Here is a 62,178-nt window from a genome sequence, read left to right as displayed (position 1 = left end):
TACATTTGCTGGAGATGGGAATGACAACCAGTATTGACCCTGCCCATTCATGCAAAGTTAACCCCAAAATGACTAACAGAAAACAAGAATGTCACCTTTTTAGTCATACCTTTGCGCAGCCTTTTGAGCCTTTTCAACCTTTTTAGCTGGACTTTCGTGCGGCCACAGTGGAGTGGTGTTAACGAAGTCGGTGCCGTTCACGCAGCCGGTGCGTGGCCGGCTGGCGCCCTCGCTGTGCTCTACAGCTTGCTGTGCTCTACAGGCCGCAGGCGCTCTCGCTGTGCTCTGCAGGCTGGCTGGCGCCCTCGCTGTGCTCTACAGCTCGCTGTGCTCTACAGGCCGGCTGGCGCCCTCGCTGTGCTCTACAGGCCGGCTGGCGCCCTCGCTGTGCTCTACAGGCCGGCTGGCGCCCTGGTGGTGCTCTACAGGCCGGCTGGCGCCCTCGCTGTGCTCTGCAGGCTGGCTGGCGCCCTCGCTGTGCTCTGCAGCTCGCTGTGCTCTACAGGCCGGCTGGCGCCCTCGCTGTGCTCTACAGGCCGGCTGGCGCCCTGGTGGTGCTCTACAGGCCGGCTGGCGCTCTCGCTGTGCTCTGCATGCCGGCTGGGGCCTTCGCGATGCACTGCTGGCCGGCTGGCGCCCTCGTGGTGCTCTGCAGGCCGGCTGGCGCCCTCGCTGTGCCCTGCAGGCCGGTGTGCGGGCCTGTAGACCAGCACGCGGCCTCATGGCGTGACCCGTCTCGGCCGCCGCCGCCGTCGCGAGCTCGCCCGACTGCGGTCCCGTGCGCCGAGAGGCGGTGGCGGTATGTCGGCGGCCACAGGCGGGCACTTGCCACGACGGCCCGGTGACCGAACCACCCTCTGCCCCGCCCCAGCGCGCGGCGGCCGTCTCCGAGGCTGGCTGCGGAGGGCGTGACCGGGCCTGGCCGCCGCCGCCGCCGCCTGACCGCCGGCTGGCAGGTGGCGGCAGCTCGGCCTGACCGGGGTGCTCGCTCGACTCCGGAAGCGCCTCCGGCCGCTCTCCGCCGTAGTGGAGCGGCGCCGGACCGCTCTGCTCTGGCCGGCGGCGGTCCAGCGGCGCCTCTCCGGCGCCGCGCGCGCGCCAGTTGGCGCCAAATCGGCGTCTGGCGCGCCGCGCGGCCCGCCGATCGTCGCCGTTCGTGTTTTCGGCGCGGCCGCTGGGTTTGAGTGACGGTTTGGGTGCGCGCGGCGGGGCGGTCTGGGCCTGCTCTCCGGCGGGGCGGGTAATTTACTGTGTTGTGACGGCCGCCGCCTTAGCGCAGGCCGAGCGGCGGTGCGATCTGACGGCGGTCGGTCCAGCCGACTGGCGCCGGCCGCGCTCATCCGCTGCCGGCCCGGGCGCGCGCGTGCACTGTCGACACCCGCCGCAGGCGACCGCTGTCGTCATGCACTGCTGACACACCTCCGACACCCGCCGCAGGCGACCGCTGTCGTCATCCACTGCTGACACCTCCGACACCCGCCACAGGCGACCGCTGTCGTCATCCACTGCTGACACACCTCCGACACCCGCCACAGGCGACCGCTGTCGTCATCCACTGCTGACACACCTCCGACACCCGCCGCAGGCGACGCGCTGTCGTCATCCACTGCTGACACACCTCCGACACCCGCCGCAGGCGGCCGCTGTCGTCATCCACTGCTGACACATCTCCGACACCCGCCGCAGGCGGCCGCTGTCGTCATCCACTGCTGACACACCTCCGACACCCGCCGCAGGCGACTGCTGTCGTCAACGACTGCAAACACGCGCTTCCGACGACCGCTGCAGGCGATCTCTTCCGATAACCGCCGCAGGCAACCACTGCAGACAGCCGTCTCGACTACCACTAGACACTACTTACGATAATCACTGCAGGCAACCACTGCCCACTGTTGGAACTTCCCGCTCACACGCGCTACAACATCCACTGTCGGCGCTTGTCCGCACCGCCAACACCGACTGTCGACACAGACATCCCGTCCCTGGTCAAGCCTAGGGATTCATTGAATGCCACTTTGAGGGTGCAGCCTTCCATGCATGAGCTTGTTGGGATTTCAGACAGATGTGCTTAATGTAACGTAACGTAAGACCACTAACGCACGTAACTGTAAGGCATGTAACGTCTGCGTAACCGTCATAAACACCACGATAAAGTAAGAATTAAATGACAAAATGGGGGGAACACTACAACCGAAACAACATACAGCATCGGGCTCGGGCTTCTCCTCAACTCCCGTCGAAATATTTCGAAAAAAGTTTCATGCATTGTAACAAGAGGCAGGACACAGGGACAGGGCATGCACCTGCTGCCGCCGCAGGCACGGCGCAGCCGCATATGGACTGCCCATCCTCAGCGAGGACGCTACTGCGACACCAGTGCGCAGGTCCACCGCCAGACGGTGGACAGTGGACGATTTCCACTGCCCATCCACGCGGACAACAGGGGACTGCATCGAGTGCTGTCGCTACCCGCCGTCTCCGCCGCCGTCGCCGCCCCGCCGCTGGGCATGCCGAAACCGCTGATATTTGTCAGGTGGCTCTGTACCGGAGAATACGTCTGATGCTGGTTGTTGTGTCGCTCGTCTGTGCCCTCTGCTGCCGGCCTCACGGACGGCAGCAGAGGGCTCGGGACATTTAGTAAGGCCAGTTTTCTGATGGCTTGTTGGCATGTGCGGGCAGCACGGTCAGGGGCATGGCGTCCTGTTACACCGGTTGTGGTCAGGTCAGTGTAGCATGCAACACCCAAATGCACGTGCTCATAGTTTGGTGTTGCGCGAAGTGTGTGGCGCACACCCCAGCCCGAGGTATTCCTGTTGCCGCGCTTGCGGCGCCAGCGACGTACAAGCCTCAACAGAGGCTAGCGCCGGCCCCGGCAGTCGGCACTGACAGCCGCGTCGGCGGGAGAGGCCCGGCCGGCCGCCGGCCGACGGTGACCGCGGTGGCCTCCCTCCGTCCCCCACTGCCCGTGCCGTGGCGAGCTACGGCTGCCAGCGCCAGGATAATTGAACGGCAACGTCGGCCGGCCTTCGGCACGGGAAATATGATTAACTCGTGTTGGTGCTCCCCTCTTGCGGGGACTGTGGTCTGACGGCCGCGTAACCACAGGCTGCAGGGGTTTAACTAAGAGCGAGTGGGACCGGCCGGCCGGCCGAGGGAAAAGGCAGAGAAGAAAAACCGACCCCGCTGGCGATCCTGGCCTTGTTTCCCTAGTCGTGGCGACCGCAGTGCTCGTTCCTAGACGTGTCAGGAGCAGTGTCGCCGGAAATGGGGTCGGATGAGGGGATATTTGGTCGGATATTGCGCACGATAGCTCTGGGGGTTTTCAAACGTTAAAAATGGTCCTCAACACGATTTTGATATAAATCTTGGTGGGAACTTCATACGGCTTCGCAGCAATACGCGTCGCTCCCTTGTTGTAGCTCACTAACTGCAATACCAGAGGATAGACGGTCCACAGTGAGTATTCTATGCGTGTAATCTATAAATTTAGTTCCTGCGTGGTGTTCTTTTGCTGGAATTATGTCGCCTGTCAGCTTGTCGTTGGCCGGATAACTTGCGTGTCAGCTCCAGCGGCATAGCAGAATCGTCTGGACACGTCTTTGTATTGCAGTCCCGGCTACGCGCAAAATTATCGGCAAAGTTTTGGTTCGCAAAGCTTTGTTGGCGCAAAACAGATATGCGCAATCCTTCGTGTTTCCAAAATGCAAGCACGCGCCTTTCTCTACAGTTCTCCGCAGGCGGAATTCTTCGTATCGTATTTGTGGTATCACAGTTGTGCGTTATTTTTAGTAGCTTTAATCACATTTCCGTGTGCACCTACAATTCTTCCGACATGTTTGCGCGGAAAGGATGTTTTATATTGCATGCCTTTTTCGGCGCACGGACGCAACGGGACTGGGCGCAAAATGGCCATTGTAGTCGATACGCCCGGAAACACCATTAAACAACAATAACAAACACGCGACGGGACGTCAGTTTTGACCGTGCGGTGGTTATTTTTAATCTGCTGTTTTTTACGATTTTTTTTAATCAGAAGGCGAAGTTCGGTGGGTACAGACCGTAAGAAGTGCACCAGGTGTTAATGAGTTTGTTGGTGGCATCAGCGGCCGAGCTGGCCAGTGACGGTACCGCAGTGCGTAATGTGTCTTTGCCCAGGGTCCACGGGAACCGGTGCAATTCTGCTACCAACGTTGTGTAGCAGGCCTGTTGGTCTTGATAGTGAACATTGACAGTGAGCGTAACTAATTATCGGCGTTGTTCGCGCTAAGCCGCATAATTCGTGGGGCAGTATCACCACCCAGGGTGAGTCTCGCTTTATATACAGCCACAGCGAAGCTCGACCGATGCAGAAGACATCATAAAAGTAGGCTGAAATACAAAGAAGGTTGAATTCATGGACATACACTCTTTTGGTGCAGGTAGATGACTGATGCGACTATTTGCGTTGCAATCATTTGTGTTCGAAGATGGACGTTGCAGTGGAAACTGGGAAACTTAGAAACATTGGTAACGGAATTCGTTATCTATTGAATCAGGCAGTATTAACGCATCATGATATGCGATATGTCATCATATGCAGTCATATTGTGGCAAATAAGTGAAGAAGCTGCTGCTTAGTAGAGCAGCTGAGGCAACAAAACCAACAGGGCCGGTGACCTTCCTCTGCCTGGGGCGGCAGACCTCTCGGGCGTGTACGTTCGGATCGAGGCCTCCGACACAGTCCGGATCCAGTCGGACCCGGCCCTCTCGGCGGCTGCGGCAGAGTCGGAGAACCCCTCCCCCTCGGCGGCTGCGGTGGAATCGGATAATCCCCCTCGGTGGCTGCGGTGGAATCGGAGAATCCCCCTCGGCGGCTGCGGCAGAATCGGAGAACCTCGGCGGCTGCGGCGGAATCGGAGAATTCCCCCTCGGCGGCTGCGGCGGAATCGGAGAATCCCCTCGGCGGCTGCGGTGGAATCGGAGAATCCCCTCGGCTGCTGCGGCGGAATCGGAGAACTTCCCCTCGGTGGCTGCTGGTGGAATCGGAAAATCCTCGGCGGCTGCGGTGGAATCGGAGAATCCCCCTCGGCGGCTGCGGCGAAATCGGAGAACTCCCATCGCCTCGGGAGACGGACGACTCAATCGATTGGAAAATCCGGAGCGCCTTCGTTACGTATTGCCCCATCGCCTGCTCTTTGTTCCGCTATTCGTTATGACGCGTTTTTCCCGGCTGCCTATTAGTTTCCCTTGTGTTGTCATCACGAGTATAACGTTGTCCTAGTTCGTTGTGTTTCATGTGCATTCGGCACAAGCATATGTCGGTGTATATTCGGTATATCGTCTGGAGCGTCCGCTCTGGGAGTTAGCACAACACGACACCGTGCCATGCTGCGTTGTGGACCGCCACCAGCGGGAACGTCACAATCCCGGCGTTTATTGGGGTCCGAATGGATGACGCACGCCGCGTCCGGCGCCCGTGGCCGTGTGCCGTGCCTGCCCAGGCGGCGTTGCATCGCTCTGCGCGGCGCGCCTCTTTGATGTGGCCGGTAACATGTACCGCCCCCGCCCCTCTGCCCGCGCCCGCCCCCTGCGCTCTCCCTCACGCCGCGCCGGCCGGCTGCGCCGCCAATTTTGTCATTTTCGTGTCAATCACAAGCTGAGGTGGCGGCATCAAAGGCGGCCGCCGCACGGTCGCGTGCTGGCCGCCATGGTCGTGCCGGCGGCGGCGGAAGCGGCGTGGCGCGGCGCGGCTCCAGCGATGCCGGATCGGCGCCGTCCGGCCGCCGCACGCCGCGATCGGACTCGCCGGCGCGCGTGCCTCGCAGTAAGATCGGCCGCGGCGCGTTGTAGCCCTGTCCGCCCGCGTGACGTGCGACCGCGCACATTCGCCGCGTGCGGCCGCGCGCGAAATTCCCGGCGAAAATTGCACAGATTGAGCTGCGACCCGCCCGCGTTCACAATGCCTGTTGACCGGCTGCAGCCGCCGGCTCGTCCACGGGTTGACAGGCGGCCGGACCGCCAGCTCGAGTGGCTTTGCGACAGGCCGCGGAAGCGGCCAGAGTCGCCGACGCGTGCTGCGTGGCTCGCCGACCGCCCGCTCCGCCCACCCCGCAAGCCACGCCCGGCAAGCAGGTCGCCGCCGCGTCCGCCAGCGTCGAATCGGGCGGGCGATGACCAGATGGCGGGTTGCGTGCCGAGTAGACAGACGTATCGAGCGTGCGGGCGGCCGCCACGCCAGTGCGGTCCGGTGCGGTCTCGGTGCGGATCCGGTCTGGTATGGTCTCGTCTGGTGTGGCCAGACTGCCGTGACCGCCACACGTCAGAGTACGGCCAAGCCGTCGGCCCGAGCCGCTTTGTCGGCGATATTTGCCCGCTTTTTTGCGGCTTCGGCGCCCGGACCGAGCCTTTTCCAGACGACTGCGTAAAAAACGCCTGCCGCCGATACATTAAATACCGATTCATAATTCAGACCTCCCGATTCTCTGTCTCCCCATTCAATCCGTGCCTGCCGCATTCTGGCCATAAGAAACAACGGTGTAATATTCTTAATTACAGGCTGGGGCGATAAATTACGTGGCCGGCGGCAGCGGGGGCCGCCAAAGGCGGCCGACGTGGGCGCGGGCGGCCGCCCACAATTGATGGCCGCCACCCCCGGTCCAGCTCGGGCCGGAGGAATAATACCGCGCTGTCACTTTGTTGCATTTCCCGTGGGCGCCGGCGGCGGGCCGGGCCGCGTCTGTCAGCGGCGCACGCCCGGGCCTCGGGGCCGCGCCGAGCCGGCCGCCGGCGCGCCGGACGGCCGGGCGCCAGTCGCGGGCGTGGTGTCGGCGTGTGACCCCGTCGGTCAACCCGCAGTGGGCCGCTGGTGCGCAGATGGGTTGTGGGCTTCGGGTACCGGCGTTCATGGCGTGTCCAGTGGAGGCTCTCTGATTCAGCTGCACTGCGACGGGCGATCGTCCGTCCATCCTCGGAATTCAATTGTCTTCCAGCTCTTCTCCACCGCTTTCTCCTATCCTGGTCAGCTATGATACGCCATTATGCTCTGTCACGATGGTTGTTATGTGGCGTTCGTTGTTCACACGCGACCTCTCCCTTTCATGGAAGTTGATAAACCTGTGTGTTTCCTGAGCGGACTTGTGCATCTCCAAACTTGCTGGGCTTCAACAGACCACAACATCTGAAGGATCAGTCGATTTGGTTGGTTGTTGACAGTGCCGATTCATGTATGGCTTGCCTCACTGACGTCACGCAATCGGCCACCCCTGTATTGCGTTCTCCGGTAGTCCGTGATGGCCCAGTAGACCGTGATGGCCCAGTAGTCCGTGATGGCCCAGTGCCTCGTGATGGTCCAAATCTTAGCGGCCATGTGGTTTAAAACACGCTTCCATCGCAGCTTAATTAAAAGCGAGCGAAAGAAGGCCGGAGGACCGTCGTGGGGGGGGGGGAGGGGGCGAGAATGTCGCGACGTTTATACTTTGCAGTTCGCACACTGAAGGACTTGACTGCTTCGTCTTTGACTTTAAGAGATAACACGGATTAACAGCCTGCAGAACCATACCATCCTTACGCAATGTGGTGTTCTAACAGAATGTGGGCTGTAAACCTGAAACACCGTTTCGTCTCCTAATTAAAATTGGGCCGCTTGCAGGCTGTTGAAATACGTGCCTAACGCTATCAAATTGTGCTCATCTATGGCTTCATACCGATTTCATGGACATGGGCAGCTCCATACGAAATGTTACTCTTGCCCGTGTTGACTAGCGTACCGGTCTTTGCTGCATGGGCGCGTATATATATATATATATATATATATATATATTTATATGTATATATATATGTGTATATATATGTATATATATATATATATTTATATGTATATATATATGTGTATATATATATATATATATATATATATATTAAGGAGGAAAGATGAAGGATCTTGGATCTTGAGGATGAGGCTCTTCTCGGAGAGATTGACCAGGTAGATGACGGCTTTTGTGGTCAGGAACAGGTGCTAATTAAGCACCTTGATTTGCACGGAAAACAAGTGTGTGGTCCAGACTGGACCATGCATATATATGTGTATATATATATATATATATATATATATATATGTATATATATATATATACATATATATATGTATATATGTGTGTATATATATATAGTGAGAGCGCCTTGGAAAAGCCTCCACATAGGGAACTGGTACACCGCCCCTGTGGTCGTGGTCCCGTCTGCCGTGCCGTGCCGTGCCGTGAGTGACTCCGGCGGGCGGTGGCCGGCAGGCGCGTTTGACGACGATGACGTGACACACGTGGAGGGCGAGGTGGAGCCTGTGCGCGACCTGGCCATCATCAACGAGGAGCTGCGGCTCAAGGATGAGGCCTACCTGCTGCCTTTCATCGAGAAGTTCGAGAAGAACGTGCTCCGCTCGGACAAGAAGGCCAAGCCCGAATATGTGAGTCGGTGGCACGCGTGAATCCGCGTGCCGGGAAGCGGACGGTCGCCAGTCTGTGTACCGCAATGCTGCGTGGTTTTCCTGGTGCTGTTTTGCGCGTAGTGGACTGAGACACAGGGTTTCCGTGTTTCAGTTTGTCGTGCAGATTGAAACATTTCAGTCCCCTCCCCCAAGTATTTATGAATGCAAAAACACCATGCTTCCTGAAACATTTTCTTCTCGATTTATCATGTACGGACATTTTGTCCATAATTGATGGCTTGCGGTATTTTTTTTATTTTACTTTGATTTATGGCCAGGCACTAGAACTCTTAAAGAGATCGGGTCGGCGGGCTGTTGGGTGATCTCCAGGAGGCTATGTATCTCGACCTGAACTCACGCTCGGCTCTCGCTGCAGGACATCCTCCTCAAGATCAAGTCTGTTCTATGCGAAGACAAAAAACATCTGCGCTTCCAGGAGTGGAACGCCAATGAGGTACGCGGCGACGGTCCCTTCCTCTCCCCCGCGAGCGCTATGGAGACGTTTGTTTTTGTTGCCCGCTGGTGTTGGGTGGCCCGTAGTGCGCTGCTGATGACGCCGGGGAAGTAAGCTCCGCATTATCACTCGTGTCTCTTTTTGCCAGGCACTGCTATTTGATGACGACTGAGGGAGCCCTGCTCGCTGTCACAGAGTTGAACAGGAGGCCTGGCGTCGTTGATAACATGCAGTATTTCATAAGCTTGTGTGGCGGGGCGTTCGTGAGGATTGTCTGCCTATGTAGGACTTGGGAAGGGGGGGGGGGCGAGAGGGTTCGTAAGGCATGCCGTTTGACTAGTTTGCAGCGTGCTGAGAAGGGCTAGCAGCTGTGGGTCCGTTCATAACGCGTTTCCACCTGCAGCCAGTATGCAAAATTCTTCGCTGATGTCGGCCAGTTGTTGACGTACCGTTTCGCGCGTGCTGCATGTCGAACCACACACCCGTTTTTCGTGCAGATCGAGGTGCTAAATAAGCACCTGTTCCTGACCGCCAAACCCGTCATCTACCTGGTGAATCTCTCCGAGAAGGACTTCATCCGGAAGAAGAACAAATGGTGAGCATTTCATCGCACGCCGCCACGCGGGCCGTGTGCATCAATGCCACGCCCATTCTGTTTTGCCACGTGCTCAGTGAAGAAGCCACCTCGCAGTTGGAGTCGAGGAGCGACGCATTGTGACGCTCGGCCTCGCCGTGGGAGCCTGCTCTACTTGTCGCCAGATGTCACCACCGACTGGCCGGTTGTAGGGCGGCCTCGGCGTGGACGGGACGCCGAAGGGTTGACCTCCCGCCGCGCCGTGTAATGTGGTAGCAGCGCCGGCCAGCCGGCACCATTAATCGCGCCGGTGCCCGGTCCTATGCGCGCGCTGCGGGACACCACCTGTCCGGATCGGTCGGCTCCGCAAGGGTGCCGGCCGCGCCCCACACAATTCCTTCGGAGGCGCGCGCCCGTCGGCGCGGCGGCGGCTCGCCGGCCGGACAACCCCTCGCGTGTTCACTTGCTTGTCGTGATTGATGCACCTGATCGTGTTTCGTGAATGTGGGGAGTCGGCAATGCTGCGAATTGGATCTGTGCAGGACATTAGGAGGCAATAATGGTCCGACATTTGGACCGCCTTATGTTCATAAAGTCTTTTCGTGCACGGACGGGATAACCGGGAGCTGAGCGACCTCTGCACGTATCATGCGCTGGCAGCGTCTGGGCGCGTCACGGCGCGACCGCTGAACATCGTACGGCATGGAAACGACACTCATCTGCCCGGCCAGCCTGAAGTGCATCTCGGGCTCTGGCAGTCTTCTGCTGAGAACGGCAGGCTGCTCTCTGGGGGAGCTGCTGGCGCCCAACAGGCTTGGCGGGGGGGGGGGGAGGACACCCTCAAGTGACGTGTCAGCACAGACCGTGGGGCCCGCAGTGCTCGCTGAGCGTGGCTTCCGAGCAGCGACCGTCGCTGGCAGCGGACCGCCGCCGCGCTGGAGGCCGGACCACGGCAGGGCGACACTGCTGGTGGGCGTGGCGGGCGGCGCTCTGCTCGGGCGACACGCCGCCTGGCCTGGCCCGGCCTGCCGCCCTCTCGCGAGATACGATCGCGCGCACCCACCGGCCGCCAATTACTGGGCCGACGGTGTGGCGGCGCGCCGGCGACGAAAGGTGCGCCGAGATCCGCTGCAGATACTGCCGGCTGACACCCTCCGAGGCGCCGCCGCGACACCCTCTGAAGCGTCGCCGCGACACCCTCCGAGGCGCCGCCGCGACACCCTCTAAAGCGCCGCCGCGACACCCTCCGAGGTGCCGCCGCGACACCCCCCCCGAGGCGCCGCCGCGACACCCCCCGAGGTGCCGCCGCGACACCCTCTGAGGCGCCGCCGCGACACCCCCCGAGGTGCCGCCGCGACACCCTCCGAGGTGCCGCCGCGACACCCTCCGAGGCGCCGCCGCGACACCCTCTAAAGCGCCGCCGCGACACCCTCCGAGGCGCCGCCGCGACACCCTCTAAAGCGCCGCCGCGACACCCTCCGAGGCGCCGCCGCGACACCCTCCGAGGTGCCGCGACACCCTCCGAGGCGCCGCCGCGACACCCTCTAAAGCGCCGCCGCGACACCCTCCGAGGCGCCGCCGCGACACCCTCTAAAGCGCCGCCGCGACACCCTCCGAGGCGCCGCCGCGACACCCCCCGAGGCGCCGCCGCGACACCCTCCGAGGTGCCGCCGCGACACCCTCCGAGGTGCCGCCGCGACACCCTCCGAGGTGCCGCCGCGACACCCTCCGAGGCGCCGCCGCGACACCCCCTGAGGCGCCGCCGCGACACCCTCCGTGGTGCCGCCGTGCGGCGGGTAATAACGCCACGGCGATGAGCTGGTGAGGCGCCCTGGCCCGTCCGGTGTCGGCGGAGGACGGGAGGCCAGCGCGCCGGGGACTGTTGGTGGCGGGGCGCGGGCCGGCCTCGGTCGGAGCAGCGGTCGGTCTGGTGTGTGCGGCTGGCGGCGCCGACAGCCGCAATCGCGCGGCGATCGGCAGCCGGCCGCGCCGCCGCCCTAATCGCCACTTCATTGAACCCAATCAGGGGGCGGGTGCGCCGCGCCGGCCGGCCGCCCGCCGGCGCTGGCTAATGATGGCCCGGCCGCTGACGTCACGCCAGGTCAGAGGTCATGTCACTGCTGACGGCGTAAGTGGGCGGCGGCGACGCTGGCGCCCGCCCCGCCGGCGCCCGGCGCGCCCGCCGGGCTGGGCCAGGGCGCCGGCCCCTGGAGCGGGCCCGCCCGGACAGCCCGCCCCAAGTGGGCCGCGTGTGCTGCGGCACGGCTGCGGCCGGTGACGTCATGCAGGCCCAGATCGCAGACAGCCTCTTCCACCAATCGAAGCCCGTTTCTACGAGGTGATCGTTTTGTCTGTCTTTTTTTTTGTCGGCGTTGCGTTGGATGGAGCCGATGTTGTTGTTGGATGGAGCGCAGGTGTGGGTGATTTTCCGGAGGCCATTCCAATGGGATGAGCTGGCCACGTGGCACGCACCAGTCCACCGACTGGAATATGCCCGGTGGCCGTAACCGTTCCTTGAACTGAGCTATGCGGCCCAGGGGTCACGCTTCTGGTCCTGCTTAAGGCGCCATTTTGCCCCACGGCCCGTGCCAGCTCGTGATGGAGAACAGAGGGCATAGCATATTCATTGCCTCATACGTTTTTTTCGACGCTGGGAGCCCCGTGTCTCCTTATCAATGCACAGCACTGTGCTTACCCATCATGGCTGTGATTATTATCCATATCTATGTTCATGTGCAGCGTGGGATTATCCCCCCCCCCCAAAAAAAAACGCATCGCCGGTTCACCCCGGTTTGTTAGCAGTACCCCTAGCCGCGACAGGCGAGACCGAGGACAGGCGAGGGTCATGGGCAGACGGCCGAACGAACTGCGCGACCATCCAGAGCCGGGAGCACGGCGGAACGTGACGAAACGCGCCCGGTGCGGTGGAAGGACGAGTTCCTTCAACCATGTACCGCTTCTCGAGGAAGGCCACGGGAAAGCGCACCAGGCGATGCCTGATTTCATCGCGCAGACGGGTGCGGGCACCTGTTGCAGCTGAGCGGGTGGCCTGCGAGGCGACCCGTTCAGCCGCGTCCGTGCCGCCTTTGGGCCAGGCCGGCCTGGGCCGCGGCAGGCCAGCGCCTTAGATGGGCCGCCGCGCCGGCCTGGCCCGACCGGCTCCCCGCCAGATCTGAGCTACGTCATGCGATATGGGAGGGGTGGCGACACGGGATCGCCGTCTGTACGAGGATGCTGCGCGTCGCGCTTCCGGTCGTGTGCGCCTTCGTGCTGGCGATGACAAACCGCGCCGCGACGCCGTGTCGACCTGTCCGGATGCTCTGTGCTCTGGTGGGCAGCATGGGCTCAGATCCGGACACTCAGCGGAGGCACCGCGCTCAAAGCAGCCAGGATTTTCTGAAACCACATGGACCGTACACAAGTGCATCACTTCAGACCGGGGACACCTCCAAGGCCTTTGGTCGTGCCGAAGGTGGTTGTCTCCCGATGAAGCTCCGGCGGCTGGGCGCCAACTCCTACCGGGCCATTGCCGGGCCTGCAAACGGTCACCATCATAGGCGCGTTGGGGGGGGGGGGGGGGGAGGAGACACTTCTTAAGGCGCATGGCGTTAGTCGGGGATGAGTGTTAAAGTCACTTGCGTTCTTGTTGGTTGCTCATGATCTGGCATGATCTTGCTCATGATCATGGCATGATCTTGCATCATCTGGCATCTGGGGCTGGAGGAGAGATATGCACCCGACCTCTATGCTGTTCGTAGCGGTCTTCCACTTCCAAACTCTTGGAATTTCCTTGAATACCGCACGGGAAGGGTACTGACTGGTGCAGATTTTGGTTTAAACAGAACGGTCAACGATCAACGAGACGAAAATGTGGCATGGGAAAAACGCTGACAGGCGCCGATTCTTAGTTTAAATAAAAGCAAAAATAGGTAGTGAGGCGAAAACTAATGGGCACACCACCACCGATGGTATTCGATTGGTAGAGTATCACGTGGCGCCGATGGTATTCGATTGGTAGAGTATCACATGGCGCCAGTGGTAGAGTATTACATGGCGCCGATGGTATTTGATGGTAAAGTATCACACGGCGCCGATGGTATTCGATGGTAGGGTATCACATGGCGCCGATGGTATTCAATAGTAGAGTATCACATGGTGCCGATGGTATTCGATGGTAGAGTATCACATGACGCCGGTAGCATTCGATGATACAGTATCACATGACGCCGGTGGTAGAGTAAACTTGGCGCCGATGGTATTCGATGGTAGAGTATCACGTGGCGCCCGATGGTATTCGATGGTATAGTATCACATGGCGCCGTTGGTACGCACCGCCTTACAACAGCCGGTCGAGCGTTTACTCAGACGACCTGTCCCCCGATGGGCACATGCGTGCGCAAGCGCCTGATTACGGTGGAATGATGATGCCATTTTTGTGAGGCCGCATTAGCTCGTGAATTCCCATCCATCATAGCATATGTAGCCGGTGACCGTGCTGCTGGCTGGTAAAATTCTTGAGTTGACGGACTCTGCATTGGCCGGCCCTGGCTGCTGGTTAGATCACGGCACCGGCCAGCGCGCCCGGCACGTGACCACGCCCCGGTCGTCAGTCTCCGCATACAGGGGGCTCTGGGTTCGACTCGGCGGTCACGTGACCGCGCATGCTCCCAAAGCTAGAAATGTTCAGCTGGCCGGCCAGGTGACCCCGTGCGCAGTGCACCAAGCCAGCCAAAATGAGTGCGTCACAGTACACATGCGCCACTTTTCGACATTGCTCTCGGCGACTGCTTTGTGCCACCGCCGTGCGTATCACCTCATGTTTTTAGTGCCACTCATGTTCCGTAACCGCTGTTTGTTGTTGCTAGTAGAGCATGGCCATGGCACTACCGGCCATCAAGTGGGTCTCTGCGTATGCGGCCGTGTCGTGTTTTTCGGCGCGATCAGAAGCTGTCGAAAACGGGTAGCCTGTTGCCAGGCGGCTGAGGCAAACGGCTGAACTGACCCGCCGGGTACCTGCGTGCCGCAGGCTGGTTAAGATCAAGGAGGCTGTGGAGCAGAGCGACCCGGGCGCGCTGATCGTGCCCTTCTCAGCCGCCTTCGAGAACAAGGTGATCGACATGTCGCCTGAGGAGAAGAAAGCGTTTGAGGAGGAGACCAAGGCCAACAGGTGAGGTCCGCATCAGAGAAGGAAGCCAATGTGACCATATGAGGTCCTCCTCAAAGGAGACTTAGGTCATCAGATGAGGTCCGCCTCAAAGGAGACCAAGATCACCTGGTGAGGTCCTCCCCAGAGGAGACTAGCAGGTGAGGTCCGCCTGAAAGGAGATCAACATCACCAAGTCCTCCCTAGATGAGACCAGCAGGTGAGGTCCGCCACAGACGAGACCAAAGTCACCAGGTGAGGTCCTCCCCAGAGGAGACCAGCAGGTGAGGTCCTCCCCAGAGGAGACCAGCGGATGAGGTCCGCCTCAAAAGAGACCGTGGTCACCAGATGAGTCAGATGAGGTCCGCTTCAAAGGTGTTTGTTCATCCGGTGTGTTTGTGGGTTAGTGTTTGTAAGTTCTCCCCGGTAGGCCGCTGCTCCTCGCGCTCAGTGACGGCGAGCCGGCGAGTGTTGTCTGTCCCATGTGGTGTGTCGGCAGCGCACTGCTGATGTCAGACAAGTGTGTGAACATTAGCGCGATGAAATTTCTATTCAGGGCCTGGTCACACCTGGCATTCGCATCTCGAAACACCCTGTGAGAACTCTACCGAGACTATTTCATGGAGCTCGCTGCATTATTTCAAGTTTATAGACACACTAGCGGAGAATGGAAGCAATTGCGAGAACAGCGAGACTCTCGGAATTTGTAAAGGTTCCAGTCATCGTAAATAAAGTGCGACCGATTCTGCTATATGGGTCTCTGCGTCCCTCTCGGAGCGCTACCCTCGCTGCCGATAATATTTCTCCGAGGCCGGCCTGATTTTTTTCTGGGGCGCACCCTCGGCCTCCCGCTGGACGACGGGTAATATACCGGGGCCATTTTTTCTCCGATGCTCCGTTTTACCATGCGTCCCGTGGCCGCAGAACGTCGGCGCCGAAATGACCGGTATTGACGGACGGCGGCGGCGGCCGGCGCAGCCTTGACTAGCCGCTGCACCGGCCGCCGACAAAGCGGCGCGCGGCGCCGGCTCCTTTCTGCGTGCGGACGTCACGCGGTCTCGAGACGCGGCGGCGGTATTTATGGCTGGAAAATGTCGCCGAAATCATGAGAACCGGGCGGCGCCGGCCGCCGACGGCGGGCCGCGCCGCGGCCACGCGGCCCCGGCATCGGCGACTGATTTGCGGCCGTCGAAAGCTGGGCCCCTTGTGCGCGACGGGGGGGGGGGGGGGGGGGCGTGCGACTGCGTCGCCGTCGGGCGCCGCCGGCTGACCCAGATGGTGGGAGCCGGCGTCGCCTCTCGTCCGTCGACGCCGCCGCAGCTCTGCTGGCGAGCTGCGTTGGAGCTGGCGCGGCTCGGCGCCGCTGGCCGGCCGCAAGCCGGCGCGGCGGCTGGCCGGCGACGCCCCTAACGAGCACACGCGGGCCACCGTCTAATGAGCAGCAGCCGACAATTAGCCGGCCCGGTGTCGCCAGCCGGCCCGGTGGCCGCGGCGGTGTGCTGTCGCGGTCGCGGCCCGTGTCGCATTCTATCCGCCAATTACCCGATGTCCGGCAGGGAGAAGGACGTGTAAGGTCCGTTCGGCGGGGAGAGGGACGCTTTATGTTTGTCTGGCAGGGAGAGGGACGTGTAATGTTTGTCCGGCAGGGAGAGGGACATGCAATGTTGGTCCGGCGGGGAGAGGGACGTATAATGTTTGTCGGGCGGAGAGAGGGACGCCGGTCGCCTGGCCCGGTGTGGGTCACTGGCACGGGAGACGGGCGGTCCAGGGTCAGAGCTTCCTGTCTAGCTGCCCCCCCCCCCCCTCCCGGCACGCGCGCCAGCTCTGTTGCGTTACTGATGCTGACATTTGGTGGAGCGTGAATCCCCGACGGGACTGGATTCCGCGGCCGAAGACCGGCATGGCGCCTCGTCCGCCGCCGCGGCGTGCGCGAGCCCATACTGGCCGCTCACTCCCCGCCATGGCGATGCGCGAGCGACCGAGCCTACACACGCGCCACCGCATGGCGTCTTGCGCTGTGCTGGTGCGTGGTCTGCGCTCAACACCAGCGGCATGAAGTCAGACCTGCACACTTTACAGATCATGTGGTGAGCGCCCGAAAGCCGATGGCAGTGTTCATTTTAGATAATGCTGATATCGTTCGAATGTCGTGATGCCTGTGATTATGTGGGAATCAAGAGGCTGTCATAATTCAGGATGGTTCGGTTAGGCGACCAGTCCAACTCGCAGAAATTCGGCGAGTGGGCCGAGACGGCTTGGTGTAAGAGAAGGCACGGCTTGGACGAAAGCTCGTTAAACGTACGATTGGAAATGTGGGTAGGTTGTAAGGCACAGGTGCGCTATTTATTGAAATCGCGCAAAGGTACATTCTGGGCATTTTGTATCTAAACCTTTTCTGCGCCCCCAAGGTCTCCGGCTATGAAGTCCAGTGATCACGTGACTATCTGGGTTAAGAAACAAATGCAGGCCTTGGTAATGGCTCAATTGATCCAGCCGCATTGACCCAGCCGCGTTAGCGTACCTGCCACGTGGCAGAAATCACTGATTTCATCTTCGCTAAACACTGACGACTGGAAGGCCGGTGAAAACGTTTGAAACACGTCCGGTATCCGTATTTCAGGTATCGGTTCGTATGGTGTGCTGACTTGTTCTGTAGCGATATGCTTGTTGCATTTGCAACTGGGCCAGTTTTGGTGGTCTTGCTCGCAGTCTCCCTCGGCGCCCCGCGTAACGGCACCTGCCGGGGAGGGGGAGGGGGAGGCTATAGTCGTGCGTTTTCCGCGGTGGTCCCCAGTCCTTAGGCTCCTCACGTCCGCCGGGGCCTACGCTGGTGTGTGTGTGGCGGTGGACGCCGGTGTGACCTGGTGGGCGGCGACGGCCGGTGTTTTCCGGAGCCGGGTCCGGGCCTGCTACCGCCCGCCCCTGTCGCTGCCAGGCGTGTGGCGTCGCTGATGGTGACGGATGGCCGGTGTTTTGTCATCTTTAATAAGTGACAGCGGCGTGGGCCCGGCGGCCGGGGCCGGGCCGTCTCCTGGCGACTGCGGCCGCCACGCTCGCCAAATAGCCCGCCGGACCGCCTGCTGGACACGCTCAGCCCGCCTCGTCCCGCCCCCACACACACTACCCCCGGATCCATGAAACAGGTGACACAGCGGCTTTACACCTCGGTGACAAATTATTAATACCTGGAACATGTCGCCTTCGAATGAGGCCCGTAAGTGAGATTGTAGATCAAACCTCGATAAGATCCAGCCAGGAGTCCTGGGAACATACACAAACGTCACAGATGCCTTCGCGCGCTTTTTCTGGAGCATTGACATCGCAGGTGGTAGGGGCCGTATTGCGTTTGGGCCATTCCGAGATATGGATTTGTTAGCGGTGACGACACACAAAGACTACGAACAAACAATGGCGACGACACTACCGGTAGGGGCGGCGTTACGCAGCACAAAGCGGCATTTCGGAATACATCAATCAATCAATCATTCGCTGACAGCGTCTGGTTTTGTTAATTTTTGAGTGTTTGAAATGCGGTATCTGCGCTGTCGTCCGATGACAGCTCTGTGCCCATTCAATTTTCAGATTTGGCGTCAACTTATTCATTTGGGGCTGGCACAATCCGTGTCTGGGTCTGGCACCATCCATGCCTTGGCTGGCACCATCTGCGCCGTGGTCGGCGCCATTTCTGTCTGGTCCGGTGCCACCCGTGTCTTGCCACCATCCGGCTCTTGGCTGGCACCATCTGCGTCTTGGTACCATCCGTGCCTTAGTACCATCCGTGTCTTGTCTGGCACCATCTGCCTCGTGGCCGGTGCCATTTCTGTCTGGCCCGATACCATCCGTGTCTTGCCACCATCCGGGTCTTGGCTGGCATCATCCGTGTCTTGGTACCACCCGTGCCTGGGTACCATCGGTGTCTTGGCTGGCACTATCCGTGCATTGACATCTTCGTGCCTTGGCTGGCATCAATCCTGTCTGGGCTGTCAACACCCGCGGCGTATTGCTGGGACAGGTAAACGTGGTTTTTGGCGTAGGCATCGGAGCAAGTGACATAGTGAACATATCTGATCGTACCGATACATTGGTTCGAACAAAGGTGGAAGTCCGACTCGCTGTCAGACGCCACTGTCGCCGTGTAGTCTGACCAGCACGATGTTTCCGGCTATCGCACGAGTGTCGTGTGAAAAGGTAGCAAGGTGGGATTGGAACTGTTCTGTTTCCGAACACTCGTAGCGGGTGTGTTTTTAAGACGCATAATCGACTCAGCGGCGTTCAGTAAGGTTTGTTCACTGACATCCACTTAGACTTTCAAACGCTAGTAACGACACACGCCTGCCAGGACTCTGAAAGGGTGAGGCCTTTTAAGCACTGCGCTTGGTGGCTTAGGGGTTCAACACTCATCGCAATTCTGGTTAACGGACCGCTAACCACGACCGGTGGTCGTCGGTTCGAACCGCCTGAAATGTTTCGACACTTGTGTTTGGGCGCTTTGGTGGCAGTGCTCATTTGTCCTGCGGTCTTTTGTTTTTGTGGTTTCGTGCGGGCTTACGAACTGCGGTCTTGTTCCAGAACCCAATGCTCAATCGACATGACTCAAAGATATAGATAAATGGTTTGAGGTGGTTCTGGAGGCGAGATTATATTGCAGTGATTGAGCGCACCAGGTCATAAAAGGCATGTTTCAGAACGTGCGCAGATGATGCTACCATCTTCCCATGATTCGGGTGACATTTATCTTTTTGCCGGGCGCCCACTCTGGCGGTGAAAAAAGGATACGAAAGTTGAGCTTGAAAACGGCAGACTATGGGAGGTTTGTTTATACGGCAGCGTACACAGAAAGAGCCTTGCATATGATAACACGCCGCTGCATCGCTGGTACCATATACACCGTCAACTATCGGCTATTCTTGTAGGAGTACGTTTTGTTTTGCATTGCATCGTGTGCTAAGAAGCTGACGCCAAGTACAAAAAGATGGTAGATAGGCGGAGTCGACGGAATAACAGCAGTGAATGTTCAGGCGCTCAACAATGCCGCGTGGTCCTGGTGTTCTCGAAGTAAAACGACGCCGCGTGGTCCTGGTGTCGTCGAGGTGAAACGATGCCGCGTGGTCCTGATGTCGAGGTAAAACGATGCCGCGTGGTCCTGGTGTTGTCGAAGTAAAAGCCGACACACGGGATGTCGGCATACACGTGGCTCGGTCCGCTGTCTCATTGACGCTGACTGTGTGATAGATGAAAATAGATTTGGGTCCAATGTCACGCTTTAATGCCACGTCTCATACGCTGTCCGGGATGGTGTTGACAAAATGGGATGTCAAGACTAGTTTTGTGCTGACGGTAAAAGTCGCTGTTTCGCAATTGACGGGTTCAGTGTTAGTTACCAAGCTCGCGATCAAAGGCGCAGACGTGTTTGCCATTTGAAGAGCGGCGACGTAGGGAACCTTCCCGCCGTAGGTGGACCGGGCGGACGTAGGTGACGAATCTGCCGACGAATTTCCACGTGGTCGACGTACGAATATCATGCCGATGTAATCTAGGATGGTACATCATCACCCGAGTGAGTTGACAAGCGTTCCCGCTTGTGCCCCGGACTTGAGAGGGGCACACACACAAACGTATTCCCATTGCGCGGCACGCAAGCGGAGCGGTATGGGCGGAGCTCAGGCTGGAAAGGAGCGTCGCTCGCATGCCGGGATCCGGGTGTGAGGAGAGCGCGCCGTGGACATGGTGTGTGCAGCTTGGACGGCCGGTGTCGTGACTACCGGGCTGTCCCGGTGGTACAGCGATGGGTAGTGAGAAAGAACCCTAACCAGTGTCCTTCACCAGCTGTTGACAGCTGCGCCCCGCCTCCGTCAAAGGCCGGTGTCCCGTCCCGGTCCCGTCCCGTCCCGTCCCGTCCCGGTCCCGTCCCGTCCCGTCCCTGTCCTGGTCCCTTTCCCGGTCCCGTCCCGTCCCGTCCCGTCCCGTCCCGTCCCGTCTGGGTCCGTCTGGTTCCATCCGGGTCCGTCCCGTCCCGTCGCGGTCCGGCCGGCAGCCGTGCCGGGGCCGGCGGGCAGGGCTGCAGAGGCGGCGACGGATCGTCGGCCCGCCGGCAGTGGGCACCAATGGTGGCCGGCCGGCCCCACGGCCAGCATGGCCGCGCCGCTATTAATGCGCTATCAGACAGCGATTACCGGCCGTCAAATGGACAAAATGGCGGACGCCCAGTGCTCGGCCGCGCCGCGTGGCTGGGTCGCGGGGACTGCGCGGGCGTCACTGGGTCGCGGAGGACTGCGCAGGCGTGGCTGGGTCGCGGAGGACTGCGCAGGCGTGGCTGGGTCGCGGAGGACTGCGCGGGCGTGGCTGGGTCGCGGGGGACTGCGCAGGCGTGGCTGGGTCGCGGAGGACTGTGCGGGCGTCACTGGGTCGCGGAGGACTGCGCAGGCGTGGCTGGGTCGCGGGGACTGCGCGGGCGTCACTGGGTCGCGGAGGACTGCGCAGGTGTGGCTGGGTCGCGGGGGACCGCGTAGGCGTGGCTGGGTCGCGGGGACTACGCAGGCGTGGCTGGGTCGCGGGGACTGCGCAGGCGTGGCTGGGTCGCGGAGGACGGCGCAGGTGTGGCTGGTGAGGCGGCTGGTCGGGCTGTGGCGCATCGCGACACCGGACCGGCCGCGTCTGTTCCTCACTGCTTTTTGTTTTGGAAAGGCAAGCGGGGTGGGTGTCCCCTCTCCATGGTCGGCATGGCCGTCCCTTCGCCTACCGGCTTTTGCACGGGCTAGCCATCATAGAGGTCTGCCCCTAGTATTCCAGGATATGCCCGCATTCCAGTTGCACCTGTGAGGTCGCTCTTCACCGTTTGAGATCGGAGAGAAGGCACGTGTTAACGGGGATGTTGATTTACGTGAGTCGACATTGTCCTAGTTTGCCTGGTTTTCTGCGCTCGTTCGCACGCAAGAAGGAAGCCAAGTTGAGTTTTAGCGGGCTTGCTCACTCGCCGTGTGGGAATTTCTGAAGACGCCTGTTGACTGTGCGCAGACAATAAGAAAGGGCACGGGCCCGGCCGAGACAAATATGAGCGCTATTGTGGAACCATCAGCGTGATCTGCTCGCGACACGGACCGCGCCTAGCTGGCTGCGGAATTGGGGGAGGAGGGCGGCTGGGTAGTGGAGGAGGACTGGCAGGCCGGCGCAAGCACAGCGAACGCCCGCCGGCCGACTGGTCGACCGGGCCGGAATGCCTGGCGACGCCGTCGGCACCCCAGCCGCTCTCCGACCCGGGCCGGCCGAGACAAATGACAAAACCGCCCGCCCGATAACTCATGCGTAATGCGGCCGTAATGACAAGATTGGCGGTGGGAGTCGGGCCGTGGTGGCCGGAGCCGGAGCCGGAGCCGGAGCCGGAGCCGGAGCCGGAGCCGGAGCCGGGACCCGGAGCCAGGACCCGGGAGCCTGGAGACGGAGCCGGAACCGGAGCCGGAGCCGGAGCGAGGGCCGGAGCTGAAGCTAGGGTGACCAACTAAAACAGGAGATGCGCGCCGGCCGGCCGGCGGGCGGCGGCCGGTGGCCCGTCCGGCCCGTCGGGCGCGCTCCCATGCCATTAGACGGCCGGCCATTGTGGCAGGCCGTGCCAATTACGGCCGCACGCTCAATCATTGTCATTGGACTGGGAAAGAATGTCATTTGGCCGGCCAGCATCGATCCGCCGGCGCGGCCAAATCGTCGGAAATGATAGCGTGGTTGTTACCAAATGTATCATTATCAGAGCCATGAGATCGAAAACAAAATTAGCCGCCGGCGCGCCGTCGAGAATCCCGCCGAGAAAAAGCGCGCGCCGGCCCGCGGCTGCCGCCCGCTGGCGCGCGCGCAATTATACTTTTTTAGCTGCCTAAGAACGTGTTATCGCCGTGTTCGGCACGCATTGTCGGCGGGCTTGCGTTTTTTACTGGGACCGGTGCTGAGCGGTATGGGCTGCGCGGTCCAAGCCGTATACCGCTGCTGAACCGGACCAAGCCGTGCCACCGCTGCTGGGACCGGACCGAGCCGTGCCGCCGCTGCCGTGTAGACGTCCGTGCTCGTCACTGGGCCGTGGTCGGCCGGCCGTGACAGTGACAGTGATGGTGAAGGATGGCCCGCTGACGGTCGCCGGTCAGGGCAGGCTCCGAGGCTCCAGCCAGCGCCTGCCGGCCGGTGCGGCGCAGCTGAAGGATGGCCCGCTGACGGTCGCCGGTCAGGGCAGGCTCCGAGGCTCCAGCCAGCGCGCGCCGGCCGGTGCGGCGCAGCTGAGGGATGGTCCGCTGGCGGTCGCCGGTCAGGGCAGGCTCCAAGGCTCCAGCCAGCGCCCGCTGGCCGGTGCGGCGCAGCTGATGACCTCCTCCGGTACTGGCGTGGCGTCAGGCAGAAGGAGGGGGGGGGGGGGCGCTGTGACTCCGCGACACTGATTTCAACGGCCGCGTACGAGCCCGCCTGGGTCTTTGGCGCCAGCGACCCGTCTTTTGATGCCTCAGGCCTGGGGTCATTTCAGTCTGGATGTTCCAGAGAGCTGGGTACACTTTCAAGTCATCATGGTGTATGTTGGGGCACACAACTAAGGACCGAAGCAACTTTAGCATTGGCCGAAGATCGCTATTGTCCCAGGGCATTTGCCCATATTGCCTCCCCCCCCCCCCCCCCCCCCCCCACACACACACGCTGGATCAGCCCCTATCGTTCCTCATTTTGTGCAACCGCACGTTATAGAGAGACACCGGTGATCTCAGTGGGTACACTGTGCACGATGGGACAATGCAACGGGTGTTGTAAGAACTTGGAACCGGGGTAGGGCCGCGATGTATTTTGTAGAATGGATGGGTGTAGTATTGAGCTGGAGCACGGGTGTGCCAAATACATCGAAGCTAGGGGACGGGATCCGATTCCCCGCGGTGCCCGCTCTTTACACCAGGGTGAGAGGCAGGCGACGCCACATAGCCTGAGCAGCTGAGTGCGTCGTAAAGTCCCAATGACGACAACGGTGGCACCGCTCTTGTGACGCCGCGGACAGCGCCATCCTGATTGATCGTACATGCGTGACGTTGATTCCCATACGTCTCCTCTATCGACACCGCCGCGTCCGCCTCTCGCTGGGGCTTGGAGCTTTGACCCCGTGACCACGCGTCTGTCCCGGTTGCGGCGGGAGCTCTGGTCTGCTCGAGAGTCGCTAAGGCCCCGTCCCTTGTCCCGCAGTCAGCTGGAGAAGATCATCGTGGCCGGCTACAAGGCGCTGCAGCTGCAGTACTTCTTCACCTGCGGTCCGGACGAGGTCAAGGCCTGGACCATCCAGGTGAGTCCGGCGGCCGCGGCGGCTCGCCCGCTCCACCGGTCGGGAACTGTTCAGAGACGCAGTCAGTCCCCGCTGGTCCATCTCTGTTCAGTGACGCTGTCAGTCCCCGCTGGTCCCCCTCTGTCCAGTGACGCGGTCAGTTCCCGCTGGTCCCCCTCTGTCCAGTGACGCGGTCAGTTCCTGCTGGTCCCCGTCTGTCCAGTGACGCGGTCAGTTCCTGCTGGTCCCCCTCTGTCCAGTGACGCGGTCAGTTCCTGCTGGTCCCCCTCTGTCCAGTGACACGGTCAGTCCCCGCTGGTCCCCGTCTGTCCAGTGACGCGGTCAGTCCCCGCTGGTCCCCGTCTGTCCAGTGACGCGGTCAGTCCCCGTTGGTCCCCCTCTGTCCAGTGACGCGGTCAGTCCCCGTTGGTCCCCCTCTGTCCAGTGACACGGCCAGTCCCCGTTGGTCCCCCTCTGTCCAGTGACGCGGTCAGTCCCCGTTGGTCCCCCTCTGTCCAGTGACGCGGTCAGTCCCCGTTGGTCCCCCTCTGTCCAGTGACACGGTCAGTCCCCGCTGGTCCCCCTCTGTCCAGTGACGCGGTCAGTCCCTGCTGGTCCCCCTCTGTCCAGTGACACGGTTAGTTCCTGCTGGTCCCCCTCTGTCCAGTGACACGGTCAGTCCCCGTTGGTCCCCTCTGTCCAGTGACACGTCAGTCCCCGCTGGTCCGCCTCTTTCCGTGCGCTCCGTCTCACCCCGTCCGTGCGGTTTGTCTCACCCCGTCCGCGCGCTTCGTCTCACCCCGTCCGTGCGCTCCGTCTCACCCCGTCCGTGCGCTCCGTCTCGCCCCGTCCGCGCGCTTCGTCTCACCCCGTCCGTGCGCTCCGTCTCACTCCGTCCGTGCGCTCCGTCTCACCCCGTCCGCGCGCGCACGCACGGCGCACGGCTTGCATTTTAAGCGTGCCGGTACCAGGTTCGACAAAGGCTTGATGAATTTAAACCGCCTCAAACGCCGTGCACGCATTAGCATAAGAAGCGCAGGGGGACAGGGCGGCGGCCAATTTGGCGCGTGCGGCGCGGCGCCGTCCGTCGCGCCCATTCAGTGTCGCCGCCTGTGAAATTGCGCCGGCGCTGCGGCACGTGACATGACGCGAACCGGTGGGACGGTCGGTCAGGCGCGCGACGCGCCGGCGCGGTGGCCGGGAGCCGACGGGGTCATCCGGCGGCGGGTCGGGTCGGGTCGGGTCGGGTCGGCTCGGCGCTGGCGGGCGCCGAACGGGCGCCGGCGGCAGGTTGGTCTGGGGTGGCAGGCCCAGACCGGGACGGCCAAGGCAGCGTGGCATGGCCGTGTACCTTTTACCTAGAGCAAGGATAGTCGGTTTGGTCCTAATTGTATTGGTTATTTGACTTTGCGTTGGGGGAAAAGTTCGCCGGTTGGAGCCACTTCCGCCTCGTATCTGTGCTGACACGCTCCGAGTGACCTCGGGTTTGTGAAGCTTGAAGTAGGAGGTATAGGCATGTGCAGAAAACTCTTACAAAATCATGACGAAAATGTCACGTCCATGGACAGCCATGCAGCGTTAAACTTGACGCGAATGGAGACTGCGCCGTATGACCGTGCCGTGGAGGCGCCCTACAGCCTCCTGGATAGAGACTGTCGTTGGCCGCTGGCCCGTTGTCCCAGGTACGCCGGCTGATGTTAGCCGTGAGACGAACGGTGGTGTCGGCAACATCCGATGTTGACGGTGTTTTGCTTGTGCGAATGTGACACTGGTGAGACTCCTGCGGCGGGCCCTCCTTCAGCATGGCACTGAGCATCTCGCCTGTCAGTGACCTGGTGACTGACGGTTGTGACTGGTCACTGACAGCAGTGTCAGTGACCTGGCCCTGCCAGCCTTGGGATCAGGTGACTTGCGTTATAGCCTCAAACAGCTCAAAACCTCTGGCATTTGTTTTGGGATAGCAGTTTGGGCGACCCGCGTGTACCCAACTGACGGCGACTTTCACTAGCTCCGCACGTGGTGTCCACATCAACAATGCCTCCGCCCCGGCCATCCCGTGGCGCTCACCATGCAGGGCGCAGCTACCCACGAACGGAACCCACATTACCCACCGGGCTGGTGCAGACGGCTAAACTCGTGGGCGGCGGCAGGCGCCTCCGAGTCAGTTGATGGCGTCTGGCATGTATGGCCCCTCGATAAGCTGGGACAGGTTCGTGGAAGAAGCCACTGGGTTAATTAGTGGCTGCCGGGTCGTTCCCAAACTGTGAGTGGGGTCCTATCGTGTACATGTGACCTGCGGCATTGTGCAAAGCTCGATCTTAAGCTTCATGTCTTACTTTTCTGTACGGACGGCTTTTCGAACGGTGGCGTTCATGTAACACGCTTTTTGTATGCGGATGACTGGCAGTTTATGGACTGAAAGTCCGCGGAGCAGCCCGAAGTCTGGCCAGCACCCGCTCTTGCCCCTGTGGTTTTTTTTTTTTGTATCTGCTTAACCAGAATGGTGTCGATATCAATCTGAGGATAGCCGTACGCCTTCGGTTCGGGTGTTGCCGCCGAAGGGCTCGAGCAATCACCACCCTTTTCGGTGAGCTGTCTGGCGCCCCCGTCAGCGTCTGGGGGCGGTCCTTACCCGGCCGTCACACCGTATGTGACGGCCGGTAAGTACTTTCCTTTAAAACATTTTAGCTGACCGTTTTTCTGTGTCCGTGTTGGGAACGCGACCTTTGAGAGGCATCTTCAAGCTAACGGTGTTCCCCAAGGCGGCGTTCTCAGCGTAGCTTTTTTCGCCGTTATGATTAACATCGAGATTGGGATGCCGTAGCCTGTAGATCGTAACCTTTTTGTTGATGATTTCACCATTTGGACAAGCGCAGCAAGACCACCATCGAGGAAGCGCCAACTCCAGTTGGCTGTTGACTCTGTTGAGAAGTGGGGAAACATGAACGGGTTCAGGTTTGCAAGTAACAGGACTGTAGCTAGGGATTTTTTGTCGTAGCCGGCAATGCGGTGACCTGTCTATCCATGTGCATGGGCAATGCATTCCAACTGAGCCTGTAGCTAGAAACCTTGGGTATACTTTGAACGTCGACTAACATATAAGGTACATCTTAGACGAAAGCTGAAAACTGTTTTAAATCTTTGAACGAACTGACATGTGTTTCGCGCACATTGTATGGAGGAGATCGGAGCACGCTTTTGCTGTTGTATTGGGCAATCATGCGCTCTAAGCTTGACTATGTATGTTTTATTTATGACGACGCGTGGTAATTTACCAAGCGCATCAGTGACGCCGTCCATCACACCGCTGTACGTGCCATCGCAGGGACGTTCCGCGATCTCCCACCCAGAGCCTCCTGGTAGTATCACACGAGCTGCCTTTGTCAGCGAGGAGGATATGCGGCATGCTTTAAGCTGCCTCAGTTCCCGTCGTATCTCGCATATAACGCAGTTTTTCCGCGGCCTACCGTGCCTTTTGTTCGCCATGCACCTCGGGCGCATGCTGTGACGTTTGGCTCCCGGATACAAGCCTTACTGCGGGAAAACGACATTCCCATTCAGAGCGTGGAGCGAGCATGTCATCTGTGCACTTCTTCCTGACATTTGATCTCGCCCTTAACAGACACATCTCTGCCCGAAGTGAAAAAAAAAATGTTCTACCAGATAGGATGAGGTCACGCTGGTGGTGATGTGACGATGTGTGCCAGCTTAGAATCGTTTACATTTGTAAGCGATGCCTGATGCGCGATGTGCGATGCCTGTTCAATTGAAATCGTTTGCATGCACACATATGTTCGCGTATTGTAATCCGTAGAAAGGCACTGTATCGTGGTAATGGCTGGCAACCGCTCTTTGTTCAATCCCATGCATGTTGGTGTCCTGTAAAAATTGTGGCTTGCTGCTGAAAAAAACGAAAAATCGAGTATGATCATCAGCAGGCAATTTTGAACTCACTTCTGCCATTACTTTGATAAAAGCATGTTGCCGAAACAGCAACCCATGTATATCTGCATTCTGCTGGTTTTTCTCCGAGCAATTAGGCTGTTACTACCGCCTTATCTATGTTCGTTTGTTTGCTCGCGCAAGGTGAGGCGAGAGGAGGTGATCCTTGCCCACGTGTGCCCAACTACGTACCGGACGCGCGTCCGCAACCCACGGCTTTATGTTGGAGGGAGCAATAAACTGATCTGCTATCGGTGTGGTGCTGTCCTTGCTCTTCGCCATGTGCGTATATCGTGTCCGCGCCTCGTGGAAGAACGTCAACGTTACTTTGGACAGTATGACTGGCCTCTGACGCTCTGTGATATTCTGAGAGACAGCTCACAAGTTCTTGAATCTTAGCAGGTTTTATTGTTTCTCAAACACACCAACTGCGGGGCTATTTACGCGGTCCATTATTTGCGTAAAACAAAATTCGTTATGGGCGCCAAATGACAACCGCAGTCGGCTCGCCCGTAAACCCCAATAAACAACGACAAAACGTAAGGTGCAGACCGCCCTGTAAGCCCTGGCTGGCTGTCTCCCCGCGGGGTGCCGGGATTGCCGCTGGTCAGGTACTGCGTGAGCGTTTGGAGATGGCCTTGTTGGTGTTACACAGAAACTCACGCTGCTGAAAGGTCCCCAGGGCGGGTCAGGTCGAAGTGAGGATAGTGGCAGGCAGGGCACGGTATTGCCATGTCACTTCTCCATAATTTCTGAACCTTGCTGGTTGTCTGTGAAGATAATTGCAGGTGCCGACTTGACGTTGTGGGCGGGTGTTTCACTACATGAAGTCCGCTGCACTACTGTCACTACATCGCTACGGCGAGGTCGCTTGCTGGCCTGGAGGAGACCGTTCTAGAAAAAAAAACGCGCTTTGTGACTACGCTGCTTTTGCATTACTCGCCTTACTTTGTTACCATATACTACTTCAAAACCCTTCACGATAGATAACAGTCCTTCAACGTCATTAGACGTCGTATGGTGTTGCGTTTGTATTCTGTTGTACAGGAAATATATATTTCATCCTGCTATATGGTATATGTCGTTTTCTTTTCAATTGTGATAGTGAGTGCTATTGAGCTTAACGCGAAGATGGCGTCAGCGCGCCCATTTCAGCGCTGTAGCAGCGACCTCCGCCGACGCCTCGGTAGTCTGGTGTCAAACCGCACCTGTCGCAGGCGCATCCGTGGCGACCTCCGCCGATGCCTCGGTAGTCTGGTGTCAAACCGCACCTGTCGTAGGCGCATCCGTGGCGACCTCCGCCGATGCCTCGGTAGTCTGGTGTCAAACCGCACCTGTCGCAGGCGCATCCGTGGCGACCTCCGCCGATGCCTCGGTAGTCTGGTGTCAAACCGTACCTGTCTCAGGCGCATCCGTGGCGGCCTCCGCCAGTGCCTCGGTAGTCTGGCGTCAAACCGCACCTGTCCCGGGCGCATCCGTGGCGACCTCCGCCGATACCTCGGTAGTCTGGTGTCAAACCGCACCTGTCGCAGGCGCATGCGTGGCGACCTCCGCCGATACCTTGGTAGTCTGGTGTCAAACCGTACTTGTCGGAGGCGCATCTATGGCGACCGTTTCACAGCCGTCGCTGACGAGAACGCGGACAGCGCGCCGTTCTGTCAGTGTTGTTGAGAGGCTGGAAATCCAAGTCGAGGGCCTGCTGTTGGTGATGAGAATCGCAGAATGACATGCGTTTAGTAGTGTGTCTTGCTGTCAAAAGTTGCTTCATCGATGGTGTGGCGACAAGTAGTAATGGGCGGATCTGTGCTGACGTGTTCAGGGCTGAACACGGAAAACCAGTCTCCTGGCAGTCTTGCCGGCACGACTGTATTGGCGGTTATACTTTGCCACTTTTGCCGCTTCCTTTCTAAGCTTCTATCGTTCGTGCAGTGTGTTGCCGTTGACAACATCTCACGGTCGGTATTTTTACCCCATGAAGCCCGTCAGTTGAGTTAGCTATTGGATTTCAAGGGCGTGTCAGTTGCAATGGCTATTTGCGCCCAAAGCCCGTCAGTTCAAGCCGTGCCGTAATGGTCATGATTTTCAAGCAGGTCATGCGATGCACCATACCAGGTGATGTTCACGGAGTGAGACTTCTGTGACATGGTTGGCATATTTCAAGCGCCAGACAAATGCGGTGTGTTTTTTTCCGCGGCTGGCTTATCTCCTGGCGTGGCATTGGCGTGACCTGTGCCGTCTGAACCTTGCCCTCAGGCCGGCACTAAGGCGCCCCAGGCTGCTGGCCGAATTCACACAGACTTCGAGAAGGGCTTCATCATGGCCGAGGTGATGAAGTACAAGGACTTCCACGAGCTAGGGTCGGAAGCTGCCGTCAAGGTAAGTGGTGTCGATCGCAAATTGTGGGGAAGTGTTCGGATTTCTACTCCGTTTATCCTGCGACGCTGGCGGGAGGTCACGAGGAGAGGCCCAGTACGGCTACAATCTGGACAATGCAATGTGGCGCTCATTAGCCCGGGCGCTACGAGAACAGCTGCGCCACAGACGTGTGGCGGAACTTGCTGAAACTTCTAATTCTGACGCTTGAGTAAAGGTGGCGCAGGCATAATCAGGCTACAACAACCCGTCCTGAGGTGAGCGTACATCGGGACAGGGAAAAGGAACGTAGTTCGCTATTGCATTGTATTATATTGCACGGCTGGGACATGTCAGACAATATATATATATATATATATATATATATATATATATATATATATATTTATATTTATATATATATATATATATTTATATATATATATATATATATATATATTTATATTTATATATATATATATATATATATTTATATATATTGTCTGACGATATATATGTCTGATATAGGCTATGTCTGATATATATATATATATATATATATATATATATATCCTGTTTGCACGGAGATCGCGCAAATGTGCATGGCTTCCTAGCTCTCTGATGTTAGCTGGAAGGTTTTGTAGGTACGCCTGTTGAGTGGTGGGGGCCACCACAAAGGCCTGTAACTAGGTATAGTGCAGGGATATTTTCACTACTGCTGCAGAAAAATTGATACGACTGCTTTATTTTACTGAGTAGCAATGGGCAGTTATGGGTCACGCGACACAAAATGTCACTCGTTTAAACGATTGCTTTATTGTACTGAATAGCAATGGGTAGTTATGGGTCATGCGACAGAAAATGTTACTCGGTTAACGGCGTGAGATCAAACAATGAAGTCGCGGGTGTAGTCAAACCGGAATATTGCGAGGTATTTGCGAACGCATATAATGTGTTCGAAAATTGCATTTCGTATGACTCACAATACCATGGGTGAGCTTAACGTTCTGGTTTGCGCAATACCAAAACCCAAGCTCATGCCGTTGCACATCTGTTTAAAAAGTGTTCTGACTGACATTGGACCCAGGATTGTTGTATGTTATTTTTTGGGGGAGAGGGGTTTTATGTATATTCCTAAAACGTCACGTCACTCAGCAAGCACTTAAGCGTGTAAGATTTATTGTTGCCTGAAAACTAGATGAGATCAACTACTCATGATGTTCAGCCCGTCGGAAACCTTCATATTTGTTTATTGTGATGATGTTACCGATTGGTAAAACATCTGTTTGGATGAGCTTTGTCCTGCCTGACCTCTTATGACGTAGGTGATGAATGGCCACTGATACTACAAACGCGTAACGTACGTTCGACGCCAAGCCTGTCGATGTTGTTTGCAGACCTGCCATTCACCAGTCTGTGGCCATATCATTGATCGTTAGTCGGCCAGCTGTGTGGTGGGAGATGGGCAACGGGCATGCGGCAGCAGCGAATAATACAGAGCAAACATATGCAACGATACAACAACCAAACAACAACAAAAAACACGCAAACAGTGTGCTCGGAAGATCTGTTTTGCTCTGGGGGCATTTTGCGTATCAAACTTCCCATCAAAAGGCTTGTGATGATGCGTGCTTTATATCTTAGACGGGCATAGCGAGCGCAGAACGCTTTCTATGAACCCCACTTCGTGAGAATCGTAAAGACTAAAACGGAAAATGGTCCCCAACTAATTTTCCGAGCGCGCTCTGGGTCTAAGTTGCGGCTTTTCGCGTCTCGCCGGACAAGTGACGTCATTCGTCACTGTCTTCAGTGAGCTTTGTCCTCGGTGCACCGTGGGCAAGTGGCGCTGTTCGTCACTGTCTGCGGTGAGCTTTGTCCCCAGTGCACTGGAACAGCGCACTCAGCCTGCCGCCTTCTTAGTGCGAGCCTTGGAAAAGAGCGAAAGCCTTCAAAAGCTTTATAGCCTCATGAGGCGACGGCTACGAGCTCACGCTACGAAGTGCTCGTCATTTCGTATTTGCTCCTCGCAAGTCCTTCAACAGACAACCCGCCGACAGAACTCAGGGAAAATGGCGTCATGCTGGGATATGTTGAGATCCAGGGTGTCGGAGTCCTCTGGGTCACGCAAAGGGTGCGTGTTCTGTGGGTGGTTCAGCTTCAGTGTTCAGGTTCAGCCACTCGTGTGTTCTGATAAATCCAAAAACTGCCGGCCATGTCGGCTGGCTGTGACGTCACCCGACCGGTACCAGAACACGCGTCAGCGTTGGCATGGGAGCTGATTACCAAAGCGCTTTGTTTCATAGAACGTGGTGAGAGGTCCTTTTGCCGCACCGCAACAGATTCCTGGACCTGTCTTTTGACTCGGAGATCTTTGATCTTTTATGTTTGACTCATAGACCTTTGATGTTTGGTGTATCTTTGATCTATACTGTTTCGTTTTACAGGAACACGTCTAACAACTTGATAGGAAGGAAAGCAAATCACCTTGTGCTCAATACGTGGTCACGATGTAATCGCAACGTGTTGGCTGGCGTGGCTGCCAAGCGAGCCGCGCTGACTCCACGTACACATTCTTTGCCAATCCATGCCGGAGACCTATACCCGGTAATTACGACCTAGCTGCACAACAAATGAGAGCGGTGTTCGGATGGGGCGGGTAGCAGCAGGCTCAGAGCGATAAAACATAAAAAACATAAAAGTCTGGGCCTGTGATCATTTCGCTCCCGCCAAGCTGGCCAGAAGGAGGTGTCGCTGTATAATGCGGATCGGGCGTACGTGCGCGACCCATGGCTGCCAGTCGCGTGGTGCCGTTAGGTCTCTGTCATCTAGGGAAATAGGTGTCACTCGTTGCCACGAACACAGCTCGAAACGCGGTGTTTTGACGAGACAATCAATGTTGGCCTGTTGACGTCGTTTATTCCGGCATCTCATGGTATATTGGATGAAGAAAGAATTGTGTATTATTATCAGTATAACGACTTCAGACTCATAGTGTCGAAAAACCACTACCCTCAATACCCTTCTTGCCCATGCCAAGAAAACAACGCGTTTGGGGCATGCATTGTTCGCCGCCGCCAACGCTCCAAGAAGACCAAGAAAGAAGTGACTCTCCTCTCTACATGTGACACCTAAGAACTGACGTGGATCTTTTTGGAGGTGGAGGAGGTGAGGGGCCCCCTCTGCCTGTCCTCCCGGCCGCCGCCGCCGCCGGCCCTGACAGTCGTCGATACCGTTATCCCTTCGTCTTTGGTGTGTGAGACTACCGTTTGAGTTTTCGGCCGCACCGTGCTGAATTAAAACAGATAGCCACAGCAGACGCCGCTTCGATTTGTAAAGGAAGTCCTCTAAAATCGAATAGGCCATAGCAGTTCTCTTAATGCACCATAATGCAGTTATTCGACAAGGGCTGTCGTGGTGAGTGGCTCCACGACGGTGAATCAGATCCTCAACAAGCCGCCTGCCAGACGCATGCCCGTTTTCAGTGCACCATTCACCGTTCGCGATGTTGTTCGCACATATGCAGAGTTTATCGAAGACCGCCTTTTTCATTTCGGTCGAAATGCTCCGCGTCTTGCTTTTTTGCTATGCTTGACAACGGCTCTCACGGGGTACAGGCTACAGGTCAGCTGTTCATTAAACGGTTCATTTTTAGTTGACATAGGATTTTGAGCCATCTGCAAGCGATGGTAAGCACTTAGCAGTTATGTGCGCAAAATGACCATCACAGTCAGCGCTCCCTAGAACACCAATCATCATCATTATCGTCATAATCTTACTCATCATCGTCATCATCGTTATCATTGTCGACGACGACGACGACGACGACGACGACGACGACGACGACGACAACGGCGATGACGACGACGTCGTCGTCATGAGACGCAATAATATAGGATCAATTGAACGATCAACTTGGTGAATCTTGAACTAAATAGTTGACTGAACGGTTCGACTGGCGAATCCACAATCGCTGAAAGAGCTCTTGCCAATCCATTAGTCAAACGCTTTTTTATTCATTACAACTGCAATGGTGGTAAATGAACACAATAACACGACCACTTACAATAGCGTGATGAGCCAGAGGGAAAAGGGTATCTATCCAACGCTCTCTCCTCCTTTGCGATTCGTCGCTTCAGCGCGCCACGGGCAGCGAGTACCGTAATTCAAAGTTACTACCCTACCCACTAGATGTCAGGGCCGTCGGCCACCAGTCGCCGCCGCGCGCAGTCGGCGGTGGCGCACAGCAGCTCACCGTCGGCGTCGATGAAGCCGCGCCCAACTAGCGACGTGCCGCACGTGGCGCACGTGAAGCAGGCGTTGTGCCAGCTGCGCTCCTGGAAGACGCTGTATCGGGTGCCCGGCTCGCGTGCGATAGGGCCGCGGCACTTGTCACAGCGCTTGGCGAAGAGCCGAGTGTAGCAGTCTGCGCAGTAGGGCCGCTGCTGGCGGCCTGCGGAACTTGTGGCCGGCCAGCGGTACGTCGCAGCTGGCGCAGACAAAACACTCGCGGTGCCACGTGTCGCCCTGGTACGTGACGCCCAGACTGGTGATGGTGCCGTCGCAGCGGCGGCAGCGCGCCGCGAACGTCTCCTCGTAGCAGCGCGGGCAGTAGAGCCGCTGCTCCTTGGGCAGGAAGGTGCGCGCGCCCAGCGGCACGTGACAGACGCAGCACACGAAGCAGGCCTGGTGCCACTGGAGCGCCTTGTAGGCCACCTGCGGCTGGCCGGGGGCGATGGGCCGGCCACAGCGGTCGCAGCCGGGCGCCCCCTGGCTGCCCAGGCAGCCGGCGCACTGGGCCTGGCCGGCGCGCACCGCGAACGGCCGGCCCTCGAGCGGCGCCGCGCACGTGGCGCACGCAAAGCAGGCGGCGTGCCAGTGGCGGCCGGCGTGCGAGAGCTGGCGGCAGCCGAGCGCGATGGGCCGCTGGCAGGCGTGGCAGACGGGCGCGCCCGCCTCGCTGTAGCAGGGCAGACAGAGCGGGGTCTGGTGCCGGAGCGCGAACATGGCGGCCGGACAGCGGCGCCTCGCACCGCTCGCACACCAGGTGTCGCTGTGCCAGCTGAGGCCGAGCGCGCGCACGTACTGGCCGGCGAACACGAGCTCATCGCAGGCGGCGCAGCGCGGCCGCAGGCGGTCGGCGTGGTGGCGCGGGCAGAGCAGCCGGCCGGCCAGCTCGCAGAAGACGAGGTCGGCCAGTGGCTGGTCGCAGTCGCCGCAGACGAAGCAGGCCGGGTGCCAGGCGGCGCCGGGCAGGCGCGCGGCCGTGACGGCCAGCTGGCCGGCCGGCAGCGGCTGGCGGCACTGGTGGCAGGCGGCGGCGGCCGGCAGCCGCATCACCGCGCCGGCCTCCAGCGCCAGCCGGCGTCCGCGACGCCGACCACTCGGTGAACGCGGCCCGCTCCGGGCCCGAGACGTGCCGGCAGCAGGCCAGCGACAGGTCCTGCGCCGGCAGCTGGCGCAGCAGGCGGCGTGTGCGCTCCCGCTGGCCGGGCGAGCGCAGCAGCGGCCTCCGACCCTCCGGCAGCTGCTGCATGTACTCGGCTGCAGCGCCCTCGGGCAGGCCGGCCGGCAGCCAGGCGTAGCCGGCGCGCAGGGCGTGTCGGACGGCTCGGGGCCGTCCGGCGAGCAGGTGTCCTCCGGACCGCCGCCCCCGGGGTTGGCAGCGGCTGGCTCCGGTGCGGCGCCGGCCGGCAGCACGTCCGCCGCCGCGCCGCCGCCACCGGGCTCCCAGCGACGGCGCGCCGCCTCGGCAGCGCGCAGCTCGGCCCGCACGGCGCGCCACTGATCGGCGGCCGAGTCGCCGGCGCGGCAGGCGGCGCAGCGGCGACGATGGCGCAGCTGGTGCGTCGAGCTGGCCGCCGTCTCCGTCACCGTGTCGTGCGGCGGCTCGGTGGCCGGCGGCGGGAACTCGGCGCACTCCTCGAACGGACAAGGGCTGCGCGGCGACGCCAACTCTTGCGTGGCGCGTCGCTCCGGGCTGCAGGCGAGCGGCGCGCGGCCCGGGCTCGGGCTGGACACTCGCTTCGGCAGGCGAACGGCATCGTCGACCGGCGACGGCTTGTGACGCACGCTGTCGGCTCGCCGCACCAGCTGGACCGGCGACCGGGCTACCTCAGCGGACCGCCACCGGATCCGCTTCTCCGTCTTCGGTTTTGCCGTTGTCGATGTCCCTCCGTCAAAGCCGTCCGTGTTGGGGATCTTGGTCACATCTTTCGCAGCAGCGTCTGCAGGTCTGCTCTTGAGTACTGATCTCTTGCCAACCATCTTCTTCGTTACGAGCAAGAAAGCCTTGATTTGAACGGACAGTCCTCACCACCGCCACCACTGCCAGTCCTATGCCTGGTTGGAGGCGGTTTGTGACTTCGGCCGCCCCCGATTGGCGCGAGCACTGGACGCGGCTCCTCCCGTGCGGCCGACAGTCGCCGCCGCCTCAATTGCGGCCGACTGGTGCGTAGGCAGCTGGTGGTGCACGCACCGCTGGTGCGTGCCGTCGCCGACTGTGGCACCGCGGAGGCAGCGGCTCTCTCAGCTGGGCCTGGTGCGGTCCGAAGGCGGGTCAGACACGCGGCTCCCAGCTGCCGGGCGGGCGGTGCGCGCGCTCCGAGCCGGCCGCGCCGAGTGAAGCCTCCGCCGCCGCCGCCGCGGCCGACGGGCCGCTGGCGCCGCGGCCGACGCCGGGTCGCCCGCCCTTGGCTCTCCACCGTGGGCCACGTCGCTGGCCGTGTCCGGTCACCAGCCGTCTGCCAGCCACCTGACGTCGGTGCGGCCTGCGAACCGCTGTCGCGCGGCCATTACCTCTCTCCATTGTTCTGATTGCACGCTCTTGAAGGTGAGGTGATTTGTCACTTAAAAACATGTTGTTGTCTTAAAAACATGTGTGTTTTACTCAGCCCACACAGAGATCAAATTGACCTGGAGTCGGTGTCGCTAGCGACCTCGGCGGGGCGGGCGGCGCCGTGACCCCGGTCTGACACGCGCTCGCCGTCTGGCCACTGATCAGGACCGATGGCTGACGCGCCGGGCTCGGGCCGGGGGTGTTTGTATTGGCGGAGAGGCCGGGAGCCGGCCGGCCGCTGCTGACGCACCATCTCCGGTCTGGCCACCTGAATCACGGCCTCTGACTGACCCGACCCCGCGCCGGCTCCGGCCGCCCCACTGCCCGGCGGAAGGGCGCGCCCGGCCGCGGGAGCACTGAGGACGGTCTGGTCAGGAGAGCACTGAGGACGGCCGGGTCAGGAGAGCACCGAGGACAGTCTGGTCAGGGGAGCACTGAGGACGGCCAGGTCAGGGGAGCACTGAGGACGGCCAAGTCAGGGGAGCACTGAGGACGGCCAAGTCAGGGGAGCACTGAGGATTGTCTGGTCAGGGGAGCACTGAGGACAGTCTGGTCAGGGGAGTACTGAGGACGGCCAGATCAGGGGAGCACTGAGGACGGCCGGGTCAGGAGAGCACTGAGGACGGCCAGGTCAGGGGAGCACTGGGCACGGCCAGGTCAGCGGAGCACTGAGGACGGCCAAGTCAGGGGAGCACTGAGGACGGTCGGGTCAGGAGAGCACCGAGCACGGACAGATCAGGGGAGCACTGAGGACGGCCAGGTCAGGGAGCACTGAGGATTGTCTGGTCGGGGGAGCACCGAGCACGGACAGGTCAGGGGAACATCGAGGGTGGCGAGGTCAGGGCAACACCAAAGTCGGGCAGGTCAGGGCAACATCAAGGTCGGGCAGGTCAGGGCAACACCAAGGACGGGCAGTTCATGGTAACACAGAAGGCGGCCAGGTCAGTGGAATACCAAGGACGCCGTCTGGTCTGTCAGTTTTACCTTATCAGGTCAGAGTAACACCAAAGACGAGCAGGTCAGGGGAACACCAAGAGCGGCCAGGTCAGATGAACGCCATCTTCGTCATTTTTCATCTTCGACATGTCTTCCCGGTGAATGTCGTTTCCAATGTCAACAAAAGCCGTGGCATTAAAACATGTTTTAGATGCGATCTTGTAAATGAGGCTCGAGATTATCGAAAAAAATGGCGATGGTTTTGTACACGCAGAGGTAATCGCAGTCATCAATGATGAGCGTAGACGAACACTTCGTTAATATGCCAGGCAAAACTTGAAAAGGACGCTAACACCAGACAAGTTTGTCGGTCTGATTGTGGTTTGCAACAGATAATATTAGACATGACGTGGTGTGACGTAAGTTACGCCATGTTACGTGATCTCACGGGTTACAGGCTGAAGTCTACAATCTGGTTGGCCGGCTTGTCCGGTCATGACGTCACGCAGTGACAAAATTGCCAGTCAGCTGTCTGTACACTTGCGGCTAAGGCGCTATTCAAGAATGCAGTTGTTGTGTATGCATGGAAAACTGATGCAAGTATCTGTATTGCACCGCAACAGAGTTTGAGCTACTCAAATGGGAGAAATAGTTGCGCAGTGCAAGAGGTGCATTTGTGTCTATTTTTACGCACGTCAAAGTGGCTAGGCCTAGAGTACGGCGTTCCCTGATGACGGTAGTGTGGGCTTGGACGTCCTGGTGTTCATTGTCATGCTGCAGTAGCCCTGCGTCCGCTATCTATTTTGGGAGGAGGCCTAGCATTTGACCTCCTTTTATTTTTGGTCTGACGTGGGCGCTCGGTTGAACAAAACCGAGATGATTCTCCTGCTTGGAATTCGTTTTGACAGCGGCTTTATTTGCGACGACAGGTGTGCCGCGCAGTGGATGTCCGCTTGCATGCGCTGTTCGTGAGCAGCTGGCCGGCGGCCGGGCGGGGGTCTCCTCCGGGCGTGGAGGCGCCGCCGCCACGCCCTCTGCCCCGCCAGCCCATCGGTCAGATGGTGGTGGTGCGCCACTTCGGGCTCAAAATAGCCCGTCTGTCAATGATTCGGCGTGGCTGTGGTATGCCGACGATATTCCAACACGATGAGTCGGTCGCACGTCTTATCTGCTGGTTAAATCCAGCACACGCTGGATAGACTCAGTGCTATCACGAACATTTCGTTGCAGTAGGCCGGTTCCGAATACGCATGAAAGGCAGCTAACATTGTCGCACATTTATGGTGTTTTGCATAGATCACAATAAGACCACATGAACGCCCGAAACGCAAAACCTCATTCGGGCCTGCGAACGGCAGGACTCTGTGATAGCAGACAGCTGGTGGCAACCGACCGGTCCCCATCGTACACCAATCAGGACCGACGGCAAAACGCCCCGTATCTGGTGACGTATGGCCAGTGAGCATGGGGATGTGATGGTGCGTGTTTGTGTCGGCTCAGTTTGTCTCATGCTGACAGTGACTTTAAAGATTCCATGCGTAGAGAGACGGTGGAGGGTGGAGGGGGGGGGGGGGAGAGATATAAACGTGTTACACGTGCATGCGACTCGTGGTTAAGAAATGGCGAGAGTTAAACAAATTCAAACGAGTTAAAACAGAACATCGCGTAGATTTGATTATGTAGCTTAGCATACGTAGGTGCGGGTTGCAAGGCTGACACTGTTGCTGGTAGACACTGGTTTTATATAATATCCGTCCAAAAGAACATTAAGTTGATAGGCATTTGGACACGACCCCTGGTAGAGGACACAAAATCGCGGCCATTTTTTTTCACGTGACGGATCGCGTGTGTTTGGAAAACGGCGTGCGACATTGCCAGGTAGTTCTGGTGTTGGCCAATTTTTATGTTTACAGAACGCCACGACACAAGTTATGTTGCCACGTCTTCTAGGCTTCATTATGCACGCGTAATCTATAATCGCTTCTGTCAGTTTTTGGTTGGCCTGTGTCCGCAAGCCCTACCTGACTCCACCTGCTGTGTCTGTGTGTGTGTGCGGTAGGCTTGTTCCCCATGCCCATCGGTCGGGTTCAGGGGACGTTGTTCTACGTCAACGCTCCACGTGGCCGCCGCCGGTGGCCAGGCTGTGAGTCGCCTTGGCTGGCTTGGTCTGGCGACCTGCAGCCATGCCGCCGTCACAGCCGCCGCGCTGAGGTGGACACCGTCACACCCGCCGGGTGAAGCAGGTCCTATGCAGGTCCTAAGCAGGTCCAGCTGCTATGGTGACGTGTGCTCTGAGGGCTCGTAACGTCAGCGCGTGCTGTCCCCTCTCGCAGGCGGCCGGAGGCTACCGTCAGCAGGGCAAGACGTACGTCGTCGAGGACGGCGACATCATCTACTTCAAGTTCAACGCTGGCGCTGGGCTGAGTGGCAAGAAAAAGTGAACGCGCGCGCGCGCACGAGATTGCCCTAGGATTGGAATTGTTGTCCATGAAGTGTGCGCGGCTGGTGTTTTGAGGCGGCCCGCGCGGCTGGGGAGGCGCACCCCGCGGTGTGACATGCGCCGTCAGTGATGCGGGGAGTGCGCCGGTGACAGGCTATTAGCATGTTTCGGGCGGTGGCGGCTGGCATCGGGCCAGGCCCGGGTTGTGGGCCGCACGCCGCCTGCAGCAGCTGCAGCCCCGGCTGGCCGGCACGCGCAGCCCGGCTCCCAGTTGGCGGGCGGCGCTCGTTAGAGTCCCGCTTGTCAGTCGTCGCCGCCCGTCCGGAAAGGACGATCGCCCGACCGACGGCGAGGCGACGCTGACGGCGCGCGCGCGCTAAACGGGCCGCGCCGGCTGCGAACCGCAACGCGCAGATGATGCATTGCATGGGATGCAGGGGTGGCTGGGGTTTCGAAAGGGCGTGCGATCTGGCCACACATTACTAACCTGGTAAACGACGTGCTGAGTCCCATTGGTGACTAAGGTTATTTGCCCAGTATCTGCGCTTGACCTAGTCGGCGTGGCCTGCGTAATTTCATAAATCCTATTAAACTAATCGTTACACTGTTTTCTAAACGAGCATGTGGCCTAATTACGCTGTGTTTTTTTGCGTTGTGTGGCTTAACTTTCAAAACTGCGAAATATATTTCTTGCGGGGTTGTAGCTCTTGTCTGTGATGCGGTAGTCATTTTTCCTTACACCACCTATCTTCCTATCTCCTTCCTATCTCCCTTGCTATGCTTCCTAGTCTCCTTTTGAGTATCCAGGCGTGTATCTGATTTTATGTGAGTGGATTGGTTCTGGTTCCGAACCAAAGCGAATGGAGCTTTATGGGAATCTCATTCAAAGGGACTGTCGAAGATCGGAGTCAGATTACAGCATGAAGAGAAACGCCGAATCCGATTCCCAATCATATTTTTGTCATAGAAAACAAAGCGGCAGGAAGTTTTCTTCGGACGGATTGCATTTAAGACAACTGCTATAGCTGCCCCAAAAGAAGTCAAAGTGCAGGGCGTTGTGATACTGCTTGAAGTATGTTTATGTTTGCACACGTAACATGGCATGTGGAACTGCTTGTGCGTAGGCGTATGCGTGCATGCACCATACTCTCGTGCAGGCATATGCATGTACTTCAACCGGAAGCAGAGTGATGCATTCTAACTTCCTTTGGGAGTGGTTGGAGGTTGCAAAAACGCGTCCCGCTCCGCAAAACTCCCTGAGCTGCTTTCCATCCATTTCCATTCAGCACTCCGCAAACGCTTTAGCACGCGATTATTGCCCAGCGGCATCACAGCTAAACTAGAAAACGCCTTTTTGTGGTACACATCTGTGCACATGTTCTTCGCGCATTAAAATAATTGCGTAGTCCATACCCAATCGCCAGGGTGGAGACAGCAGATCGGGAGCCGCGCATGTGCAAACATGACAACGCCGCGCCTGGCAGCGGTGTTGTAACTGCGGTACTGCCTGGGCCGACGCGGTGTCCGTGCGAGGAGCTCGTCGGGGCCTCCCTTAACATGTCAATTGTGAGAGGAGGGGGCTCAGCCCATTCCCTCCAGTGACGTCTTCGGGCCCTCCTGTCAGGAAGCAATCACGCCACTGGTACGAGGGACGAAACATCTCATGGCGTTAAACCTTCAAAGCGAGTCGCTTTGTGTTTCGCCTCAGTGGGCCGAGTTCAGTGACAGGCGAGAGAGATGAAGCATTGGCCGTCTCAGTCAAATCTGATCAGAGAGGGCTCGGCGGCCCTCTGAGGCCCTTAGCTCCACGTTGCCAACAACCATTGGAGCGTTCGCCCTCGGCGATATTTGTGCTGCTGGTCTCCCCCCCCCCCCACGCCCCCGGAGAGGGGGGAGTAGCTGCGATCCAGGCATCAGCAATGCTTTCGTGAGACTTGCAGGGACTACGAATGGAATTTTGGTACTCCAGAGCAAAAGGCGGCGTCGCCACGGCGGGTGCCCCACGCGTCGTGGTAACATGGTGACGGTGCAGCGTCCACAGAGGTCACGGCGCAGCGTCCACAGAGGTCACGGCGCAGCGTCCACAGAGGTCACGGTTGCAGCGTCCACAGAGGGTCACGGCGCAGCGTCACAGAGTCACGGTTGCAGCCGTCCACGAGGGTGCAGCGTCCACAGAGGTCACGGTGCAGCGTCCACAGAGGTCACGGCGCAGCGTCCACAGAGGTCACGGTGCAGCGTCCACAGAGGTCACGGTGGCAGCGTCCACAGAGGTCACGGCTGCAGCGTCCACAGAGGTCACGGCGCAGCGTCCACAGAGGTCACGGCGCAGCGTCCACAGAGGTCACGGCCGCAGCGTCCACAGAGGTCACGGCGCAGCGTCCACAGAGGTCACGGCGCAGCGTCCACAGAGGTCACGGCGCAGCGTCCACAGAGGTCACGGCGCAGCGTCCACAGAGGTCACGGCGTAGCGTCCACAGAGGTCACGGCGCAGCGTCCACAGAGGTCACGGCGCAGCGCCCATACAGGTGACAGCGCAGCGTCCACAGAAGTCACGGCGCGGTGTCCGCAAAGGTGACAGCGTAGCGTCCACAGAGGTCACGGCGCGGCGTCCGTAAAGGTGACAGCGCAGCGTCCGTACAGGTGACGGCCCAGCGTCCACAGAAGTCACGGCGCAGCGTCCGTACAGGTGACGGCACAGCGTCCACAGAGGTCACGGCGCGGTGTCCGCAAAGGTGACAGCGCAGCGTCCACAGAGGTCACGGCGCGGCGTCCGCGAAGGTGACAGCGCAGCGTCCGTACAGGTGACGGCCCAGCGTCCACAGAAGTCACGGCGCAGCGTCCGTACAGGTGACGGCCCAGTGTCCGCGGAGGTCACGGCGCGGCGTCCGCAGAGGTGGCGGCGCAGCTTCCACAGAAGTACCGGCCAGATGTACGCAGAGGTAGCAGCCAAATGTCTGCAGATGTGACGGCCCAGCGTCCACAGGTGTGACGGCACAGCGTCCACAGATGTGACGGCCCAGCGTCCGCAGAGGTGGCGGCCAAACGTCTGCAGCAGGAACGGACGACTCATCCGCGCTTAATCCTTGTGATCCTCTGTTGATGACCGTATTTTCTGTCGCCAGTAGCTTATGTTCACCGGTTAGTCCCTGTCCTTGTTTGTGCTAGAACCATACGCTTATGCAGTTTGACTCTGTGGCCATGGTAGGAAGCGAGGACAACATCAACCCCAGTTTATCTTCCCGACAGCTTCCACGCGGCTTTATATCACATTTGGGCCCAGTCCCGGATCAATAAACACGAGAGGCAATCCAAAGTGACATCTTCCACGCCGGCGGTTTGTGAGCATAGCCACTTAAAACACTGGTAACTAAACAACCTCTGATAGATCTGTTAATGTGAGAGTGGGGAATCTGAATCCTACTTTTTCCTTGGATGCGCGATGTGATGTGATGAGCAACTCCACCAAATGTGGGTAATCGGGAGGACATTACACAACAACCCTACACTGGCCGCGGCACTGGTATGCGGGGGCCATGTCCTGGCACTCACCTGGCACCGACACGCTTCAGCCCAGGCGTCGCCGCATCACTGACGGCTCTGATACACTACCGCTTCTGCAGGCGCTTCCGGTGTGGGAGAGAGAGGCAGGAGGCACTCCAATCGCTGAACCCCTTCATTTCATGACTTATGTTCAGCGTGCGCCCCTTCCCCAGGTGTGAGACCCGGCGACGCCGCGTACCGCCGCCATCGCTGCACCCAGACATTCCATCAATGGTCGCCCGCGCTATTCCCGCCAACCACCGCTTCCAAGGGGAATGCAAACGAAAACTCTGACGATGTTCAATGGCAGGAGACTGCAGATCGCTTATGCAGTAAAACAAACAATATCCAAACAGCACGGCGCCCGGGAGGAACGTACTCTCGAGCATACAAGTTGCTTGCCAATGAAGACAAATTAAATGCAGGATGGAATGAAAATAGCGCACCGTATGCTGTTCGCCCTGGCACTGGTGTCACGCCACCGCTGCCGATTCGATACCAGCTGCCGGCGCGGTGGAGCCTAATATCAGCTTAACAGGTGTCGAGCAAGAACATGGGCGGCGGCAGGTATTTTGATTTGTGAGGGACAGGGTTTGCCAAGTAAAGTAAGTTAAGTTTTAAAAAAGCTTTCCCGTCGACCCACACATCGAACGCTCCGTCAACACGCATGACGTCACGCATTTCAGCCGACAAACGTGCTGACGACAGATCGAACGCGACCTAGGTCAGCCCATACTCTGAAGCTCCGCGGTTTGAATATATTGAATGTGATGAGTCTTCGGAAGGCTCATCCACGTCCCGGCCTGGCGATGCCCATCCTTCTTTCCAGTAGTTTAACTTTACGCTTAGAATCCTCGTCGTGTTTTTACTAGAACCGTAATCGGTAGATGATCTTGCCGAATGTTCTGCATACCTTTATTTCACGCATGGGCCTCTCTCTGAATCGACTTTGAAAAAGTGTCATTTCAGAGCGACGGCCTCCACCTCGACGGCTTATGAGTAAGACGAACAACTATTAAAAATCGGCACCAGCAACAGCCGTAAAAATAAAGCAAACAAATCTAAATTGTAAATGAGCGATGGCAGGCTTGTTTTAGTGAAAAAGACGGGAATGCGAAGCCTAATATCCTTGGGCATGCGTCATGATAAAAGCCATGAAAGGAAGATAATCAGGTAATAACCTATACAATAACCTGGCATTCGGTAGGACACTGCTATTCGGCTTCTGCTACGATTGAACCCATGCCCGATCAAGTTTGACTTACCCAGTTTACATGAGTCGGCGAACCATAACCGTAAATTTGCGATTCGAATCGTTCGCTAAAGTAACGACAATTCGACACGTTTACATGAGCAAGTCGAAAGATTTGTCGTAAATTTACGATTAGCGCTTAGCGCGTTACCTTGGAAATTTGCGATCTTTTAGCGTTGTTTTTGCGTTTCTGGCGCAAGTGCGACGAAAATGGCGTACTGGACCATAACTGAAAGCGAGCATTTCGCGCCCAGACTGCAGGTGGTGGCGGGTAATTGAACGAAGATGGATGGAATGGTGGAATTGTACTTGGCTCAAGCCGTACTTTTGGTATGGTTGTGTGCCAAACATCTGTTGCAGTGTCAAAAGGGTGTTTATGCCATTAAGGGGATGAGCGGGGGTGGCAGAGGGTTTCACACCATAACTCAGTTAAGGAGAAGAAGACGCCGTATCGTTAACTGCGTTCTGGATCTGCACCGAGTTCAGAGACAGCTGCTGCGTGGAGGAAGAAGATGGAGACTGCCCAGAGTCCGCAAGCTGTGGTTCCATCAAGAAGTGATGCAGGTTGGTGTGGTTTTTTCTGAGTGCTGTCTATAGTTAAGTTGTTATTGTCTGAGTGATGGAATGTCTCCTTCTTTGTGACTTTGTGATCATGCAGTTTTGTGACCACAGTTGATCGAACAACCCGGGACCATCACCCTGCTTAAGTTTTGTACCTATCAACATCTGTGCAAGCTATTAAACTATTGCTAAACTATGCAATAACTTAATAGCTTGCACAGATGCTGTATATCGTGAGTGCATGTGCACGTCACATAACCATACTAACCTGCACGTTGCACACTTTTCTCCCATCGATCGCCGACAGAAGCCCCTTCTGAACAATGGCCAGCATCACCCGCTCTTCTTGTAGCGTCCAATGGCGCATGATTTGCAACTTTGATAAAACACCTGTACGCACGCGGGTTAAGACAAAAAACTAATTCAAAGACAAAAAACGCATGAAACGCCGTCTATCGCAGCCCCAAATCGCGCCTCCAGCTCCTCCCGCCAACCCGAAATCCGTGACAGAGCGCCGAAAGGCGCGATGGGGACATGCATAATCTACAAAACGCACTTTTGTCTAGGAATAGCTCAGGTTAAAGGTATAGCTTGATTATTGGATTTATCGGACATCAGTAAGCTTTTATATCTTTTTCGTATTATTTTGTAAATTATTATTGTCAGATTTAAGCAATTTTTCTCAAAACATGCATACAAACACCAGCGGAACGCATCGTTAATTGTGGGTGATCTAGGCGAATCGTAAATTTCCTCTCCCACCACCGTAAATTTACGATACGATTTGTGGCTGTCGCTGCGTCGCTGAAACCCGTTGACATGAGCAAAAACTGCGCATGTTTTCTAATCGTCGTAAAATCGTCCGTTTGGTTGACTCGTAAACGGGGTAACTGACACGGGCGATGACACCGAACGTAAGCCTTTTTATCACCGGCGAGCCTGTCCTGGCGCCGACCTGGCACCGATTTTCTTCAGCTCAGGCGTCACCTCGGCGCTGTCGGAATTGGCGGATACTGCTGGCATGGCCGGTAGGGGTGTCCCCCGTGTGGGGGTGGGCTAGAGGCACTCCCCAACCACTGAACGCCTTCCTCCCCAAGCCACCGCCCACCCTTCCTCAAACGTGAAATCCTGACGTGAAATTGGGCATCACTTTCTCCAAGCATGAAACCCTGAGGGCAAGGGCTCCAGCGATATGCCGTAGCATCAGGCGGCTGCGAGTTACCTATAAGGTAAGGCGCAAATGAAATTTGAGTAAAGCATCACCTGAGAACGTTAAGGGGAAATTTAGCACACGACTTGCATTGAGATTGAAAACGGCACAGGCCGCCAACCGCAACAACAAAGCGACAACGTTGCCACCGCTGCTACCGAATCATCATCAGCTACTGGTATGACGCTGACCAAATCTGCTCAAAATGTAATCGAGTGCAAAGTCCCCCCTTTCGTCCGTCCAGACCTAGCCTTTCTAAATTGTAAGCTTTCCACACATTGCATTCTGGCAATCGTGGCATATGCAGATTGCTATCGATTCGAATATGAGATTAGTTTAAGTTAGCACATACCCGACTCCCTGCAACCTGGTCCAAAGACGGTGATTGGTATCACCTACCTGATGGCTTTGATACGCGAAAGTGATGTGCATACAACTGTATTGGAGACCGTGTCTGTCTGCATGGATGTAATCACCGTTGGTGAGGGTAAGGAAGCATGCGCTCCAGGGACTCAGCCAAATGAGCGGCCAGTGAGAGAGGACCGGTCCCCCTCCAGAGGTCGTAATCTTTCTTTTTTCACCATAGATAACTCTCAAAATAAGGGGAAAACGGCGTGAAGCGCACTCATCGAGCTCCGACCCGTCACTTCGGAGATCCTGCCTGCGGCCTTATGCCCCCCCCCCCCCCCCCCGATTAAGCCAAAGTGAACTATTTTCACGATCAATGTCTATTGTAGAATTAACGGTGTTGTGTTTCTCATCAAACACTATCATTTTAAGCTCAGTTTGTCCGCCATAAACCCACATTTGAGACCCGTCCCTATCAGTATTGTCAATTCCAATTTCAGCTACGTGGCAGCAATGCTTTTCAGAGCTGGTGTCAAAGATAGCAGCATTGCAGCAATTCAAAGTGAGCTGCATGACCGACAGTCACTCACCAGTTGATGGGCAGTCATGGCTGTCCACCTTGTATCGGCGTTTGGCAATGCTGCTGTGTTGTGACGATACTGATAGATATAAACAAATGCCACGCCTCGGTTTCATTCCATTAGCCATCTACAGCAGAGCGACATTTCTTGATATTCAGCACCATCTTAAAATATCTTGTTAATTCTACAATGGCTGACCGGCAGCCGTACCGTCTCACTTACGCCAGGCAACTGCCTTGACCCGGCATTTGATTCAAGTTCGCCTCGACTTCTCTGGGCATCTCTCTCTACCCTTACTTTACGGCGCACTGTGAAACAAACAAGACAGGACCAAGTTTTGGAATTTGGTAGACTAAAAGTGAGGGAAAGTGGCGCAGGAGTTCCAATAAATTTTGCGCTTACATTAAGACGGTGTATATCGCTTTACTACTCTGAATACCTCGTATTGAGGCGCTTCGGGCCTTACGCGGCGGCAGCCACCCCAAGACTAGACGTGTGCCCTGTGGTTCGAAAGCAAACACGAGACGTGGACGGGGATTTTGTGGAAACCGTGTTAATAATGGCGTCTACAGCAGGGAGAAATACCTTGACTGTCGTTCGTGATTTCATGAAGCGTGTTTCCAATACGAAGCGATTTGATCGGCTGATGGGACAGGTAAACGTTATCGTATGTTCTAAAAATAATGTGATGCATAATTGTGATCATGGTGGTTGAGTGGCATAGTTCTGGAATATGAAAATGAGCACTGAAATTGCTAATAACTTGTTATACAGCTCTTTGAAAACCCTCAAATGATTATCTGGTGTGTTGATATGAACCATGGTCATCTAATACAGATAGGATTATCTGGTGTGTTGATATGAACCATGGTCATCTAATACAGATAGGATTATCATCAGGTCAATGCTTTTTCTCATTTAATACAGATAGGATTATCATCAGGTCAAGACCTCATGGGTTCAATTTTGCATGTACGGTACAATGTTGTAGGAAGGAGAAAATATGCTCAAATTATTTAGATGGCCACACGATGATGTTTTATTCATGGTATTTGATACCAGTTACATGGGAATGATGTCCAGAACTGGCATTGTTCAGCTGTTTCAAGCAGCAATTGCTGCTAGCATCTCAGGAATGAAGGATGGGGATAATGTGGATATGCACATTAAGTTATATCTTTCCAAGTTCAGCTACCTGGTTATCACCATATACCAAAATATTTGTATCAGCCCTGCTTTTTTAAGCAATTGTCAAATACTTTTGATTATTTGCTGATCCATGGCTAGTAAGTTCTTTGTGCAGGTATTATTCAGTAGTTTATCCCCAACCCCGCCAACTGGAGTCATTGCAGATGAGGCATTCTGTCCTGCACTCTGCAAGTGGTGCTCCGCAGCAGGCAAACAAGCCATGCCTGAACTATGTTGAGTTGTTGCCCCATTTGACCAACCCCAGCCTGCCTGGTGGCCCAGTTCTACCTGCCCAAATGAAGCCATTGTCCTATCCACCTAGTCCAGCCCCACTCAGGTGGAGCTGTGGGCTGCCTGACCAGCTCCACCCCGTTGTGTCCAGGTTGTTGTCGTGGCCGCCGAGCCCGGCCAGCTGAAGGCCCAGTTCACGGTGGCCGAGGAGCACCTGAACGCGGGCGGCACGCTGCACGGCGGCTACACGGCCTACTTGGTGGACGTGCTATCAACAGCCGCGCTCATGACCGTGCCGCCGAACCTGGCCGGCGTGTCGGTCGACCTGAGTGTCGCGTAAGTGGCCCGAGGCGTCGCCTCCACTCCATTGCGCCTGGTGCGCTAGCGCCGACTGCGATGCCCGTCGCTTTCCGTTCTTTTCATCTTCCCCGGGTTTTTGTTATCGTTTTCGCATCTTGTCTGCATAGTTTCCCCGTCGCCTGGACAGACCAAGCGGACGGATGGACGCTTTGTGGCACTGTGAGCAGCGGGGCACCAGGACAGGTGTTCACCGATCCTCGCGGTCGGCCGATGTCGTATCACCGACCATGCCATCCTCCATTTGCCCGGCTGGCCGTCGCACCGCTGTGCAGCATCTGGCGTGTGTGGACTGTGACATTCGCGCCGCCGGCCGCAGGTACATGAAGGCCGCCAAGGCAGGAGACGTCGTCACCGTGGACGCGCTCACGCTCAAGGTGGGACGTCAGTTAGGCTTCAGCAGCGTCGACCTCAGGAACGACGCCGGCCAGCTGCTCGCGCAGGGCAAGCACACTAAGTTCCTGATTTAGTGGCCTCTGGCGGCCGCTGGCTCCACTTGACCGGCGGGGGCACCGGGGCACCGTGTGGGCGCGGACCTGGGCCGGGCATTGTCGGCCGGCGGCTCCGGCGGAGAACGGCGCCGAGTCGTCAGAAGCCACCCCGACAGTCTTCCAGCGGAGAGACAGTAGTGCGACTGCTGGCGTCCGACGAACTCTACGCCTCGGGGACCAGTGGATAGATGAAATGTCCAGGGTTTCGGTGACAACTTTAATCGTCATTTGACCCTGCTGACCTAACAAGTGCAATGACCCTGGCATTACTGTGTATCAAGGCATTCGCAGCCCGGATACAGTGTAAGGTGCGCATGCAAATGAGTGACCAATGTATAAATAGACTGAGTGCCGGTCTCGGTCGGGCTCCGTAACATCCGTTTCACCACGCTCACATCGTGGGTTTGCCCCAGACAGCTCTCTACGAGGCACACATGACCAAACTCGATGTAGTAGCACGCAATCCAGCCTCCACAACAGGTATCAAAAAGTATTCGCATCCGACGACGATGATCACAGACAACACGATAGCACTGCGCATTTCGAACTTGCCGCATGCACTAGAGGTTCTTGAGCTCCCGCGCGAATGACGTCATGTCCATGAAGTCGCGGCGGGTCTTGCCCTTGCGCGTGCTCGAGAGCTTGCTGTTGACGGCGCCGGCCGCGGCGCGCGCCGTCTCGGTCAGATCACCGTCGGGCCGGCGGCGCAGACAATACAACACTTCGTTGACCTCCTCCGGGATCGGGTACGAGACGCAGGCGGCGAACGTGGCGCTCAGGTCGGCCCGCACGCGGCCGCTCAGCGCCGCGTCCCGGGCCACCAGGTTCAGCACGAACACGCCTGCCGCGGGACACTGCATCAGTCACTGGGCGGCGGAGGCAGCAGCGCCCGCGAGCAGACGGTGGACTGCGTGCTCCTGCCACAGTGGCACGGGACTCGAGGGTCGGACGGCGCCCAACAGCGGCGACCGCGCGACTCTGGCCTGGTAGCAGGAATATTGGCAGCCCACCAGGATTCGAAGGCCCAGACGAATTTGGAGCCGCGCGCTCCATTCTTTTGGATCATAAACCCACTTGCACTGATTCCGCCACAGGGTCAGGGGAGGAGCAATACCTCAACATTCGTTTCGTTTGTGTGACGCTAGCGGCGTTCTAAGGAAACAAATCGCTTCATAAGCTCAATGTGCACGCCGCTTTTGATTAGTGGTGGAGTCCCTGGTCATCAGTGGTGCAGCCCCTGGTCATCAGTGGTGGAGCCCCTGGTCATCAGTGGTGCAGCCCCTGGTCATCAGTGGTGGAGCCCCTGATCATCAGTGGTGGAGCCCCTGGTCATCAGTGGTGGAGCCGATAGTCGCGTGCCGATTCCAAAAACCAACGCGGGGCATTGCGACGGAAGCACTGTCTGCAGTTATACGGCGAGCTATAGCGGTACAGGTGTGGAAAGTAATCTTACGTCCCAAGATGGTGGCGTTTATCAAATATACATGAGTCCGCTGAACTCACAGTACACATTAAAAACCGAACATCCAGCAACGCGCGAACGAAGACCGACGGCAGAAGCATCTTCCTATCACAGACGTCAACAGTTAATCACTGCCTCACAGCGGGTCCGCAGCCGAACTTACCGTCCTCACACAGGCAATCGCGGACATCGCGGAGCAGGTCTGGCTCCACGAACGGAGCCGGCGGGCAGCTCATGCCCAAGCTGGGGTCCTTGCAGTCCACGTCAAACATGATGACCGAGTACTGCCGACCTGTCAAACAGCATGACGTCACAGCGGTGTCATGGTTAGGTGTCGGTCAAAAATACATCGCCAACTTGGCGAATCACACAGCAATGCGCGATCGCTGTGGTATTTCTTGTTAGTACCAGACGTTCAAAGATTTACTCCCCACAGATGTGCCTCTTCGTGGATGGATGATGGGTGGATCAGATGGGTGGATCGGATCTTTCACACGGAACTAAGTTATTGAACGCGAAAAATAACTTCGCATTTTTAAACTTAAAGCGCCAAAAATTAAAATAAACGACTTAACGCCAAAAATAATTATGTCATGAACTTGCAGTTTCTATGTTATAATTTTGAATCTCGCCCAGCTAAATGCATCGGATGCTTGCTTTCTTGGCGCATCAAACAAAGCGCTTGAGAGGGTTCTGGTGGCGTGTGGCACCAGATATATTAGCGGCGCCTGCGTCCGAATTTACGCTCCAGGCGTCGTTAACCGTCCCGAAGGCCAGGTCAAGTAGCTGCCAGTCCCACCCTGAGAATCCTACTTCCCTGGCAATAAACATAAGAACGTCTTGGGATTTCGTCTTTTGCAAACATTAAAACACAGAACTGTTTGTTAACGCAAGATAATAGAATGAGCAACGCATCAATGCTTCAGCAAGTCAACTTTCAAACACGCATCTCGATATGGAAGCCGGGCATTGCGATCTCGTGTTTCCGGTGGCGTCCTAAAATTTTGTATGCTTCCGTGGCCAATGGGGCCGACCAGAATCTCCTGGAGCAGTAGTCTTAGAAAGAATAGCGCGTTATTTGGAGATTTTTAGACTTCACCTTTACAGCACAGAAGCTGTGGATCATATAAGTCAAGGTATCTTGCGGTGGAACAAGGGCCTTGCGAGAGCCTAGGCAACACGCCCGGCAAGTGATACCTGCAGCGACAGATGCATCGCCGCTTCGAAGATACACTGCACTGCTACCAAAAAACGAGCGTGCCCAAGAGCAGTTTTGCCGAGCTTTATCCTGACGTCTACCAAAACGCATCTGTTTTAAACGCAATGTGCTTTACTAAAGCCACAGTAACAGAGCGACCCTCAGGTATCAGGTGGTCACTGTACACGACTGAGAGGTGTTAACTTCAGTCGGCGTGAGCTGCACATGAGTGCGGGCAGCTGCTGGGTCGGTACGGCTGGACCCCGAATGGCATTTGCCAGCGGCCGGAAAGGCGAGAGGAGCTTCCCTACCACTGACGGTGTCAACCGGAGCGGTGGGAGCCGCCTAAACACGCGCCCGGTCGGCGGTCGGCCGGTCGCCCTCCTCTGCCTGCTGCTGGCGCCGAGTCTGCCGCGGCCGGCGGCAGCCGTCAACAGCACGGCGCCGCCGCCGCCCGGCGCGGTAGCACGCTACCACGATTGCGACTGCGGCGTGCCCATCTACCCGGTCGGTCGCATCGTGAACGGCGTGCCCACGCGCCGCGAGGAGTTCCCCTGGATGGTGGCGCTGTTCGCCGGCCGCTCCTTCCGCAACCCACCCAAGTGCGGCGGCTCGCTGGTCACCGACCGGCACGTGGTCACAGCCGCCCACTGCCTCACCTACTTCTCGGGCCTGTCGCCGTCCAACACGTACGCGCTGGTCGGCGCCTACAACTGGACCGACCGGTACGACGTGCACAAGTCGCAGCTGGTGCGCGTGTTCGACGGCTTCCCCATGTCCACCTTCGACATGGACAAGTTCGACGGCGACATAGCGCTGCTGGAGCTGGAGCAGCCGGTCGAGCTCAACGCCTTCACCTACCCCATCTGCCTGCCGCCAGCGAACTTCACGCTGGAGCACGCGGCAGACGGACCGTTGCTAGTGATCGGGTACGGCCGGCTGTGGGCGCTCACCAGCGACGAGACGGGCCCGCAGCCGCAGGACCTGTTCAAGACGGTGCGCAAGATGCGCCTGGTGGACGGCCCCACCTGCTCCGAGGACCGGCAGGTGAAGCGGACCTTCCACAAGTCGATGCCGCTGTCGGCGCGGCAGCTGTGCGCGTACGGCGATGACACCGACTCGTGCCAGGGCGACTCCGGCGGGCCGCTGATGTACTTCGACCGCCAGCGGTACCGCTACTACCTGACCGGCCTGGTTAGCTACGGCGCCATGCACTGCAACGCGCCCGGCCTGCCCGGCTTCTACACCAATGTCATCCACCCGAGCATCCGCAACTACATCGCCTGCAACATCGTCGACGGAGTCACCTGCAGGCACTGACGCCGGTGGCGCGCCCTTCTCCGAGCTGCTCCGCGGCGTCACGGCTGCATGACCGCGGAGCGCGTGGCCTAGACGGCCAGGCGCGGTCAGTCGCAGCATCAGGTGCGCGCGACCCTTTTGCGCCTGACTCGGAGGAACAGCGACCGCGCACGTGTCGCGCTACCGACCGACTGAGACCATGATGAGACCGCGGCACGCCGCTGGGCGGGTCCGAGTCGAGGCGGGCGCGCGACTGACTGGCGGAGCCCGGCGCCCACGCGCAGGCTGCAGCGGGCCGCTCGCCGGCGCATCGGCTGCCCTCTCTGTGTCGACCTCGAGCCACGCCAAGCCGCACCACGGCTGGGACTGAACACCTGGGCATGCCGACACTGCACACGTTCGAGCGCGGCACAGACGGCGACCGAACGCAGGCGGGCGCGGCAGCGAGGCACGGCCAGGCGGAGCTGCCGCGGCGGCCGCCGGCGCGGCCCCACAGTCCCACAGGCTGCAGGGTGTCCGGCGCCCTCCCGGCGGCTCTCAGCTCAAGTTGGGAGCGATGTCACGTGATGTGGAGGCAGCTGACGTGGTGAATGTTGGGAGCGATGTCACGTGATGTGGAGGCAACTGACGTGGTGAATGTTGGGAGCGATGTCACGTGATGTGGAGGCAACTGACGTGGTGAATGTTGGGAGCGATGTCACGTGATGTGGAGGCAACTGACTGGTGAATGTTGGGAGCGGGATGAAAACTAGATCGTTGACATCAATAGCGTTGTCAGATTGCCAGATCCGGTGACAATGAGCATTCGACGGCGGCCTTTGTCCCCAATGGGAGGGGACTGCACCTTATCCTGTGACGCATGTCCCTTGGAACACATGCGCCGTTTGACGCACTCTCAACGCACATGGTGAGACCCGTAGGTTTACAGTTGAACTGTGCTAGGCGTAAGCACACACACACGACAAGAATAAAAGGCCAACATCCATCGGTTTTTGTATCGTAGAAATTGCGAGCACTGACAAAAACGTGGAAGTAGTATCTGGAAGGTCAGACCAGGCAAAGTTCGCCGAAAACGAATGAATGCAATGAGCACCACCTTCGAAACAATCGTGTGCGTCCGGAAGTGTGGAGAGTATTCGGTGGCCGCCGCCCTGGCCGCATTCAGTCACTGAGTCCAATTCAGATTTCCGGTGTTTTCACGTTTGAAACCCAATCCATCCGACTGGGTACTACAAGGCCGGCGTGACGTCATTGGAAAACCCCCATCCCGAAAGCGTGGAAGGATCACCACTGAATAAGAGCATGACCGTCCACTTATTAATCGTTCCCAGCAACAACATCCGCACATGTTACCAAAAAAACAAACAAACAAAAAACACTCAAAGAAAAAACGATTATGATCATCTTGAAGGATTATGATAATCTTGCTAAATGATATCAAAAAAAGGAAAAGAGGAGACTTCCGCATAACAAAATGTCAATTGCCCTTGAAGCTGAACTACTACGTGTTTGACCGCGTTGAGCCCAGCGCTGCAGTGGTTCACACTGGGCGCTGCATTGTGCGGTGTTCCGGCGCCCTGGAGACCCTGACCCCGTGTCCCGGGATACGCCAGCCCGTGCTGTACGGCCCTGTCAACCCATGCACCGACCGCGCTGCGCCGGGTGGTGCCGTCCCGGCTGATTCCTACAACGACCACGTTCAATACGCTTCGAGACAAATCGTACACCAATGCCGTTTTCTGATCGCGGACGGCTCGCGCGCTCACCCTGCGTTTTGCAGTCCCGGATGAAGTGGAGGCCGTCGGCCACGTGCACGGTTAGCCGCCGGTCCTCGGCGAAGTCGAACCAGTCGCGCGCTACGGCCACCATCTCCGGGTCGATGTCCACCACGTCGAGGGCGGCCTGCACGCGGCAGGTCGGCGGGTCGGATGGGAGCGGAAGGCACGGGGACAACAACCGGCGACTAACGGTACGGTCACAGACACAGAGACACACGCACGCACGCACGCACGCACACACACACACACGCACACATCATATATATATATATATATATATATATATATATATATATATATATATATATATATAATCAGTCTTAATTTATTAAACCATACACCAGCTCAAGACGACCCAGTACATGCTGCCGACGAAGGCGAACCCCGAACGCGAGGACGCCCGGCGGCGGCCATTACCTGGCTGAACTTGTCATGTAGGAAGCGCGCCAGCCCGCCGCCACCCAGCCCCACCAGCAGCAGGCGGGCCGGCCGGTCGGCAGCACCGGCCAGGCCCAGGCCGGCCGCCATGTACCGATGATGCAAGCACGAGAGGTGCTCCGCGTCCACCGCCAACGAGCGCTGGCCGCCCTTCGCCGCCACTGCCGCAGCGGTCGGCAGGGTCAGTGGACGGCATCATCAGCATCATCATCATCATCATCATCTAGGCGATCAATGACGTGCAGCAGCTCTCCACGGGTGGTAGGTGGCAGCCCAGGCGAAGGAGAGCGCATACATCGCGAAGACGTCAACGCGTGATCCCGTCACCACGCACGCGCGGGAAATGAGGCAGCAGGACACGGCGACAACAGAGCACCACACATCAGCTGTCAATGAGAAAACGGGACACAGCTTGCACCCAACCCCAAGCAGCCCGTTGGCCGTTGTTAGTCAAACATATAAGCCAGTCGAAAACAGCACAGAGCAATGTCTGAACAGGCAGAGGAAGAGCGTGACAGCTGACGTCCGCTGGACTGCCGCGAAGCGCAGCATGGCAAACCTGGTTTGAGTTTGGCCTCCGACTGAACGATGTTGACGTTCGAGAGGAAGACGAGTCGGCGGAAGACGTCGCCATGCTCGAGGTGTACGTCCTCCACCACGTAGTCGCCGGAGACAGCGCTAGTGCCGCGGTGACGCAGCTCCCGCCGCCCCAGGTCACCGGCACAGGTCAGGAACGGCACCTGTAGGGTCACATAGCACCAGGCATGGTGTTGGTCAGGTCATGGAGGGTCAGGAATGGTGTCTGCACGGTCACACAGTGTCAGACACGGTGTTGGAGCGTCAGGTCAGGTCAGGTCAGGTCATGGAGGGTCATGGGGGTCGGGAACGGCATCTGTGCGGCAACACAGCGTCCGGGACGGTGTTGATAAGGTCACAGAAGGTCAGGAATGGCACCTATCCGGTCAGAGAGTCAGGGACAGTACTGACCAGGTCATGGATGTTCATGAGTGTCGTCTGTCTACCGGGCCATAGGCGTGAGGACCGATTACGCACGATATCAGATACTGGCATGGAGACGAACTCAGGCTTTTGGCTTTGAAACCAAATCCGAAGCCAAGGCGCAGACGAAGCCCAAGTCGAGGACGAGCCGCTGGCTTTGAAATTTTCAAAATTGAAGCCAAAGCTGAGGCTGGTGGCTTCATGTTTTAAAACGTCACGCCGGATCCGAAGCGCACCAGCGTGTAGACAGCGCCTTCCACATATCTGGCGGCTTCGAGCGTAGGATACGTGGAGCCAAAGCCGAAACCTTTGGTTTAGAATCCCAAGACCAAAGCAGGAGCCGACTCTGGCGTGCAGCAGTGTTTCGCGAAAGCCAACCCATTTTCGGGTCTGCTAAGACCGCATGGGATCGCATGGCACACAATTAGGGTTTCGTGGGGTGGCTGAGACCAGGCGGTGACAACAAATGGAAGCTTTTCGAATGTGTGGTTGTGCATCGTTTCAGACAATTAGCTCTCCGGCCGTTGTCAGGCATTAATTGGTGCTGACAATTTGTTAATTTATTTTTTTAACTAATTGGTGATGGCTGATTGATCTTCGGCCATGTATACGCCGCAGCCTCGACAGGGTGCATGGCGTGGTAGGTTGACAGGACGAACAGGACTGTTTTGTCGAGTAAAGTCGCAAACAAAGAGAAAATGACCATTACGGTGTAGAGGCCATCAGCTCAAAATGAGATATGGCCGAGGTCGGTGCTCAAATTAGAAGGCTGAGGACGAAGGCGGAGCCCGATGTTGAAAAAAGCACAGAGCTGAAGCCGACGCCGTTTCAAATCGCACGGGGAGATAGTCGAAGCTCGTCAGCCGGGGAAAATAGTTCAAAGCCGAAATGGAACCAAAAACCTTTGGCGGAAAACTGGCATTTCACCAAAGCAGCTGCCGAAGCCGGTTTCGTCCCATGCTCGATCAGACAGATTAGAGAGCAACGATAAATGCGTGTTTCATATCACAAAGAGTTGGAAATGGTGCCTGCTACTTGTCACGTCAGATCGTCAGAATGGCACCAGTCACTCACCGGGTCACAACTGACACAACGGGCGGAGAACCGCGGCACGCAGCCCTGGTGACCGCGTCACTGCATGCTCACACACATACCCTGCCGCGACGCCGACCAGGCCCCCTGAGCCGGCCGGCCTCTGACCTGGACATCGTCCCGGAGGTGCGCCGGCCGCAGCTGGAGCACGCTGCCCGACAGCTGCTCCTGCACCTCCTGCAGGGCGCCGTAGCGCCGCCGCCGGTCAGGCAGGTGAACCACCACCAGCCGGTCATGACCAGCCGTCTCCGCCAGCTGACGGCGGCCGGCCGGCGTGCCGAACAGCCACTCCGTCTCCCTGGCGACGGCGGAAAGCGACGGTGACGCACGGCCGTCGTCCGCCGCCGCCGCCCCTGGTAACGGCAGCTGCCGGCGCTAATGCACGGCCAATCCGTGTCCCTGGCAACGGCAGCAGCCGGCGGCAATGCACGGCCAATCCGTCTCCCTGGCAACGGCAGCTGACGGCTCTAATGCACGGCCAATCCGTCTCCCTGGCAACGGCGGCTGCCGGCGCTAATGCACGGCCAATCAGTCTTGGCAACCAGAAGCAGTGGCACGCAGCTACTTCATCTCCAGGGCAACAGGATGCGATGGCCGGGCGACACGTGATAACCCCGTCTCCCTACACCCGCAAAAGACGGCTGCAACAGTCAGATTGTCTTCCCAACAACAGAAATGGGCGGCGGCGACGCACTGCCGCCGGACACCATTCTCTAGCTTCAAGCACTTCGAGTTCCGATAATGGGCGGCGGGGTCCTCACCGCCCCTGCGGCACGATGAAGATGGCGAACGCCTTCTTCGTCTTCTTGCGCCAGCGGTCGACGACGAAAAGCGTGAACCTGGCCTCGTCGCCATCGGCATCGCACAGCTCCAGCCGCACGTCCTCACCGCTGCCAGGAGCAGCCAGACCGTGGCGCGTGAAGGCGAACTGCTGCAGCCCGGTGACCGCCTGCCGCACGGCGTCGGCCGAGGGCAGCCGACGCGGCCGCTCGTCCTGCAGGCTCACCTCCAGCACCTGCCCGGCGGCGCGGCGCCGGCCCCGGGTCAATGACCAGGCGGCCGTCTCGCCTTTGAGCTTTCACGCCGGGCATGGCATTGTGTAATCACATGCTGATAGCGCTACGAGACGTGAACACGGACACCAGATCGTTGACGAACGGAAACTTACTGGCTGAGATAATCGGCTTCAGCACGGCTCCCAACGAAATAATCTTAAGCAAGGACAAAATTGTCCGCAACAAAACTGTGCATACGGTTGCAATAGTAGCTAGATTTCCTCCACAAACTGACACCTGCCGGCCCAAAGCCGCAAAAAAGCAATTTTGTTTTGCTGAAAGCCATCGACTTTTCGGATTTATGACAGCTCAAACACGCAAAAATATCCAAAGCAAAGGATGAACTTACGCTCATGGGCTTCCGGTCCGGCAGGAGTTCAAACTTGTGCACACCACAATAAAGACAGGGAAAGGTATCCCACCGGAGTCGGAGTTCTCAGCACCCTTACACCTGAAAAAATACACACATTACATGGCGAACATATTAAAAACCCATGGTCACAAAATGAAATACTAAAGGATGAGATGTCGGGTGATTGCTGGCATGTGTTACAAATGTGGTCCTTCAACTCTCATCACCAACATTAACACAAGCAAAATCCCGACCAGAGGACCGATGGCGAGCTTTTCAAATCGGGCTAAGCCACTCATTACGCACTCATATCTTAACCATCCAGACGGCGTCCAGAATACTGTGGATCTCTGGTATGATCTCAAGACGTAGTCCAGAACACCAGCATATCGTGATAAACATGATTTGGCTGTACACTGAAAGTTCACGAACAAGATGCTTAATTTTAGCATAACCACGATGGCAGCAATCGACATTTCTAACCGCGAAGCACTGACGAACCCCGAAACACCATCACGGAATACCAGAGCATCAAACAAAGTTAGCTCACTTCCCCAGTAATCGCTGAGAGCTTACGACCTGTGCCACTGCCTGTGGCCTGACCTGCAAATGCGAACCATCCAGCCCTGCTGTGGGAACCACTCCAGCAGCTTCTTGAGAATGTGGCCCTGCAGCAGCGACACGCAGACGTACCTCCCGCCAACCTTTAGCACCCGGCCGATCTCCTGAAACGGCACCGCGGTCCGTCGTCACGCACCTCCAGCAAACCCTCGCAAACCCTGAGCAAACCCTGAGATGTGGACGTGGCTAGCTGCTGGAGTGTACCTGCACAGCACACCAATATGACCAGCGAGGAGGCTTCTCCACGTCCAGCACGTTCAACGACGTCACGCGCCTCCAGCAAACCCTCGCCTGAGATGTGGACGTGGCTAGCTGCCGGAGTGCACCCGCACAGCATACCAATACGACCGGCGAGGAGGCTTCTCCACGTCCAGCACGTTCAACAACGTCACGCGTCCGCACGCGGAGCCATCACAGCAACGGCGATGACGCACCGTGAACATGGTGTCCACCATGCGCGCCGTGTGCTCGTCGTCCTGGGTGAAGACGGCGTCCAGCGTGCCCTTGTCGAGCACGCACGTGAAGTTCTTGTCCGGGAACTCGAGCTTCATCAAGTCCATGCGGGTGAAGGTCATGCCGAGCGGGCCGTATTTCTGCAGCATTTGACGAATGACGACCTCGCTGATGTCCACCGACACCATCGACCTGAAAACGGCACCAACCTGACGGTCAATGCCAGCTGATGTCCACGACACCATCGACTGGCCAGACACCACATTGATTGGGCAACACACCATTGACCTGAAATGTGCAAGGCACTGACAGATACATCATAAATGTGACAAACGTGCCATCAATTCAGGGAGTATGCTACCTACTTGACAAGCACACCAGCACTTTAATACATCTAGATAAAGATATGACACTGTATGTACCAACTCACTACTTACCCAATAAACATACAAGCCACATTGCATGTCCTCAATATTACAAATCGGTTATACACATTGGTCAGATGGTTACCCCCAAATGGATGGCAATGATTGAACTCACAAAACACCAATCACAAGATAATCCAGCAAGCAATTATTCATTGTTATCAATAATTCAAAAGCAAATACCTCACTGCTTTGAAATGAGCTGTTCATATGAAAAACAGAACAACCTGATGGAGGTGTACTTTAGTTCATATGTATAGTGCCTGAAGTTTGTTTTGTTGCCCTTTTAGCCCTAGCTGTTACATGCACAGCTGTACAGAACCTCAAAGCAGCGATGACTTAACTGCTCCTCTGCACACCTTTTTTATTAGTGACCAAAATAATGTGCCATCAGTCTAACTCTTTTACAATCATGTAACATGAAATGTGCACAAAAAACTGCATAGCTTCCCAAATGACAATCTAAAGGCAGAGATGTTGCAGATTGATATTATGATGTGTAAGTTTACAGAACAGATTGAAGCTGCATGCCTTCTGCTCTATTCAGTTGCCCATGTGCCATGCCTTCACAGACAACACAGTAGTATACATGGAAGACATATTTGCATAGCAAGTAGTTACACTTTTGCTGCACCTGAAATGTGAGTCTTCCTGAAGAAACCAGCTTCACTTACATCATGCCTGCTATTCAAACTTCACAGATCAGGATCATTGATCAGGGATCTTTGGATGGATACAAAGTCCAGCCTGAGCATGAATCAATTCCTCCACAAACACTGCATCAGTTGCATAAGTTTAACAAGTTCAGCATGCACAATGGATATGTTCGGCACATCACT

At 57.6% G+C, this 62,178-nt stretch overlaps 3 protein-coding genes across 3 annotated transcripts; 2 read left to right on the top strand and 1 right to left on the bottom strand.

Annotated features, from left to right (window-relative positions):
* Positions 1-8,264: 8,264 nt before the first annotated feature.
* LOC119114497 (obg-like ATPase 1) lies at positions 8,265-40,484 on the top strand (the record flags this gene model as incomplete). The annotated part of the gene is made up of 7 exons (XM_037238606.1): positions 8,265-8,437; positions 8,835-8,912; positions 9,410-9,507; positions 14,513-14,653; positions 23,828-23,924; positions 30,099-30,221; positions 40,302-40,484. Coding segments are annotated over 7 exons (818 nt in total), but the record flags the coding sequence as incomplete, so codon positions are not given.
* Positions 40,485-48,332: 7,848 nt separating this feature from the next.
* Positions 48,333-50,541, top strand: LOC119114495 (acyl-coenzyme A thioesterase 13). The gene is made up of 3 exons (XM_037238605.1): positions 48,333-48,555; positions 49,471-49,655; positions 49,996-50,541. The coding sequence occupies exons 1-3, from the start codon at positions 48,460-48,462 to the stop codon at positions 50,144-50,146; spliced, it is 432 nt and encodes a 143-aa protein (XP_037094500.1). The 5' UTR covers positions 48,333-48,459; the 3' UTR covers positions 50,147-50,541.
* Positions 50,542-50,628: 87 nt separating this feature from the next.
* LOC119114494 (eEF1A lysine and N-terminal methyltransferase-like) lies at positions 50,629-61,106 on the bottom strand (the record flags this gene model as incomplete). Its single annotated transcript, XM_037238604.1, is given in 12 exon segments — positions 50,629-51,008; positions 51,793-51,921; positions 55,893-56,028; positions 56,322-56,399; positions 56,430-56,503; positions 56,902-57,082; positions 58,542-58,731; positions 59,195-59,448; positions 59,838-59,864; positions 59,867-59,939; positions 60,444-60,565; positions 60,896-61,106. Coding segments are annotated over 12 exon segments (1,756 nt in total), but the record flags the coding sequence as incomplete, so codon positions are not given.
* Between the last annotated feature and the right edge of the window lie 1,072 nt (positions 61,107-62,178).

Source organism: Pollicipes pollicipes, unplaced genomic scaffold, assembly GCF_011947565.3.
Source record: "Pollicipes pollicipes isolate AB1234 unplaced genomic scaffold, Ppol_2.1 Scaffold_828;HRSCAF=952_pilon_pilon_pilon, whole genome shotgun sequence".
Lineage (NCBI taxonomy): Eukaryota > Metazoa > Arthropoda > Thecostraca > Pollicipedomorpha > Pollicipedidae > Pollicipes > Pollicipes pollicipes.
The sequence above is the reverse complement of the archived record's forward strand: the minus strand, read 5'-3'. Positions and strand labels throughout refer to the sequence as shown.

Bases quoted from the DNA above. Each gene is read 5' to 3' on its own strand.
- LOC119114495 (XM_037238605.1), top strand. From the start codon at position 48,460: ATGGCGTCTACAGCAGGGAGAAATACCTTGACTGTCGTTCGTGATTTC. The intron at 48,556-49,470 runs GTAAACGTTATC...CGTTGTGTCCAG, and splicing joins TTGATCGGCTGATGGGACAG to GTTGTTGTCGTGGCCGCCGA. The intron at 49,656-49,995 runs GTAAGTGGCCCG...CGCCGGCCGCAG, and splicing joins TCGGTCGACCTGAGTGTCGC to GTACATGAAGGCCGCCAAGG.